The sequence below is a fragment of the Triticum aestivum genome, chromosome 1D, assembly GCF_018294505.1.
Source record: "Triticum aestivum cultivar Chinese Spring chromosome 1D, IWGSC CS RefSeq v2.1, whole genome shotgun sequence".
Lineage (NCBI taxonomy): Eukaryota > Viridiplantae > Streptophyta > Magnoliopsida > Poales > Poaceae > Triticum > Triticum aestivum.
Window position 1 is genome coordinate 416,214,728 of NC_057796.1, and position 72,089 is coordinate 416,286,816.

The 72,089-nt window shown below is 46.2% G+C and overlaps 2 pseudogenes; both read left to right on the forward strand.

Annotated features, from left to right (window-relative positions):
* The first annotated feature begins 4,378 nt into the window (after positions 1–4,378).
* Positions 4,379–5,088, forward strand: LOC123159858 (uncharacterized; annotated as a pseudogene).
* Positions 5,089–5,545: 457 nt separating this feature from the next.
* Positions 5,546–9,388, forward strand: LOC123159867 (protein FAR1-RELATED SEQUENCE 5-like; annotated as a pseudogene).
* The last annotated feature ends 62,701 nt before the right edge of the window (positions 9,389–72,089 follow it).

Consider the following 72,089-nt stretch of genomic DNA (forward strand, 5'->3'; position numbering starts at 1 on the left):
TTGAGTTTATTTGATCTCTTATATGCTTGATTGCTTATAGCCTCGTATTTCTTCTCCTATATTTGGGTTTAGTTTGGCCAACTTGATCTATTTATCTTGCAATGGGAAGAGGTACTTTGTAGTGGGTTCGATCTTACGGTGCTTGATCCTAGTGACAGAAGGGGAACCGACATGTATGTATTGTTGCTACTAAGGATAAAACGATGGGTCTATCTCTACATAAATAGATCTTGTCTACATCATGTCATCGTTCTTATTGCATTACTCCGTTTCTCCATGAACTTAATACAATAGATGCATGCTGGATAGCGGTCGATATGTGGAGTAATAATAGTAGATGCAGGCAGGAGTCGGACTACTAATCTTGGACATGATGCCTATGTAATGATCATTGCCTGGATATCGTCATGATTATTTGAAGTTCTATCAATTTCCCAACAGTAATTTGTGTACCCACCGTTTGCTATTTTTCTCGAGAGAAGCCACTAGTGAAACCTACGCCCCCCGGGTCTCTTTCTCATAATATTTGCCTTTGCGATCTACTTTTCCTTTGCTTTTATTTTCAGATCTATTAAACCAAAAATACAAAAATACCTTGCTGCAATTTATTCTTATTTATTTTATTTGGCGTTCGATCTATCAATCTACTACAATTTTATTCGCGTCCGTTTGCCTATCTTGGGGCGCCGCTACCCGAAAGGGATTGACAACCCCTTTTACACGTCGGGTTGCGAGTATTTTTTATTTGTGTGCAGGGGTTGTTTACGTTGTGTTGCTTGGTTCTCCTACTGGTTCGATAATCTTGGTCTCATAACTGAGGGAAATACCTACCGTCGCTGTGCTACATCATCCATTCCTCTTTGGGGAATTACCGACGTAGCTTCAAGCCGCATCATCCACTAAGATCATATCTTGCTGTTGGTTCCTGCTTTGTCACCAAAATCTATTTTTAGTGATAGCCAAGGACTTTCACCATTTGGTCAGCTGATTTGTTGCTTCTATTGTTTCCAATGGAATTAAACAGTCACTAACAATCTGTACGTCCAGGTTTGATGGGACAACGATTTTGACATATCAGTCTAGATGATGCTCATGTGGCTGCTTACATGCAGGTCCAGATGTTGATGACTTGGTTGCTCACATGTGGGTCCATACGTTGGTGACGGCATGCATTTCCGTCACAATTTGTAGGTAGCGTTGATTTGGTTAATATTTCAATTTGCAATCAAATTTGAATTTATTAGTTTTGGTAAATTTAAAAATGAAATTTAAAACAACTATGATTAATGTTGAAACTTAACATGTTTAACACAACTATATCACGCAATATCACGTTGAAGAAAATATCACACAAGATATAATAAGACATGCACCATCAGGGTTGTGAGAAGCCGTTTTGAGAACCCAGCGCAACTTTGTTAAGATGAAACTCATAATGTCTTCCAGTTCTTGTTGCTTCTTTTCAAGAGAAGTGTTTCTATCTTTTGAGCTCTTCTATTTTCTTGTTGTTGAGCAACCATTCTTGAATTCAAGTCTTGTTGATACCTTTAAGTTGCCGCTTTCCCTTTGAATCCTGAGTTAGCCTTTCTTCAAGCTCCCTCGTGCATTCCTGAAAGGTTGATCTCTGTCTAGAGCTAGATGAGCAACCATGCTTGCAAGAAACGTGCTCGATGAGCTCTCTTCCTTGAGGACCTCTACAAAAAATCTGTAGATCAATTTCTTGGCGGCGCACCATCTAGTGGAGGTGCGAGTTTTCTTGGACTGCATTTCATCCTACAAAATGATTGAACGTTGTTAGTACAGTGTTATAACTATTTGATTTTTTGGCTGCGGCACACTACATTTGAATTTGAAATGTTACAAAAGACTTATGTATTCAACTTATGCACTCTCACTCATGTTCTCATCCTTCTTTCTGGTGTGGGTTGCTTTAAAAACATTCATCTGAGAATGGTTCCTCATTGTTTTCCTTGGACTCCTACATGAAATTGGGAATGATACAGTACCACATGACATGTACTTATCGAGATATATAATTTACATTAAGGTAGTTAAAATACTTACCATGCAGTTGTATTGTGAAACATAGCATTTAGAGTCAGTGATTTGGCGATGCTTGACATCACTTCAGTTTGCTTTATCCTTTGCACATATTTTCTAAGATTTAAGGCTTGTATTGTGTATGTCTTGAAGTTCTGATATATGCAAGTACAACTTCAATCTGACATTGGTCTAGTAGTTCATCCAAAAATGCTTCTATATGATTATATGGCTTCAACATCATCGCTTGCACATTATTAACATTTTTAACCCTGTTGTAATATTCTCCTTTGAGTCGATCGCCGTGTCTGAGTCTAGTGGCATGGGCTTGTAACCCCACCCTACCTTGGAGGGGGGGGGCACTATAGCTCCGTGAGCAGTTTGGGGAAGATTCTATGAACCGGTTCATGCCAGTTTTAGAACTTCATGTGTTTGTTTTTCCTTATTTTTGTCATATGTGCTTTTTATTGGGGTTTTCGGGTTTTGTTTTTCAAATACATGTTGACATTTTTTAACACAGGTAGTACATTTTTTGTATACAAGCGTAACATTCTTTATACACGCATAACATTTTTCAAATACATGATGGTTACATTTTTAAATACATGTTTGAACTCTTTTTTGAATACGTGTTGAACATTTTCAAATACACGTTTATATTTTTGAATGGTACAACTCATGAACTTTTTTTAATGGTAGGAAATAGTTTTCAAAATTTTATGTGATTATTTTCAAAATTTTATAAGAATAATTTTTGAATGGTATGGAACGAATTAACCCTTTATAGATGATAGAAACTTTTTTTGAAACCCATGACTATTTTCTAAATGTGATGACCATTTTTTTAATGCTATCAACATTTTTTTAAAAGATTTGCAAACAATAGAATTTTTGAAATGAAAATGAGAAAACGCATAGGTAACTTTCTGTTGAGCCGGTCCATTGACTCCCTCGGCCGCATCTGAATTTCAAATTTAGCCCCTTTAAAGTTAAGCAAGTTTGTTTACTGTAAGACGTATGGCGCGAGCTCTATGTCTCGCATTAAGTGAGATGGTAGCAGCTCTCACTGCTGCTTTTCCCTCTCCCATCGCATTGTATTGGGCCGGCCCATTCACGCGCGCATATTAGGTAAAAATAACAGAGGAAATGGGGGAAGCAGGGATACATGGTCAACATTTTTTTCTTCTCTGATTTTTTTCATTCTTTTTTGCATTTTGTTAGTATTGTTTATTTTATTTCTTCTCTGTTTTTCATCCTTTCTTGCATTTTTTTTCCTATTTTCGGTTTTATTTGTTCTTTTGGTTATTGTTCTAATACGCGTCTAACATTTTTCCAATACAAATTTTGTAATACATGGTCAACATTTTTTTTCTATACACAGTTGTAACATTTTTCAAATAGAAGATTAATATTGTTTGAATACATGGTCAACACTTCTTCTATGAATTTTAACATTTTTTAAATCCCTGATTAATAATTTTTAAATAAAAATATTAACATTTGGATACATGGTTAACATTTTTCTATACACATTAAGATTTTACAAACACTTGATTAACATTTTCAAATACTTGTTCAACATTATTTAAGACTAATATTTTTATATACATGATCTAAAAATTTTGTCATTTTTTTAATACATGGTCAACATTTTTCTATACACATTTAACATTTTTCAAATGCTTGATTAACATTTTTCAAATACTTGTGCAACCTTTTTTAATGTTTGATTAACATTTTCTATATAGTGATAAAAAATCGTCATTTTTCTAATACATGCTCAAAAAAAATTCACATTTAACATTTTCTAAATGCTTGATTAACATATTTCAAATACCTGTTCCTCATTTGTTTTTCAAAATGATTGATAAACATTTTTTATATACATGATGAAAGCAATTCATCATTTTTTTTATACATGGTCAAGACTTTTTGTATACACATTTAAAATTTTCCAAATGCTTGATTAAAAATTTTAAAACACATGTTCAACATTTTTTTAAATGCTTGATTAACATTTTTTAAATACATGATCAAATTGTTTCACACAAAATTAATTTTTTTTGTATGCCTTTTTCGTATACGTGATAAACATTTTCTCTGTACACATTTAACGTTTTATGTAGATTGATTTTGTAATATATTTATTTTTAGTATTTGGAAGCATAAACAAGTAAAATAGCAAAAAACGAAAAAAGGTGAAAAAACAAATAAAAACGAGACATATCAGCGCACCTGGGCTGGCCCAACTCGCCCGAGACATATCAGCGCCCGGCGCATGGGTCCATAAAATTTCAACAAACTCCGATCAGTTCCGATCATCCCGTGACGAGCATGATCCAAACATTGGACCCATGGCCGATTCCACCGCGCACCCGCCACCGGCGGTGGACCGGCGAGTCCAGCGGCTGGCTACCCGCGTCTCCATCGCACTCGCCGGTGCGGCCTCGCTCATTCTCATGTACCTCGGCTTTTCCGCGTCGCACACCATGTCCCCATCTACCTTCGCCCGCAACTCCTGCGACGCCGCTTTCCGCCGTGTCCTGACCCCGGACCGCCGCGTCGCTCAGCTCCGCTCATCCTCTGACTGGCGCCACCGCTCCGTCGCGCTTGCCTCGTCCGTCGTCTCCCCGCTCTGTGGCCTCCGCCTCTTGGTCGGCTCCTCCCACGTCCTCTGCCTCGCCGCGGGAGCCGGCAACGCCGTCGACGCGCTCAACGCAGCGAGAGTCAGCGTGGTCACCGTGATCGATCTTGTTGACTTCTCTCCGCTCGTCCGTCGCGCCGACCACCACCGCCTCCCCTTCTCCGACAACCCTGCGGGGTTCGCCGGCTCGCTCTTCCCGACTCGTGGCGCCGCCGAGGCTGAGCGCGCTGTCCTCCACGGTGGCCCATCGCGCTCGTCGTCGAACGGGAGCTGGACCCCGGTGCCCGTCGCCGGTGCTCTTCAAGAGGTCACGCGTCTTGGATGCCAGGGTTGTCACCTTGGATGGATCCCAAGTCAGGTTGCTATTTTTTCAGAGTAATGACACCACCCTGAACCCGCGATGATACACTGTAAGTAATTCTCATGTTCATTATGTTGTTGCTCTGTTAAGATCAAACACTAGATTTTATTGGAAGCGGAGTATCTATGCGCGAGCTCATATGAGCCCGTTATCTAGGGCGTTGGCTGAAGCATGGAGATATGTGCCAGTTCTAAATACGGGAGGGGTTGGCGAGTTAGTAAATGTCCACTGTCGCGAAATACGTAGATGGCAGGCGTCGGTGGTGGGCCGCAGTTTCACGGGCGGATAAACGTCCGTTTGTGGTTGACGAGTTGGGCCGTGGATCAGAACAGTAATTCGACGTCTAGTCCGTGGCCCCGAATGTGAGCTTTTCCGTTCGCTGGGCCCATGGTAGGAACCAACTGCGCGGTCTGGTGGCTTCGGCTAGGGTAAAGCTGACCTAATTATCGAAGGCCTGGTGGTGAGCGGCGGCGCCGACGGCGGAGGTGAGGGCGACAAGGATGGAGTTCCTGATGCAACCTGTAGACGGGTATGTACTCTAGATATGTGGCTTTCTTCTAGAGATTTGTAAACCGTAAATGTGGTGATTCTGAGCGGATTTGCGTGAGCGTCGGGCAGATCTAACTTCCTGGAGGAAGTTGGGGAGAGTTTGGTGCCGGCACCGGAGCGGGCGGATGCGCTCGATGTGAAGATGGTGGCGGCGCATGTGACGGAAGGACATCAGTTGGCGGTTGAGGTTCAGCCGGCAGCTACAGGGGAGGCGCAGATGTTGATGCTCAGTGAAGGAGCGCAGGACAGGAGGGACGTGTCTCCACCAAGCTCGGAGCTATCTACTGGGAAGATGAACCAACGAGCTCCTGGATGGAATAAGAGGTTAGTTCATGGCGTGCATATGTACTTTACTTGATGATGTGCCTCTGGGCTGAGCAAGACGATGATCGTTGTGTCATACCAGTAACTGAATATGTTGTTGCTATCGACTGGAATGAAATGGTTTAGGAAAATAGACGGTACTGAATTTTTTAGGAGGTTGGACTGAAGAAGGAACCTCATAACTGAATTAGTAGTTGCATATTGAGGCAGTTAACAGGGGCTTGATCATTTTGACGAGAAGTAGTGGCATATTTGGGTAACATCCTTTATTTGTGATTTGTATTTGTAGATTATTACAAGCAAGGCAGTGAGGTCTCTGCATTGTTTGGAAGTAGGAAATTCACCCATGTGTTTACATGATTCATTCGATGGGCAGTAGCTGTGAGTGAAAACAAAATATTGTAGTGATGCGGGTGTGAATTTGGGAGTAAGATCGGTTGATAAAAACATTCCCTAACAGGTTAGGTCCAATTGAGATAAGTAGAAAACATGGATGTCTCCCCTGTTTCTAGGACCTGGGCGACGTGACATGTATCGAGGTCTTTTTCTCTATGTAATACCTGTTTCTCTGGATAGTAATGAGAGTTTGCAAAGGGCATGTGTTCCCTGTTGTATGTTTTTGTGCTTGAGATGATGGAGGACTGAGTCTGGTTATCAGTAGCATCTAATTATATTGAAGAATCTACCATGCTACAAGTCCCCTTTTTGCCGTGCATCGTTAGGAATTTGTATTACTCAGTCCCCTTTAGATGCTAACCACACTGCTACAAGTGGTGTTTGATCTTAACGCAAACTTGATAAATGAAACTTGTACTGATAACGATATTGTGGTCAGGCACATCTACCATGTTGTGCTCTCCTTTTAGTTGTGATAGTTCGATCATGCTTTTTCCGTTTGACGTTTTTCCTGATTGAGGGCAAATACATGATGTGACTTGTTGCAGCTACGTGAATTTTAATTATGCTTGCATAAATAATAATGCACAATTTGTCGAAATGTGAATCATGCTATGTAACTGCAGGTTGAGGATCGGTGCCGCTGCACCAAGTCGGCCGCCTTGCCCAAACCGTGTCACTGCATTTGAGAAGGCTGTTCGAAACTATGCTGAGAATCCAGGAGACAATGTGATCACACCGACTATTGGCACGACCTTTGATTCTGTAGGAGAGGCGTGTGACTTTTACAATTTGTATTCATGGGAAAAGGGATTTGGTATCAGATATGGCAAGAGTCGGATAAATGTAGAGAGGATTAAATGCATGCAAGAAATCGTCTGTGGTTGCTCGGTTAGTAGAAATTGTTTTCTGTATGCAGTGTTCAATTTCCTGGTGTTGCTGAAACCTGACGTTAACTGAATTTTGTGTTTTTGTGGTACATTTCCCCAGGGAAAAGCTGGGGTTGCGAATAGAAGATCTTGCCGCTGCGAATGCCAAGCTTTAATAAGGCTCCTACGAGCAGAAGATAATGGATGGTATATTGCAGAGCACAAGGATACTCACAACCACTCATTGTCGCCGAACTTTGGCGAGACACTACATTGGCCATCACACAAGCATATAGATGTATACACAAGAGATCTTGTGAAGCAGTTGCGGCAGAACAATGTCAATTTGTCTAAGGTGTATAGCATAATCGGAGGTTTCTTTGGATCGATGGAGAATGTCCCATTCACAAAAAGGTCTTTGCGCAGTCTTTGTGGTAGAATTAACCGAGACCACGCAGAGGATGATGTGAAGAAGACAATGGATGTCTTTGCGGAGATTGGTGCGAAAGATCCGCACTTCACCTATAGGGTGCAAGCTGACAGTGACGGGAGAATTAGGAATTTGATGTGGGCAAGTGGGAACAGTAGGCTGCAGTACTCTTTCTTCGGGGATGTCATAACATTTGACACAACTTACAGGACAAACTTGTATGACATGCCTTTTGGATTGTTTGTTGGTGTGAACAACCACTTCCAGAGTGTCATTATGGCGGGTGTGCTTGTCCGTGATGAGACTGAGGATAGCTTTGTATGGGTTTTTTCTGAGTTCCTTCGTATGATGGGTGGCTCAGCACCAGTAACTATACTCACAGGTAGAAAAAAAGATTTTATCTAGTTTTTCGATATTCATCAATGGTAGTTATGAGGGAGCATTGATTAATTGATTTGCCACTACTTTGATTTCTTATATCAGACCAGAACCGTGCAATGGAGCTTGCTATCAGCAAGGTTATGCCGAATACAACTCACAGGTGGTGTAAATGGCATGTGTTGAAGAAAGCAAAAGAGTCACTTGGGCCGCTGTACACGAAGAAAAGTGAATTCAGGGCTGAATTTTACAAAGTGATAAACCACATGCTGACAGAAGATGAATTTGAGGAAGGTTGGGAGGTGCTGCTGGATAAATACAAGCTAAGAGGTCATGATTATATGACGCAGTTGTTTGAAATTCGTAAGAAATGGGCGAAGCCTACTTCAAGGGGGTATTTTGTGCGAAAATGACGAGCACACAGCGGAGTGAGAGCGCAAACCACATGCTCAAAAATTATGTGCCTCCTGGATGCCCAATGCACATGTTTGTCCAGAAATACATGAGACTTCAGTTCGATCGCGAATCAGAGGAGAATTATGAGGAGAAACGCACTCGTATCGTAAGTGCATAATTTAGTGGGGAAATTTTTGTACTAGTTATCAAGGTGTTACTAGCAAATAAAAACGGTTTAAATTTCCAATGTTTTGCCATTTTCCCAGGGGAAGCCGTCGATGAGGGCAAATCTTGTAGTGGAGAGGCATGCAAGCAAAATATACACACGAGCAATGTTTGAACAATTTGGGGAGATTTTGTATGAGTGTGGAGCTTATCAGGTGGAGGAGATTGAGAAACACAAGACATACCTAGCAATACATAGCGAAGCAGAGAAAAGGGAAAAGTGGTGTAGAGTATCTTACAAGGTGACTATGATTGACGGTGGAGATGAGTTCGAGTGCGAGTGTGGGCAGTTTGCACATATGGGGCTGCTTTGCAGCCATGTTCTGAAGGTTAGTGGTTTTTTGAACTACTATGTGGATTCTTTTTGACCGGCGGGGTTTAATTTGAGTTTACTTAATTGATCATTTGATGCCTACATTTGGAGGGCGAGTCTAATATAGCTTTTGTTTTTGGCGTGGTCGGAACTAGGCGTGGGATATGTAATTTTGAAAATTGAGTAGGTTATGCCAGCAAGATGAAGATGAAAGTTGCGAGCTGAACCGTATGAATCTTGTCTTGTTCTTTCAGGTCCTGGACTTTATTCGAGCTAAGGAAATTCCGGCGAAGCATATAGTGAAGAGGTGGACAAAGGATGCCAGAGATGTTCTGCCTGCTCATCTAGCTCAGTACCAAAAAGACAGTATGCAGAACAATCCCTTCTCATACAGGCACTTCACCATGTATATGCATGCAATGGAATTAGTTAGGCTCTGAGACACCAGTGTTGACGCGTATAACCGTTTGATGGACCTGTTCAAGTCAAATTTGGCAATTATGCTCCCATTCGCAGAGATTAGAGATGGTCTAGGACTAGAGGATAGAATAGCAGATAAGGGCACAGTTGTGAATGAGCGGAGCCGTCCTGCTGTAGTTGTTGAACAGACAGACAATGTGGTGGGTTTTGCTGCAAACCTTCCGGAAAATGATTCCATGTCTAGGACAAGCAACCGGTTGGATGGACTGCTGGCTCCGGCAAAAATGAAAGAGATGGGGCGACCAACTACCAGCAGGGAGAAGGCTCCATATGAAGGTCTAAGCAAACGGACCAGATTTTGCACGATTTGTCGTAGACAAGGTCACAAGCGAACAACATGCCCTGACCGTGGTGATTTACCAAAGCAACCAAGGAAGCCTGCTAGGTGCAAGAACTGTGGTGTGGAAGGACACCGGCGGAACAATTGCAATAAAGCAATGGAACTAAGACTCGCTGTAGGTATGTGAAGAGTAAAAAAGGTCCGTGGCGCATTCTGAGTTAGGGTGTTACTTTGTCAAAGTGCTGATGCATTGCTTGTAACCGTTTAGTTCATGTTTAGTTCAATTCTTGGATCTATGTCTATCTAAGTTCAGACTTGTTTCTGGCACACACACCTCATGGTTTTCCATGTGCTGCTGTCTGTATGAGTTGATCTAGTGTAGTACTGAAGTGGACAAGCTCCAGGCTGTAGCCGAATATCCGTGAATGTCTCTCTGTGGTTTTCTTGTATATTTAATATATGTCATGGGTTGTGGGATGTCATTTCGGTATTAAATAACATGTACTTGTCAATTTCAGTGGGTATGGAGGCCAAGTGTCATCACGCATGGCCCAGGTAAGGTGTTTGAAATTTGAACCGCCTGAGCGGGAAAGAGGTGCCTCTCCTGGTATATAAGATAGACAAAGGAGGAGGCTGAGGGACGGGTCCAGTGCAGCGGCGCCACCAGCATTGTTTGCCCTTGTTGGGAAGATGGAAGCTACAGCGACATCTACATACGGTTCTATTTTGACCGGTGTCAATCTGCCAGCAGATACGCATAGGAACCATGAGGTGTGTGCCTTCACTGCAAGACCAATCTCTTGATCAGATTAATTGCATCCAGTTGATAGTTACTTGAGCTTCTTCAATTGGTAAGCAGGTTCTTTCGAACGGAAGGGATTCTGAAGGGAGTGTGAACCAGGTAGTAGTCGACGACTCAATTGGGCCTGCGGAATCGGATATGACCAGTGGATCAATACAGGTGCGTGGTGTGTTGTGTGTGTGAACGCTCCTTGCTGATCTCATTGCTTCTTGCTGATTTCTCGTTTCTGATTCTTCTTGAGCAGAGTTGTGCCTTGGGTAGAGGTCCATACTTGGATGATGGATCTGACGATGAAGAACACGAAGTGGGAGGAAACGTTGGAGTGGAACCAGAAGCTGGTGGCGTCGAAGGGAGTGGCGACCACGATCCAGAAGGAGGCGCCTGGGGCCAGATTGTTGATGCCGAGGATTATGAGGACGGGGAAGGATCGGCAGCTCCACAGTATGAGATGGGTGAAGACGATGGGGAAGAAGAAGTGGTGAGCCCACCAGCGAAGCGTCAACGGCTTCGCTAGGCTAGCCACTGAGGATTCGAGTAGAGGAAAATTGCCTGTGTTTCTGTTTACGGGGTGCTTGTGGAGTATGTACAGTAGGAGCCGTTTAAAATAGTACAGTGGGATGTGTGCTTTGTTATTGTAAGACCATGGTGTGTGTTTTGTCAGCCGGTGATTAGCGTCGCAGATTGAGCACAAGTACTGAAAACCAATGCTGTATGGTGGTAGCTGTGTTTGAATCATATTAAATTTGCCTGAGGAGAGCTTGGGAACTGCATGGTGCATGTGCATGCGTCTGACCCGAGATGGGGCCCATGGTCAAAGGTGTTAGCTGTTCGTGGCCCTGTTGGAGACTGCAATCACTGCATGTGCATCCAGCGACCGCACACTACCGCAACCGCCCGTTTGTTCTGCCGGTGCTGCTTGGAGGAACCGCACGGACAGGGTGGTCTCGTAGCGTGGCCCCAGAGGAACATCCTCTGGGTTTGTCACTTGTGGCAAAATGGATCGTCCTGATCGGGTCTTTGTTTCCAGTTGTATATACGTGTCAGGTGCCGGGGCTGGTCCCAAAACAGATAAATGGTGCTTGCCTGTGCACCCATTACTCAATTAGGATGCTCCATTCTAACTAGTGGGACCATGTGGATAAACTGGTACACGAATCGGGAACTGGTTTTTGAAAGATTACACGCGTGCACTTGCAGGCAGGAGTGAACGGTACAACGAAAATGTTGTACGCTCGTGTTCGGTGTGGACCGACCGACGTGCCAGCGGGTGTGGGCGGGAAAGTTCCCGCCGGTGTAACCCAAAATATCTAAGACTGTAGCACTTTGGGTGATAAAAAAAGAGAGATTCGTATTTACCACTGTGGTGGTAAAAAGTTGTCAGGTGGCAGGCGGCCTCGGGTGAAACCGAAGAGACTATTACCTCTCTTGGGCTAGCTGCTGCGGTACTGCTCACTCCACTCCCCAACACCACACTCCTTCTCCCTCACAGCAGCCTGGGGGAGAACAAGGTCCGAGCTATCGCTGGGAAAGCGGCGCAGATCCGCTATCCGGCGGCATTGAAGGCGGCTCACAGGTGAGTAACGCGAGCGCATGCGCCGGCGACACATCTGCACCTCTCTCTCATCCATATTATGTTCTTCTTCCTTTGGGAGCTCATCTGTGACCTCTGCTGCTTGCTACGGAAATGTCTGTTTGACCGCAGGAGCTATATGGCGACCGATGACGATCCAGGGAGCCGGAAGCGGCGCAGATCGATCGATGAACCAGACAAGGCGGGAGGATCTAGCCAGAGAAAAAGGAACAAGCGCTGGGGGAGCTTGTCGATGGTGGTGTCAGCGAGCGGCTCGCCGGTGGTCGAGCTAAGAAGGCGGGCAACGTACTCGAGCATGTTCGCTACTCCGCCACTGCTGACCATCGGCCCCGTCTTCTACAGCGTCGCCATTCCCACTGGGCTAGCTAGCTTGCTCACTAACCGGTACGCCGGGACTGTAGATCGAAAATTCTACGCAACTCTGCTTTCCAGGGTCAACCCAAGAAACATGACATTTGTATTTTGGGACGGTGAGGTGCGAAGAATCACGGTCCGGGATGCGGTTAGGATCTTTGGGGTGACTGGTAGAGGTAGATTAGTGGAGTTCGGGGCACCACCTCACAGATCTGACCTGATGGATAACATCAGGAGGTATCTACGCTTAGAGGGCACGGGGGCTGTTAGTGTGAAAGACTGCAGAGATGTCATTAGCAAGATCAACCCTTGCTGCATGACCAGAGAGGACACAGTTGCTTTCATGGTTGCTGTCACCATAGTTGTGTGCGCCACGTTCATTGGTCCAAGGCAGTCCGTGCATGTCATTCCTGAAGAAATTTTGCTTGTCGTGCAAGACCCAACACAGATTGGGTCATACAACTGGGGAGCCTATTTGTTGGAGATGGCTAGAAGGGCTGCAAGAAGGCTGCATGCGGACGTACTCGCCGGCATGGATGCTTCTATCCTGTGTGGCAATCCACTTTTCCTTAAAGTGAGTTGTTGGAATGCACCTTTCAATCATTGTGCATGTCCTTATGCTGTTGCCAACACTAAAAAGTACAACCTTTCTAACACTTTTTGTTTGTTGTGCAGTGTTTCACTCTGGACTGGATAGACTTTGGGAATCATAACTTGTATCCAAGCTTTGGGCCAAGGATAGCAGCTTACACACATGACCAAGTTGCCAAGCTAATTAAGCTAATCAAGGCTAATCCTGCTGCTTATAGAGTAAGTACAACCTTTTGTAAATGGAAGGAGTGTGCGTGCAAATCTTCAGAGAAATGAAAACTACAGTACTAACTCTGACAGCTGTTGTTCTGATGCAGACAAGGCCTGATGGATACATTACTAATCTTCAGATGCAGTGGCATCCTTTGGTAGCAGGCAGCATTACTCTGGTGATAGCTTTCATCCTGAAATTTATGAAAGACTTCCTGTTATTTTAGTGCCCATTGCTGATTGTTATAAGCATGCAGGATAATGTAGAAGAGATTAGGAACTTTGAAGATGATGTAGCTGTGGATAGCGAATGTACCGTCGTGACCACAACATTGGCGGAATCAATACCTTTCGCACACAGTAAGTGCTTTAAAAATTTAAGAAACAACCAGGAACTTGAATGTGGTGTGCCATTACGATCTTTATGGTGACTGATCGTGGCATTGTTGTTTTCTGATGCAGGTGGAGTACTTGGTGTTGAACATACTGTGATGTCAACACCACCTCCAATGGCGCCTTCAGCAACTACCCCACTTAGGCGGTCTACTCGGATAAGTGCAGCAGAGAAAGGCAAGAAGGCAGCAGTTATAGAATCTGAGATGGAGTCATCCGACAGTGATGAGAATGATGAGGAAATTCGTGAGCGTCGCTCCAGGAACGCTGCTCGTCACCTACGAAGACAAGGTTAGTGCCTCACGGGCTGACTACATTGTAGCAATTATATGTATGTAACCATGAGCAAGATGATACCTAACAACATTTCCAATAAAAACTCATAGATATGTTGGGGGGTGGAGCTGAAGAAGGGATACGTCTGGGAGATGCTGGAGGTATGATTTTGGTATTGCTTTCGCAGATGTGAAAATGTAGTTTTGATGTCTGGTTTGACCAGGATGCCTAACTTGATAAAAACTGTAGGGCCTGCACGGCACGCCCGAGTAGCGAATCAAGGAAATGTGGGTTCAAGACAAAAAAGGGCTCGAACTGATGTTGTCGAGCGAACATCAGGTATTCCATGTCATGTCTGAAAAATAAGCACGTACGTAATTTATTTATTTTGGACACGTAAACAAAAAAGATAGGCCTGTTGGACTGTGCAGCTGCTGCTAGTGAAATGGACAGTGTTCTGCAAGAGATCACGGCAATGCAAGTTGAGGCAGTGACTGTGAAGGATGAGATTGACGTGCATTGCACTCAACAGCCTCGTGTTGTCGACATCGACGTGGAGTGTGCAATGCAGCTTCAGACCGAGCTGGTTCGCGAATGTAAGATGCTAAATTTTCAATATTTCAAATGTTTCAGCAGAATGAATTTTTGTATGTTGACTAAGTGACCAATGATGACTGCAGACGTGCTAGAGGAAACAACCGTTGATGCCAACCAGCACTTATCATTGGTTGCTCCAGGAGGAGTTTCGTATGGAGTTGACATTGATAGCCATCACGAGTCTGATTTTGAAATGTGGTCTGGACATGATCACGTAAATAAGGTGGACACTGACAAAAGGCTAAGGGAACAAGAAAAGCATGACGCAGAAGTGGCAAGGAAGATTCTGGAGGATGAAGGAAGGAAAGGAAAAGAGCGCCATGCGAAAGATGAGGAAGTTGCTAAGAAGAATCAGGAGGAGATTGATCAGGACGCAAGGGACCAAGTGGCTAATGATACTCATGTAGCAGAAATATACGAGAAGCTTTATGATCGCAACGGTGAGTAGAAAGATAACATGTGAAAAATTAGACGGTCCATGAGAAAATGATTGGAACTCTATAGGGGTACTCATCCTTGCATGATTCTGCTGCAGTTACTGACGAGCAAATCAAGATCGTGTCTTCTCGTGTGGGTTTTGCTGGTTCAATGGGGACAAGGGCGATGGCAGGGCGATCATCAGGTTCAGGTATGTGATCGAAAAAAACGATTCATAAGTACGCGCTGCAAACAAGACGTGCTGATGAGAACCTGACAAATATTTCTTCCTGTAGATGTAGTGGTTCAGACCAGCTTAGATGATTATTACTACTGTCGGAGTGGCGTATCCATGCACCGACAAAAAAGAGGTGAAAAATCTAATTAAATCAGACAAGTGAAACGGAGAAAAATTGATACTTCTCTATCTAACATATGTTTGCGAAAATTGTGTTTGATTCTGCAGGGAGGAGGGCTGCCCCCCAGAAGAAACGTAAGACAAGGAAATCAAGAAAGGCAGAGAGTAAGCACCGAAGAAGAGTTAAGTTCTCGAATGTTGTTCAGACAATTTGTCCAACGGACAGCTCTGAAACTGATGATAGCAGTTCTGACGACGGGAACGATGCTAGTGGTGAGGACAATGGGGAACCAGCTACACAGGGTACAGGTAAAATGTCAATTTTGCGATAATGTGCACTTCATTTTTTATGTGTTGAAAAATATGAGATGAAGATTACCTATATGAAAAATCTACAGTTGTTGGCAACACTGTCAGTGGTGGCGTGGTACGGGCGCATGCTGCTGGTCCAGTTAGTGATGGCATAACTGAAGCTAATGTAGTGGATCCTATTGGTCCAGTACACGGCCATGCTGGTGAGTGGGCATGTTTACACGGGCGTTGAATTATTGATAACATTGGATCGGTTAATCTGAGTTGATCTGTTGGTGTGTCTTGTAGCTGGCGTGGACATAGGTCCTGATGATGAACCTGTCACTGTTGGCAGACTCCATAGGCATGATAGTATCCCTGGGGATACGTTTGCAGGGAGAACTGGTGAGCTCTCATGCACATGAAAAATGAGAAAAGTAATTTTTTCATGCACCTTATTTCGTTTTCAATTATATAATACTTCACAAAAAAAGTGACAGTGACGGAAGTTGGGGGAAGCTCGACCCAGTTGCCACATCGGGTACAAAATTCTGACCAAGGTAAAACACAGGGTTCTGAGATTTACCTGAAGTATACAGCGAATACCATTGGTTCTATTTTCAAGTAGTGTAATAATATGTTCACATGTGACAGGAACGGATGGTTCAGCAGCTGCTCGGCACCACGGAGCAACAGGTGACCAGACGTTGTTTCCAATGATAAGTTTGGAGCTTAATACATTAGCTTGTCTGGTTGAGATTGGGAATTTATTTGCATGCTTACATGCAATGTTTCTGAAAATTTCAGTGCCGGTATCAGAGAGACTGTCAAGAAATCTGAGGTTGCCAGAGGGAATACTAAGGATTGAGGTTAAGGGTGAGATGGGTGAGAAGTTCCCTGGGAAATTCGGACTTAAGCATGATATACCCACTGCTCAGGACGTGCTGCGGTTCTACGACAAGATGGTGCACAGCACACGGAGTGATCGTGACAGGTGGGTAGTTGTTTTCTGATGACTACTTGCCAGATTTGTCTATGCCATTTAGTACATGTGTCCAGACCTAATTGGGAATCTACACGCAGGAAATGGTTCAAACACCTGGTCATGTACCTCATTGTCCTGGGTGGGGATGATTTCATACATCAATTTGGCCCTGATGGTGAGCTCACAAAGCATGGGTGGATAGCATTTTCACGGATGCTTGTCGGTAAAGATGCTCGCATGTATGGCAAATGGTAAATAAGATGGAGGCATCTGTTCGACATTCGTTTTGTGGTAAATGCAACTAAAACTTCATAAGTCTGAGCATTAGTAGCTCGTGTGTATCAATAACTAACAGTATGGCTTGGCGGCAGGAATATCTGATGTACAGCTCTGATGACTTGAGCTCTAATGTACTTGACTACGAATTCATAGTGAGTATGCTGGATGAAGATTTGCTTGGATACAAGCTTCAATGGACCACGAAGGTACAGAAAATAAAATGTCGAACGACATATAAGTTTCTTACAAAATGCATGCAGAAAAAATGAATGACTTGCCTTGCTGATTTTTGCTTCACTTTCTATTGTGCAGCTGTTTCTTCCTGTACCGATGATGGGGGGATTTTCCTTCTATGTTGTGGACATTGAAGAAAGAACACTTCTTGTCATGGATCCAGTTGAAACAAGCATCCACGATGATGAGATGCGTGTCAAACATGAGGTCATTGCACACCTCGTCCTGCGCAGGCTCCGGAGGGTCCTTCGTGGACACTTCGCAGACTGGTACATACCTGAGGATGGTTGGAGTGTGCTTTATGCCTACTGCATGAATGAACCGTGTGAGATGTAAGTCATTCATCGAGAACAAGTCACAACCATAGAAAAAAGAGCAAACATGTGGCATTGTGTGACTGTTAATTCACATTTTTTTGACAGTGAGGACAGCTGGATCTACCTTGGGCATTACTGGAGGAACTACAATGGACTGTATCTCCAGAGGCAAATTGGCGAGGTAAAAAGGGACATCATTTTATGAATGCATAAAATATGTTAGCATTGTATAGAAAGCAGCGGAGATAGCAAGATGACTCATCATAAATCATTTACTGTTTCCCCCGCAGGACGAGCTGGCTTACCTTAAGAAGCAGTTTGCATATGAGGTGATTACGATGAGGGGCAACAGGGGTGACCTGCCAAGCTTCATGCTCAACGAAGTTCTGTTCTAATCAAGCACGGGGAGGCTATTTAACTACGTGTATATAATAAGCGTTAAGAACTGGTGGAGTACCATGGAAGATCTTTTGAATTAGATGCATGGCTGGGGTATGATAGATTAGCTCCTGCTCCACTTGCTGGCATTGGAGTGCTAAATGTCCCAGCACACATGGTTATGTTAGATTCTGGTGAAAACAGACTATGGTGCCTTTTGCGTCCGTCCCCTATGCGGATTTCAGGTGGGGGGCTGTGGTGTGTGGTCGGTAGTGCCTGAACATGGTTTACTTATCATGTCGTCTGTATTCGTGAAGATGTTTATGTACTTACGACTAGTACTGAAATTTGCCCCTGTCTGTACTTGTGTTGCCCTGATGTTCAGTCGTGTAATGACAAAGTTGGGGCGTATATGGTTGATGTGTAGTGCAGGTCTTTAATATGCAGTTGATGCAAATAAGCAAAAGGAGAACGAACGAGGGATGACTAAAGGCATCCATTTGGAGTGACAAAATGGTAGCATTCGGAAGTAGTAGATTTGCGCAGGCAGCTTCATTAACGGTATTGCCTTTCAGGAACTTAACAAATTTAAGGTGAATCGGAAAAAGATGGGATGTATGGTTAGGGGTTTTTAATACATTTTATGGCAGTGGTAGTGAATAAACTCATGCGACAAATCCATGCCAGATTGTGATTACTGTATTATAAAACATAAGGTTCGCTGTTGTATATGAACAAGGGGATTTAACAAAACATCTTCATTCCGTCCTACAGGGAGAATACTTTAGGTACTAATACATATATATATATATATATATATATATATGTTTTGTCCAAATGGGTAAAAGGACTTGTAAAACCCAACATGGTGCAATGTCGCGACAGGGGATATGTAACTAAGTTTCCATAAACAACATGCCACAAAATAAGTTGTTCAACCCAAGTCTCATACAATCCCCAATGATAACCGACACGGCGAAGACAGTGAAAAGTGGATAACATCTCGCGTGGCGATGGTTGGTGCCAGATTATGTGTTTAGTCGTCGAAGGCAGAGTCAGATGGCGCTAAAACAGTCCACAATGCTTTGTGAGCTAGCTTTGAGAAGTTACCCTGGATCTTCAAGCACTCGTGCAGGCAGTCCCTCTTGGTTTTGAAAACGTTTTGCTGTTAACAAAGATGTGTATGGTGTGTCAACCACATATTGCGGATTGATGTATCATTTTGGTCCAAACTTTAATGCATATGGTTGTACTGCGCGGAATGAAAAGAAAATTTGGCTAGCAACAGTCTTCAACATACCTTCGTAAGTGGGATTTTCAGCTTGTCACCGTCGAACTGACGATAGATGTGTACGGCACACGCTCCTGATTCAGCACTAAAAAACATTGAGGGAACGATCAAACATTAGATTGTAAGTTTTGAATGGTTCTCTCACACAAGTCGGTTGATTGCATATATATTGTGGAATTACTTACGCAGTGAAAATGACGTCCGTTGTAGGCTCATGCGTCATACGCCAATTCTCCTTCACTGCCGGCCATCCAGCATAGAATTCATGGAGGCATGCGAACAGTGCGTTGTGCAGTTTCCATGCCGTTGCTTCATCACGGTCCTTCCAGGGGGACTTTCCAGAGCCTTGTGATAGAGCGGGTCGAGAAAATTGATAACTTTCATTTGCATGTCCCAGATAACAACCAACCACCCTTCGGGGCGCGGCACCGGTGTGATGAACTGTGGGATAACAGAAGGATGTCAGCTACTACTGTGCAATTGAGTCAATTTGCTGTGATGGAAAACATTTGGTTTTCTACCAGAAAGGTACCATTTTTGACGAAGTTATGTCATACTTGAGATAATCAGAGGCTAACTGCCTCTGGATTGACACGGTGTGCAGAAAATCGCAGTCAGACAACACTAGTGTCTGCAAATGGCAGTATGAACGCATGATTGTCGGCTAGAAAAACCAGTTTAAATAGAAGGAAAACAAATTAGGAAGGTATTTAGCTTACTGGAAAATCCGGTTCAATTGGGTGCCTCCAGCTTAGGTAAGGACTTTCAATTTCAGCGTACGCATCAAGTTGAGCGAAACGCCTAAACAAGATTGACATCAATTCATGGCCTATAATGTTATTGCCAACAAGCTGGTCACGTAGAACAAAACCAGATATCCGAATGAATCTGGGGTCCTCGTGAACAAGAAAGTTCCTGCATAAAAGAACAGGGATTCGTTATTGCTGGCATATTAACATTAACTGCTCACAATGTGATGACAGAAAAAAAGTTAAACTCGTTACATTGGTGCATGGACATACCCAGCAAGCTCGGTGTCGGGAGCAGAAATGAGGTACTGCTCAATTAGCTCAGCAACACCAGCTTGTGGAGGACAAGGTACCACTCCCCTGACCCATGGATCAGTTTGGAAGCCGGGGCGAGATACATATTTTCGGCCGGGAAGATCAGCACACCTCTCACCAGACACAGTTGTGCTGCCATCATTTGGGAGATCGATGTATAGTTCACTGATCGCTTGCATGTTTTGCTTTAAAAACTGGGTCACCGTTTGTAGAAATTGGCGAAGAGCAGAGCCCAACCGATTGTCCTCACTTGGGTAGGGTGAGTGTGCAATTTTTACCCACTTGCTCGTGGAAGTATTGGCTACCATGGAACACACAACATTGTCAATTCAACTAGTATAATTCAACAAAAGTCGAAAAACGGGTGGGCGAGGTTACCTTCACATGGAGATAGGTTGAGTCGGTGGCCGTGAATGACATTTCTCGCTGGCGTTCTCATCACATTAACTGCTGGTGATGAGGGGCGTAAATTATAGTACATACATGGAGAATAGAAAAATGGATGTGCTGAAGGAGGAGGTACCATTGGGAGCAGTGGGAGCTCTGGGTGGGCACTCGTCATAGTCACACGCTGCACAACATGTGCAGGTGCGGGGGCGGGCAGCATAAAGCTTGTCGGCAAACTTCATCATCTCGAGCTGGATGTGGCCACGTGCAGTTGTTAGGTGCGATATGCAGCGAGCATTGACTTCCTTCAGAAGAACAGTGGTTTCATCGTTGGCCTGAAGCATGAGATGGAGTCAGCAACAACAAACCTTGTGACTAATGATGATGCATGTGAGCAGGAACCGGTACGGACGAAGACATAAAAATGACAACTAACCAGTTGCGGGTACTGCCTACGTAGCTAGTTTGAGAAATCCATGGGCCCTAGTAGTCGTATAGTCGTCGGCGTCATTTCAGTAATGAGATTATGTTTTTGGGCTGAGGTAGGTGCGTCCCTCGCAGATGTCGCGCTAGCGGTAGCACCACAAGACAAGCTTGGCTGCATCGGAGAAAAAGCCGTATTTCTGGACTCTGACAGCTCGAGGACAGGATACTTTGATCGCTCGTAACACACAGTTGAGTGGTCGCGTAGCTTCAGAAAAGCCATGGCATTGTCATTAAAATAAAGGAGAATAACTTGCATGCATACAAAAATGGAAAATGGCATATAACGGAGACTCACCATAGCGCTGGCATAGGACGTGGTTCCCTTGCCAACATCAGTAGCCTGTGTTATCATATTGCGGACTGACTTTTGATCAAACTCCTTGACCCTGGGCAGAACAGAATGATGCTTGTTGAAGATTCCCAGATCGAGGTTGTCCAGAACGAAAATCTGTAAAAAATGAATGGAATACATTAGTTAGCCGTAATTAAAGGTAAATATGGTTTAAATGATGCATGTGCTGAAACACTTGTGCTACCTGCAGGAAAAAATGGCATCCTACTAAGTTACTGACGGGGTTGCCTGAACGGATGTCATTCTTCAGCCTCTTAACCCCAGCTAGCATAGCTTGAATCACATACTCACACCAATTGAACTGGGATATCGTCTCGGTGTCAGCTAGAGCCCCCAGAAATCGATAGTGGCGTAATCATGCTTTGTGGTCGGTGCTAGAACATGGCCCATCACGAAAATAACAAAGGCAATTTGGAAGCAGTCCTTCTCTAGCTTGCTTGATGATTCAGAAATGTCCCTCCTGAGGAAATCTTCCACTGCACGCAGGCTGTGAAGCCCCTTCTTGTCCATTCCCAATGCGGTCTTTATGAACTGAACCGCCTCCGGCTTGATGTGACCATCACGGCCCTTTATGTTGCGATGCCCGCACGGGATCCCAAAAACCTTGTGAACATCCTCTGGCCAGAATTTCAGTACCTTGTTAGCAGCCAGGACAATTGCACGGCGGCTAGTGCTGACCTTGCTCATTGTCCAAGCGCTGAATTTTAGGTTCAATGTCTGAAGCATCTGGAGGTCGAGCATGCCACCAAAACCAATACTTGTAACAAGAAACCGTTTGTACTCGTTGAATGACCGGATAACCTCAACCACGTGCTTGACAGACATACGAGATGTTGCTGCTGGACATGACTATGGAAGAGCACTCTTTGCTGAATCATCACTTGGTAAGTCTGGAGGGATCTGTAGGTTCTCACCACACGGGTCCCCTCCGCAACTAGCTGCATCCGACATGTTTGTCCTGCAAACATTAACCTAAAAATTAAAATGGGAGCTGTGCAAAAGGAAACTCAACCCAATATTCAGTAAAGAATATTTAGCTGATTCAAATGATCTTCTAGAACTTAGAATGGATAGTACTATAAAATGCAATTTAATAACTGAAGCCAGTACACTAATAGATCTGTATTCAGTAAAACAAACTAATAGTGAACAAAATGAGATGGTAATGGAATCAGATTTATCTCTGCAACCCAGTACATGAGTGGAGCTACGCATGGTATGGACAAAGCAGAGGAAAAAATCTAGTCAGCTGACCTTACGAGCACTTGGATCTTGAACAACAATGGGTCTAATAATCGAATAGATCCCACTAGGGACTTGCATGACGGGGAAAAAATGATGTGGATGAGGGCGGACCTGGATGAGAGGCCGATCTTGACGCCGATCAACGCTGCGGGCGAGGGGGGTGGCCGCGGAGCTGTTCGAACAAGAGTCTTCCCGGTCGCTGGAGAAAGGAAGAAGAAGATCTGAATGAGAAGGAAAGAGAGAGAGATGACAAAGAGCTCAGCGGTGGGAGTGTATAGGAAAGTGGTCACGGGTTCGGCCGCAGTGGGCGGCAGCGTGAACAGCTGGCCCCGCTAAATAAAAATAATATGGCTTCCATTGATGAGACTACACATGGGCAATTAAGAAAATAATGCGGGAGCTTATCCCGCTTAAAATATAGACAACACGGGCCTTAAAAAATTGCACGTGACATTTTCATACAAAAGATGAACATGACCATAGGTGTCACCAAATATATAATAATTCATAGCCCTTGATTGCATTACAACAAAATGACAATGACCGTCACAGTGTCCATAACAGCAAAAAAATAAAAGAGGCTCGTCCCAGTACAACACAACGAACATAATAAATTCATGGAACTAGTGGACTATGGACTTAACTAAATGCCCCATTACATGACTCATGGCAGGCAGCCTAAGCACTCTGCTGGAAGATTAGGAACACCAGTGCGACGACGAGGATGAAGTTTGTTCCAGCCAATAGCAGTGCCGTGCGGTGGCTGTCGACGGAGCAGCATGCATGAGCGGCGCGGGGAGGACTCTGCTGCTGCACCTGCGCCTCCATGTGCACTTGTGCTGGCTGGATCTCTGGCTGCATGCGGTCTTCGATGTTGTCGCCCCGCCTGTACCTCTGCTGAAGCGGAGAGCCCGAGCGCCTAGCAATGGCGGCGTGAAGCGCGTAAGGCTGGCTGAGCCCAGCTCTGGTCAGCTCCGGCAGGTATGTGTCCGTAGATCTAATGAAGCCGCATAGTCCAGCCTGCATTCAATCGAAACTCAGGAACAGTGGATGAATCAATCAAAAAGATGATTGTTCTTCAGTACAGATGGGTGCTTACATCTTTCCTGACGCACTTGTAGAAGCGAGCTCCGGCGCGAGACATGTAGGTGACCACCTTGTCTTTGCAGTCGGGGCAAGGGATCAGTGGAAGCACTCCCTCGTGCTGTGAGGAGGAAGAAGAAGAGGCCATGGTCGCCGGTCTGTTCGCTAGAACGGGAAGACAAGAGCATAAGCTTGCAGGGTAGGTGGGTGAATCTTCCAGAGCAAGCCGTTGGGTTTAATAAAAAATAGGGGGAAGGGGACGTCCGTTTGTGAGGTAACGTCTGATCCGTGGCTCACTTCGGTAGTGTGCATCTGAGCCATGTAATGGGAGGGGGGGCAGCGGGGGTATGGTCGTTAAAATAAATGCGGTAGGTGGGTGGGCCCTATCTTCTGGAAAAGCATCCAATACTGCTGAGAATACACTGTGAAATACACACACTGGAGCGAATCTTGGCACTGAAGAATGGTCAGGATAACAGGTGCATCTGAGCTCGGGCTCAGAATAGCACTTTCGGATTTTATTGAACTACAGATTTCTGCATCCGAATTAAACTGTATAACTCTTTAGATTAAATGGTCAAGAAAAATGGAAGACTGCTCCATTGTCAGTTGCTCTAGCAATAAATTTCTAACATTCCCTCAAACTTGTGCTGCAGAACTGAGAACGCAGCCTGAATGTTTAGATCCTTTTGCTGTGCCGTCTTTCTAGCTATGACCATAGGAATTAGGATCAAAAAATTCAACTCCATCCTGACCTTGTTCCGTTGTGCGTGGAAAAAGCTGCAGTTCTCAAGCTGGCAACCGATTACTTTTCTGCTCTTTTAGGCCAGCCCTCTCCTTCTATGCCCACCGTTCAGCTTAGCCGGCTGTATGCACCCGACGATCTATCATGTCTAGAGAGGGAGTTCACCTGGGAAGAAATTTTTTATGCTATCAACCACTCGCCGAACAACCGCAGCCCTGGTCCGGATGGCTTCACCAACGAATTCTATAAAGCCTTCCTTGGTGACATCAAGACGGATCTCCAGCTTTTCTCCTCTCAGCTGTACCAGAACTAGTTATATCTGAAGGGCATCAACGTGGCTCACATTTCCCTCCTGCCCAAAAAGGATACACCGCTTGAGCTAAAGGATTTCAGGCCAATCTCTATTGTTCATAGTGTGCCAAAGCTTGCCAGCAAAGTGCTGACTAGAAGGCTTCAAGTCCACATCCCTAACCTAGTTCACAGCTTGCAATCCGGTTTCATCAAGGGTCATGCTATTGTGGAAAACTTTGCCATGGCTGCTGATATGATACAAACAGCTCACAAGAGAATGTTACCCATGGTGGCTCTTAAGTTGGATTTTCAAAAAGCCTTTGACACCGTTAGTTGGTCATGCCTCTTCAGCATCCTCACTGCTAGAGGCTTTCGTCAACGCTCGATCAGTTGGCTTGAATCTCTACTGTCTACGGCAACTTCCAGAGTTATGCTGAATGGGGAATTGGGGGACTCCTTCACCACTAGGAGGGGTTTCCAGCAAGGCGATTCCATTTCACCATATCTTTTCATTCTTGTGGCTGATGTTCTGCAACGGCTATGCTGCTCAGCTTTTCAAGATGGCCACCTAGTTCACCAGCATTCCAGTGTAGTGTAGTCGAGATGTCCCATTATCCATTCAATCGTAGTTTTCACCCTGGGATGAGCAGGACTCTTCTGAGTCTAGCTACCGATTTCAGGATGGACAATAGGATAGTTCCATGGAACGAACTCACCGGTAGTGACACCATAATGAATGAGTTGGCTCACAAATTACGTAGGTCTGGGTGGCCTGAAAGGACCTATGAGGAGGTTAGTAAAAAACTTCTTAGGTTGCATGAAAGGTGGAAGAAGGTAGTGGAGCCGAAGAGTGAAACTTTCAGAAGGACTGCAGCAAAGAATACATTTTTATGGACTGAGGAGAGCGAGGACGAAGATGATATCTTCATGCCGCCGCTTCCGGGTTCTGCATCGTCGAAGGGCAAGAGTTCTGCATTGTCCAAGGGCAAGAGTTCTGCATCCTCGAAGGGCAAGAGTTATGCATCGACGGAGGGCAAGAGGACCGCATCGTCGAAGGGCAAGAGGGCTGCATCAACGGAGGATGACGATGATGACTTCATGCAGTATGTAAGATGTATTCCAGTTGTACCGTCACTTAGATATAATTGCATTATTAGTTTGTACTGTATTATTGTAGGGCATTATGTTCTATCTGAATTTCATTTTGTAGTATGTAAGATGTATTGCACAAGTTCAGCCGCACCGTTTAATTCAGATGTACTTGTATCTTAATTATCGGTTGTAGTCTCTTTGGAAATGTAACTGGAATAAGAATGCGAATTAATAGTAATATGTCTCTCGCATACATAAAACAATATATGTCTCCTGCTCAGATAGAAGCAAGTGCGATAGTAACACATACATGAAGCATGTCTCATACATAAATACTGACTCACAGCTGCGAATAGTCTGAAACTAACATAGATAATGACACATACATAGATAGATAAGCATATCACTGCGGGGGACGACGACGAGTCTGGGTCTTCCTCGGACGAGGACCGGAAGGCGATAAGCGCTGAGGCGGTGGACGAGGCTCGCGATAACCACGACCATAGTTAACCTCGTCTGTCACGGTCCGTGTCTCCTGCGTCGGTGGTGGTGGTGGAGTGTGAAACACTGTCTGCGAGAAGTCATAAATGTTTGTAGCTTGGTTGTCATCCTCGCCGTCGCCCTCAAAGTACGAAGCACCACCACTAAGCATCGGTGACTGCACTGAATGCATGAACGGTTGCAACTGGTTGCCGCCTGCGGTAAAGTAAAACATGTAAAATTGATACAAATGCATGAACGAAGCACCACCACTAAACATCAATGATTGCTGAGAATGCATGAACGATTACTACAATGTTGAAAAGAATGTAGTGAGTAGTGTTACCTAGTTCCATCTGCTGATGCCAGTAAGCACTCCCTAGCTGTGAAGGAGGTGGCTGATGCCAGGAAGAGCTCCCTGGCTGTGAAGGAGGTGGCTGATGCCAGGAAGAGCTCCCTGGCTGTGAAGGATGAGGTTCTGCACGGTGCACAGAGGGTCGTGGTTCTGAATGGTGCACAGAGGGTCGTGGTTCTGAATGCTGTACAGAGGGACGTGGCGGACGATGTGCTGGAGGAGGAAGTGCAACATCCGAAGACCATCTACACGTAACAGCTGCGTAAATCCCGCGTAGCTTGTCATCAAGATGCCTCAACCATCAGACGCCCTCTTGCGGTGGGATAGTTTCTCCCCTCTGAAAGCGTTGCATTAAGGCGGAAACCTCCTCTCGCGCCTGTACTGTCAAGTCACCCTGTACACGAAGAGTTAACCAATTATATCCTCGTTGTATGATAGACACCACGAATAGATAACCAAGCGAATATGTCCAGGTTAACAAAAGACTTAACATATGAGAACCAAGGCACGTACCGCGTGGTGTCTGGTTCCCACAACAGAGGTAGTTGGGTACATATCGCTGGTGAGAGGGGCTTCGATCTGATCAGGAGCAGCTGATGGAACCAAGTAGATCCTCGTTGTATGCCGGTAACGCTGCAGATACAACCCGAACATTTCCCAGTTAAAGGGCCGAACCTCACCCCAGATATTTGTCGGTGCGGTAGTCCATTCATCAACGTAAGGGGTAATGCTCTTAAGCCAATAAGCCATGGACTTGTTTCCTCCTAGGCGACTGCCCCTGAGATTGATATGCGCGATACATGATTAGGTATATTATGAATGCAGAGCTGACAACTAAAATAGTATTAGTACTTACTTGTGCACGTGTTCTGGCAAGTGTGGAATATCTGGAATCTTAGGCTCTTGACATAGACCGAACTATCTCATCACCCTATGAAGAGCCATCTCCTCAACTGTCACGTCGAACACCAACTTGGCCTTGGTCATCCAATAGTGCCGATCTCTAGTGCACAATTCAGAAATCACAACTGGGCACCTCGATGATATAGCCTGAGGCGAGTATGGCTCCCAGATAACTCGATCCTCGTGCAAACTGTCAATCTGCGTCGTGAAGGACGGGTAGCATCCCCTAACCTGGCTATGCGCAAACTGTCTCTGTGCATGACGGGCCTTTCGTCTGCCCCTACTTGTTCGTCGAAGGTCTGTATGCAGGATGTATACTCTCTCACCGTCGTTTACCTTCTTGAAATTGCCGACGACTCTAAACCCTGTCATCTCACCTATCCATGTGTTGAGCACTGCCTCTTTTAAATAGTATGGGGACACGAAGGAGATAGCATCCAACTCAATCTGGCCACAGGCAGCCAACACATGAGAGCAAGGTAGGTGCAACAACTTCGGTTTGTTGCATGTACACTCACACATTGGATAAACTTATGTTCCAATTTTTACCTCGTGTGTCTTCACCTCATGTCTAGAACCAAAACCATCGGTAGGAAGCTGAACCTCATACCTCCTTTCTTGACTCCCTATGAGTCTGACAGTGTGCTTCTTTGCTTTCTCTATCTTCTTTGCCATGTATTCCATGACACGGCTCCAATAAGGTGTGTTCTAATTATCTTCAATATGCTTCTTTGCTAACTCGTGCCTTTCTCTGAAATATCTCAAAGTGCCATGGCATACAGCCTCCACAATAGCTGTAAGTGGCAATGCTCTATTCCCTCTCAGCACAAAGTTATACACCTCTGCAAGATTGGTTGTCATGTGGCCATACCTAGCTCCATGGGTGTCATGCAGCAAAGACCAATTCACTTAAGGCCGTTTCTCTTTCCACTCAGAAAAATTGTTTATTGCCCTTCCCTTCTTTCTCTTAGTATTAAGAGGGTCAATTGCTGGCAAGTCACAAAGACCTACTGGCTCCTCTAGCTCCACGATGAGTGCTGCTAATTTAACCTGATCTTCTTCCATTTTCATCCTCGCACGGACCTGCTTCTTAGTAAACTCATCTAGTTTTGACCAAACAAATCCGTATTTGCGCTGCTGGCTCTGCTTGCATAATTTTTTGAACAAGTTCATCAACCGCTTGTTCTTGAACTGTGAGAAAAAATTAGCCCCAAGATGGTGCATGCACCACCGGCTCAGCAAGTCCCTCCAAGGTGTTGGTTCGTCAACTGTTGGATTACGTAGTGTCTTCACGACCTTCAATATACCGGCATGTCTGTCATGAATGACACACACATTTGGTCAGTCCTTCACGATGGCAATTTTCACTTGCCGGAAGAACCATACCCAGCTGGGAAAGTTCTCACCCTCCACAAATGCCATGGCAAGTGGGATGATTTGATTGTTCCCGTCCACACCAATAGCAGTCAGGATTTTCCCTCTATACTGACCGGTCAGGAATGTACCATCCACAAACATAACAGGAGGACAATGCCGGAAAGCTTCGATGCAAATAGCAAAAAAGAAGAACACTCGTTTCAACACCTTGAAATCTGGTATACTCAGCAACCTCATGTGTTGTACGTTCACATAAGTGTCGGGATTCCTGTCCTTCAGTATGCCAAGGAGACGGACAACATTATCATATGATTCGAAGAACGTCCCAAACCTTTCCTCCGTAGCCTTATGCTTAGCCCTCCAAGCCTTCCCATAAGGAATTAAATAATTCCATCTGACCTTCACTGCTGTCTGGATGTGCTTTGCTTCCATATCTTTCTTCTCTACTATCTCAGTATACATGAGTTGCGCAATGAGAGTTGAAGTCAGGTTCGGATGCTTCACCAGCGGGTTCTTCCTCACACAATTATGTGGGACGACATTGGTGACAACCCAGTGAATGTCATACTTCGGCACGTGCCCATGCACCTTCCCAGGACAACCTGTTTCAACACATTTCACGGTATAGTTTGTTGGACTTGATATGTGTGTACGGAAAACCCTCTGCGTACACATAGCCCACTTTATCACTCAATTTTTTTCTTTCTATCAAACATAGCCCCTATCTGCACTTGGTTCAGATTATACTAAGGCCGGTGGATATGTCCTGATCCCATGCAAAAGGAATCGGTACCTCCACTTCATCCTCAGAATTTTCAGAATCCAGTTCCTCCGCCATCGATCCTCGTCCTCTTCCTCCATCACCCTCTGCATTTCATCCCCTTCCTCATCCCCATCAGCAAAACCAGAACCAGCTAATATTATCGACTGGCTACTCTGCCCAGTACCAGGACCACAAACATTGTGTGGCACATAGTCCGACTCTATCTTGGGTTGGCTAGCATCCACATCTTGTGGTTGTGACCCGGATAAAACAATCTCGTTAGGCACTTCACTGCCTCGGCCGGGTTCATATGGGTGGGTATTCTCCTCCTTCGGCACAGGTTGCACAAGTGCATATGGGTGGATTCTTCGGTCCCGGCAACGTCTTAACAGGGACAACCAATGCTGGCTCCTATCTATCGGCATCAATTCCCACTTGACATTTTTACAGGATTTGATCCACAATGCATGAATACTGACACTACAAAAAAAAAGACACATCCGTGACATTTTGGGCCGAACGAAATTTTATTCTGTCATACTTATGGCACTTCTATGACAATAATTGTGACAAAACACGGTATCATCATAGATGTGGTGGGGTCCTACTTCTATGACAAAAAATCATGACATAAAATGGGCTTTTCATCCTGGGCGGGCCGGAGAGGCAGCTGCATGACATTCTTTGGGCCGTCCATGACGGAAAAAACCGTGGTAGAAGCGAGGGCGAGGAATATATCGGGGTGTTCCCGGTTACGGTGGGTGGTCGGGGCCGAGCGATGCGCGTTTCTCTCATACACGCACGCGCGTGGGTGCGAGGCGTTGGGCTCTAACTGAACCCGAGCGATTGCACTACAGGCTACGCGTTACTGAACCCAAGCGATCGATCGATAGCTGTTAACTGAACCCGATCGAGCGATTCCTTCGCTACTGCTGCTAACTGAAGCCGATCGATGCTACCTCTGGATGAATAGTGAGCGTTGCTGGGAGGGTTTGGATGAACAGTTCCCGGTGGGGGTGGATGAACAGGACCCCGTGGTGTTGCCTCTAGATGAACATGACCCTGATCGATCGAGCCAGTTGGGGCAGGATGAACAGGACCCCGTGGAGGGCAGGATGAACAGGACCACCCCGTGGAGGGCAGGATGAACAGGACCACCCCGTGGAGGGCTGGACGAACAGTGGACGATGGAGGGCTGGATGAACAGTAGGCCGTGGAGGGGCGGTTGAACAGGAGTCCGTGGAGTGGGCTGGTTGCACAGTAGCCGGTGGAGTAGCGTGCGGTGGAGGCTGGATGAACAGGAGCACGTGGATAAACAGTCGCAGGTGGAGGCTGGAGGAGGTCGACGGTGGATGAACAATAGCCCGTGGAGGCTGGAGGGGGTCGACGATGGAGATGAACAGTATCCCGTTGAGTCCCGTTTTGCGGTACGCCACACCCCTCCCGATGAATAGGACCCCCGTTTCGACCGTAGCGCTCCAACACAAGTCCGTTTCCTCCGTTTTGCGGTACGCCACACCCCTCCCGATCAACAGGACCCCCGTTTTGATCGTAGGAGCTCCGTTTCCTCCGTTTTGCGGTACGCCAGACCCCTCCCGATGAACAGGATCCCGTCTCGAACGTGGCCAGTCGAACACAAGGCCGTTTTCTCCGTTCTGCGGTACGCCAGGCCTCGTTTCCATCGGCTGTTCCGTCCAAGCCGGGTTGGCTCCCACACGTTCTGTTGCCTCCCGATGAACACGACGCATTCCGTTGCCTGCCCATGAACACGACGACGACGCAGTTTCTCCGTTCCGACCCAGCCATGTACACGAGCCCTGGCCGTACGTACGCGCGAGTAGGCGTTCGAGACCCCGCCCGTATGTACGTACGTGGCCGTATTTACTTTCTTGCACTCTGGCCGTTGTACGTACGTGTACATGCTACGTGCGCGCCTCTACTACGACACGCGCGCGCCTCTACATCGACCAGTATGTACGTACACGTTCGCGACCAGAATGACAATGCTACGCACGCTTCGACCAGGTGGGTCCCGACTATCAGGCACTTCCTTGCGTGCGAAGATGTAGCTGGTGGGTCCCAGCAGTCAGGGGGGAAAATCATTTTTTTTGCCCGGACGCACTTCCTTGCGTGCGAAGATATCGCTGGTAGGTCCCGGCAGTCAGGGGGGAAACATTTTTTTCGCGAAATACGGTTGCCCATCCGGTGGGTTCCTGCTGTCAGGTGGAGGAATCATTATTTTCTGCGTAATAAGGAGGCACTTCCTTGCTGCGGTCGTGGACCCAGCTGTCAGCCTCTCCACATACAGTCCACGTCCAATGGAAGCCGTTCCTTGACCACGTTGACCACGCCGCGCCGAGAGCACCAGGGCGGTGGACGACGGCGAGGCCTAGGAAGGGTATGACGCGGAGCCGGGGAAGACGCGACAGTGGATGCCCACGCGTAGAGCAGTATGAGGGTTCACTGGTTCGCTGTGGTGTGAGGCTGTCGTCGCCACAGAATAACAGGGGGTGTGGGTGAGTAGAGGGATGGCCTAGCCAGCGGTGGGAGTAGTAGGGGCGGTGAGGCCTTCGCGGCATCGCAGCCGGCCACGGGAGGCAGGAGCACGAGGCACGACCGGCGCTGCTTTGGGCGGCTGGAGCAAGAAGACCAGAGGTTGAAGAAGCACTACGGCGGTTGAATGGACATCGTACGGTCACTGGAGCTAGAATCGTTCATATTGACTAAGTTGACAAAGCCCTCCATCCCCGTCAACTTAGTTGGCCCACAAGTCAGCCTCCCACTATTGTGGGTCCCACCTAGCAGGGGGTATTCATTTTTTTGTGCGTAATAAGGAGGCACTTCCTTGCGTGCGAAGATATAGCTGGTGGGTCCGACCTATCAGCGATGGGAACGTTTTTCGCGAAATACAGAGGCTCTTCCGGTGGGTTCCAACTGTCAAGTGGAGGAATCATTATTTTGCGCGTAATAAGGAGGCATTTCCTTGCGTGCGGCCGTGGACCGAGCTGTCAGCCTCTCCACGCACAGTCTACTTCCGATGGTGTCGTTCATTGACCACGTTGACCACTTCGCGCCGAGCACATCCAAGGTGGTGGACGACGGCGAGGCTGGGCTGGGCTGGGTGAACAAATAATGTAGCGTCCATGCGACCCATTTATGTTTTTCCTAAAAAATTACAGGCCATTTGCACTTTCTCGAATTACACGATTTTGTTGGGCTTATTCTAATTATAATGTTGGGGTGGGGCGCAGCAATGTTATCAAAAACTAAACAGGGGCTGAGAATTTTGTTATATATATATATATATATATATATAAATAATAAGTGATTTATTATTACATTGGTCCTTAAATCTTACCAAGCTTTTGTACACAATCACCAGGATTTTCATTGCCAAAAAAAAATCCAGGATTTTATTGTTAAGAAATTATTTTTATAAGTTAATAAGATGTGGGATATTATTTTCTTACATATGTAAGTATCTGTTAAATATATGATGACAATAACAATAATATATAATAACATATAAAATAATTTAAATATATATAATATAGTTAGAAGGGAAACACAAGTTGGACCAGGCGTTCCTATTCTTATATAGAAAAATAGAACAGACCTCTGCGTTTTCTTCAAAAAAAATACATAAATTGGGCCGCCGATGTTTCAGGAAAAATAAAACCTCGGATGGGAGGTCCATAGGCCGGTCGATACATGACGGCCCTCAAGAAAATATAAACAGGCCTATGGACCTCCCATCCGAGGTCGTGGGCTGCGCATGTTAAAAAAGAAAGCCTTAGACGGGGCAGCCCAAAACCCAGCTGATACTTGCTGCCCTAGTGATAATAAATGATACCTGTCGGCTTCCCGGCTTCGTTGTGAATTTATCTCCTGTGGTAACTACGTTGAAGCACCTAAAAAGAATGTAACTATGTTGACAAACCCGTGGGCTCCAACGTCAGTATAGCATTAGGAGGAAGTATTTTTTCGTTGAGGCACTTGCTTGCGTACGACCATCGACCTGGTGGGTCCCGACTGTCCGCCTCTCCACGTACAGTCCTCTCCAGATTCCTCTCGTTTGTTCAGCATGTTCACAACGGCAGACAGCGGCGTCGCGGCGAGCGCACAAAGGCGCAGGAGGAGATCCGACCACCTGAGGAAGTGCCTTATTAGTAACGAAACAACTGAACTAGCCTAGTGGCCGAGTGACACTACCCAACAGTTGTTCCGCCCGGGTTCGATTCCACCTGTGCAGAGAAAATATCTCCAAATTTTTTGCCTCTGCCTTTATTGACATGTGGGTCCCAATTGTCATCTACGCACACCACGTCCAACACTTGCCAAAACTTCGTCCCTCGTTTTCTCTGTTTTTCGCACACTCGACATTGTGTGGGCATCTTGAAAATAGCATATCTTTTTGATTGTGCATCATACGAAGATGTGCTATGCATGAATGTTGATCAGCCTGATGTTAACTTCCTGGTAGTTCTAGTTTCGACCATGAATAAAACTTCCAGCGTGATGTTAACACTGTTTGAAAAGGCCATGTTAATATAAATGCTCTACCACTGAAAGTTGCAGTTTCTTATCTGAAACTAAACTTGGAGTTTCTTATCTGAAACTGAAACTTGCAGTTTCTTCTCTGAGAATCACATTGTCTGCACTTTTATACTCCTATGAAACTACATTATTTGAAGTGCTAAAAATAGATCTCTAGAATTCATAAAATACTTCATGTGCTCAATACTGCAAATCTGAAATTCAAAAGACATTCATATCTGAAAGTACTCTCAAAGTACACAACACAAAACACAATTCACAACCTGCAAATACTAACAACCCTAAGCTCCTCCTGACAATTCACAACCTGCCCGACTATTGGTCTGGGGGGCAATCCCTCCTATTCCTCGGCGGCAGACAACCGCCCCGTGAGACGATGTGAATGGCGAGGGAGAGGATGGCGGGGAAGCGTCGTCGGGCCAACTGTTTTTCTCCTCTTGCAGTTGGGTTCGGTCGACGAAGACTCCACCGGCTTGCTCTGGCATGACACCCTCACAAACGGCACCCTGTAGATGCTCGATCCTTTAATATCTGGTGGATGCTCCATCTGGGATCGATACTCCCACCACCACTCCCTCACGATCGGATTCGGTGAATCTGTTTGCTCCATGGCCCAGAGGAGCAGCTCTATGTACTCCCGCACGCTCCTCTCCCTCTTCTCCATTGCAAAACCACCTCCTCTCCTCTCCATCATCTCCATTCCAAAACCACTGTCTCGTCTCTTCCTCTTCTCCATTTCAAAACCATCTCCTCTCTCCTCAGACGAGGATCCCCTGACGTAGCCCATCCTGCCATTGAAACACTGACACATGGGTCCCACCAAGCGCGGGGCCCACCTGTCAGCGACCGAAAGGCAGGGGAAGCTCTTCTCTCCATCATCTCCATTCCAAAACCACCGTCTCGCCTCTTCCTCTTCTCCATTTCAAAACCACCCCCTCTCCTCTCCATCATCTCCATTCCAAAACCACCGTCTCGCCTCTCCCTCTTCTCTATTGCAAGACCACCGTCTCTCCTCCCATCTTCCAAAGCTAGCACCGGACCACTCAGAAGGACATCTATGGAGGGGATGCAGCAGCGAATCAGGCAGATCGCCGGCGGCGACCAGGCAAAGTTAGCCAGGTTGAAGGAGATCCTTACTTGGTTTGACCATGAGTGGGAGATTTCGAGGACGGTGAGGGCCATGTGGCAATGTATGCGAAAGAGCGAGACGACGGCGATGAGGGCAGCAATGTACTCCTCGGCGGCAGTCACGCCGCAGTCCTGCGAGTTCATCGACTATCTCCTCTGGGCGATGGAGCAGACAGATTCACCCGAGGCGAATGTCAGGCGGAGGTGGTGGGCGTACAGGTCAAAGGTCGAGCACCCAGAGGATAACGAATCGATCGAGTACGGTGTGCCGTTCGTGAGGGTGCAGAGCCAGCCGGAGCCACGGGAGTATTCGTTCTCCCACCGCAAGAGGAGGCCGGATGGCGCGACGTCGCTTCCCCGCCGATCTCCATGGTTCCCTTGACGCTTGCCTCATTTCAATGACGTCGGTAGGGTTTAAGGCAAGCTTCGCACTAACCTAATATTCCATCTGCTCATGCTTACAATCAGTGTGACAACTAATAAAAATCATGCTTACAATTAGTCTTCGAGTACTACGCCAATCACCCTAAAATAGCTCTGGACCTTTGGGTCACAGTTGTGACACTGTGTACAAATAAAGAAAAATAGATTGGTGCTTCTTTCATAAAAGAGTACACCCCTAGAAAACTGCCAATATAAGCTACTAGTATTTTTTTAAGTCTAAGCTACTAGTATTTGGTTAAACGATTTGCTGCCGAGAAAGATCCGTCCACAGTGAGCGCCACACATCCCACTGATGGTGGTGGATGCTAATGCTTAGATGGAGTAGGGTGGTGTCGGTTATTTTTACTTGGCACCTCGCACTCTGCATATATGCCGGTTCCATCCGTACATTTGTGCAGTTCCACCAAAATGCAGCTGAATAACCCTGTTTGCACAGATAATGAAATGGCGTGATTACATTATAGTGGCACTAGTTGATGAAACATACACTAATAAACAGAAGAAAATATTACATCATACTGGAAATCGACCCAAGTCTCCCCGATACACCTTCTGCCAGTGATGAACATCAGTGTACAGCGGTAGTACAAGGAGGGGCCTTGAGGCATTCAAATCTCTATTTTTGTGCAGATCAACTAAAATTAAGCACCCCTGTTTGCAGAAACGCTTAAACATTACCAATGGGACTAGTTGATGAAACATACATTAACAAAGAGAAGCACTTTCTTTATCTACATTGGAAATGAAATGATAGAGAGGACACTCGCTCTATTTTAACTATATTATTACTTCATTTTATCAGTGACACTAGGGTCGAGCAGGTGGCAAACGAGGTGTACCGTGCGTCGCAAGGATGAAGCCCGGGGGTGCTTAGACTGGGATGCTGAAGCTGGCTCTTTCAGTCCCTATCTTCCCCCTGATGTTTCCGTGGTAGCATTTGGGTTGTAATCCAAACTTGGTCGAGCTGGTGCTACGTCCCCCTACCTGCCTAGCTTATGTGGTGAACTTGTCTCCTACTAGTACTCAGTCCGTTCTAGTAGTAGTTGCATAACTGCCGTTTACACTGCGATGTTGTCGGATAATGGTTCTCTATGGTTGGGTTTCTTTAATGAAATCGGAGGGAACCCCCTCTTCTGATATATATAAAAAACAGTGGCACTAGCGGTGCCAAAACATTTCCTCAAATTAATAGTGCCACTAGATTAAGGTGCAAAATAATAACATTACTGCTTTATCATGGCAGTGCCAAAATAGTAGCACAAGAGCAGGATCAACATGCAGGATCTTTGGCAAATGGTCAGAACAAAAAGGAACATACCTCGTGATGGGAACCATATCTGCAGTCAACGCCATCGTAAAAGGGATGACACCAGTCACCAACATGGATGATTCAATTCATGGGACCTTTTGGTGCAGTTCATCTAAAATGAAGCAATGTCCCATGAGCTAGCAGCTTCTTCTTCTTCTTTTAAGAAAAGGGCTCCAGCCCCGGTTCCATTTCCATCAGAAAATGAAACCCACAGAGCTTCTTCTTCATTAGTTGCAATAAAATTGAGCAACATCAAGGTTGGTCGTGAAGCTCCTGGAGAGTAGGCAGACCAGGACAGTTGCATCTCTAACGAAAAGAAGCAACTTATCTTAATGGGAAATTTAGCAGGACATGGAAAAAAGTGCCATTGATTCATATTACTGGAGGCATTACATTGAAAACAACATTGGTTTAACGTGTCCTTACTTTTAACAGTGCGACTGCTACATTTTACCTGTGGCATTACATAAGAGCGACTCAGGGCAACAAACATCAGAAGAGGATATCTGGGTTGGTCCCATTTTTGTTCGGTATATAGCCACCTTATACTGTGTGAGGCTAGCAAATCTAGTGCTGGACTTACTCTGTTGACTTGTCCCCCAGTCCCCACTTTCTTTCCTTTTTCAACCAATAGATCGGGTTTATATTGAGTTTGTTCTGCGTTCCCTTTATTCCCCTATTAGAACTACAGACCAGTTGGATAGCCAGTCTCTGCTACTTTTCGCCCCCCATTATTTCCTCTTTCGACCAAGTCCTAGATTCAGGTAACAAATCTTCCCCCACCCCCACCCCCTTTCATCCTTGTTTGAACCAAGTACTACTAGATTCGAGCGCATGAACTAGTTTTACCTCTTAATAGTAAAAAAATTAGGTGGTTTTCGAACAGCCGACCGATCCTATCTACACAAGGGGGCCTGAGAAATAGTAAAAGATACAAATGCAGCGACGTCAGGAGCTCGGGAAGTAGAGCAAGGCCGGTTTCGAAGGAAGTTATACCTGAGGGACGCCGGGATGTCGCTAGGTGGGCGGCGGGAGGCCGGATCTGCCCACACTACAACAGCGAGGAAGAAGGGGTGGGAGGCCCTCCCTCGCCAGCGATGCTTAGGAGAGAACGGCAAGGCACGCTGATTGGGACGCGCCGGCAGTGGGTAAGAGCTGTCGCCGAGGACGACCGCGTGAATGTTGCACCTTCTCACCTTCCCCGGCGGAGAGGATCCGGCTGGATCTATGACCAGCGGTGAGTAGAGAGAGAGTGTGTGGCCACCGCTGTCGTGTTTAGATCTGGAGAGGACGAGACAGTGTGAAGAGAGCAACACTAGCAAGCAAGCGCAGAGGCTCCTGCCTATATAGTGGAGTACTAGTTTTCTTTTGTCTACCGGCCGGAGCCGGCTTGACCTCGGCAATGACTGTCAAGAGGTCTTCATGCACGTGCCCCGGAGGCGTAGTTGTCGTCGTTTTGATCTGAAGCACCGGATTATAACATATAACACGAAAAAATGCCACATGCCAAGAAATCATAACCCCACTGCCCAAAGGAGACAAGATGAATCCTGACGGACAAACTAGACGAGTATCAAAGCTCAAATTAAAGATAAACTCGTAGAAAATTGGTCCGTCGATAGATGTCCTAATTAACATAGCCGGCTTGACCTAGATGGAAGCCGAGTAGTCTTCGTGCATGTGCCCCCAATGAGTAGCCCAACTCAGTTGTCGCTGTTTAACCCTCGCAGTGATCTGAAGCATGCTACCTCTTGAGCACTGCGTTGGTTTTCCCTTGAAGAGGAAAGGGTGATTCAGTAAAGCAGCGTAAGTATTTCCCTCAGTTTTTGAGAACCAAGGTATCAATCCAGTAGGAGGCCACGCACGAGTCCCTCGCACCTACACAAACAAATAAAATCCTCGCAACCAACGCAATAAAGGGGTTGTCAATCCCTTCCCGGTCACTTACGAAAGAGAGATCTGATAGATATGATAAGATAATATTTTTGGTATTTTTATGATAAATATGCAAAGTAAAATAAAAGGCAATAAAAATAGCTAAGTGTTGGAAGATTAATATGATGGACAATAGACCCGGGGGCCATAGGTTTCACTAGTGGCTTCTCTCGAGAGCATAAGTATTACGGTGGGTAAACAAATTACTGTTGAGCAATTGACAGATTGAGCATAGTTATGAGAATATCTAGGTATGATCATGTATATAGGCATCACGTCCGCGATAAGTAGACCGTCTCCTGCCTGCATCTACTACTATTACTCCACACATCGACCGCTATCCAGCATGCATCTAGAGTATTAAGTTCAAAAGAATAGAGTAACTCTTTAATTAAGATGACATGATGTAGAGGGATAAACTCATGCAATATGATATAAACCCCATCTTGTTATCCTCGATGGCAACAATACAATACGTGCCTTGCTGCCCCTACTGTCACTGGGAAAGGATACCGAAAGATTGAACCCAAAGCTAAGCACTTCTCCCATTGCAAGAAAGATCAATCTAGTAGGCCAAACCAAATTGATAATTCAAAGAGACTTGCAAAGATAACCAATCATACATAAAAGAATTCAGAGAAGATTCAAATATTGTTCATAGATAAACTTGATCATAAACCCACAATTCATCGGTCTTAACAAACACACCGCAAAAGAAGATTACATCGAATAGATCTCCACAAGAGAGGGGGAGAACATTGTATTGAGATACAAAGAGAGAGAAGAAGCCATCTAGCTAATAACTATGGACCCGAAGGTCTGAGGTAAACTACTCACACATCATCGGAGAGGCTATGGTGTTGATGTAGAAGCCCTCCATGATCGATGCCCCCTCCGGCGGAGCTCCGGAAAAGGCCCCAAGATGGGATATCACGGGTACAGAAGGTTGCGGCGGTGGAATTAGGTTTTTGGCTCCGTATCTGGTAGTTTGGGGGTACGTAGGTATATATAGGAGGAAGAAGTACGTTAGTGGAGCAACGTGGGCCCCACGAGGGTGAAGGGCGCGCCTGGGGGGTAGGCGCGCCCCCCTACCTCGTGCCTTCCTGGTTGCTTTCTTGACGTAGGGTCCAAGTCCTCTGGATCACGTTCGTTCCAAAAATCACGTTCCTGAAGGTTTCATTCCGTTTGGACTCCGTTTGATATTCTTTTTCTGCGAAACTCTGAAATAGGCAAAAAAAACAGCAATTCTGGGTTGGGCCTCCGGTTAATAGGTTAGTCCCAAAAATAATATAAAAGTGTATAATAAAGCCCAATAATGTCCAAAACAGAATATAATATAGCATGGAACAATCAAAAATTATAGATACGTTGGAGACGTATCAAGCATCCCCAAGCTTAATTCCTGCTCGTCCTCAAGTAGGTAAATGATAAAAATAGAATTTTTGACGTGGAATGCTACTTAGCATAATTTCAATGTAATTCTCTTAATTGTGGTATGAATATTCAGATCCGGAAGATTCAAGAGAAAAGTTTAACATTGACATAAAAATAATAATACTTCGAGCATACAAACTAAGCAATTATGGCTTCTCAAAATAACATGGCCAAAGAAAGTTATCCCTACAAAATCATATAGTCTGGCTATGCTCTATCTTCACCAGACAAAGTATTTAAATCATGCACAACTCCGATGACAAGCCAAGCAATTGTTTCATACTTTTGATGTTCTCAAACTTTTTCAATCTTCACGCAATACATGAGCGTGAGCCATGGACATAGCACTATATGTGGAATATAATGGTGATTATGGAGAAGACAAAAAAAGGAGAAGATAGTCTCACATCAACTAGGCGTATCAACGAGCTATGGAGATGCCCATTAATAGATATCAATGTGAGTGAGTAGGGATTGCCATGCAACGGATGGACTAGAGCTATAAGTATATGAAAGCTGAACAAAACAAACTAAGTGGGTGTGCATCCAACTCGCTTGCTCACGAAGACCTAAGCCAGTTTGAGGAAGCCCATCATTGGAATATACAAGCCAAGTTCTATAATGAAAATTTCCCACTAGTATATGAAAGTGATATCATAGGAGACTCTCTATCATGAAGATCATGGTGCTACTTTGAAGCACAAGTGTGGTAAAAGGATAGTAACATTGTCCCTTCTCTCTTTTTCTCTCAATTTTTTTATTTGGGCATTTTCTCCTTTTTTATGGCCTCTTTTTTTTAGTCCGGAGTCTCATCCCGACTTGTGGGGGAATCATAGTCTCCATCATCCTTTCCTCACTTGGGACAATGCTCTAAAAAATGATGATCATCACACTTTTATTCACTTACAACTCAACAATTACAACTCAATACTTAGAACAAAATATGACTCTATGTGAATGCCTCCGGCGGTATACCGGGATATGCAATGAATCAAGAGTGACATGTATGAAAGAAATTATGAACGGTGGCTTTGCCACAAATACAATGTCAACTACATGATCATGCAAAGCAATATGACAATGATGGAGCGTGTCATAATAAACTGAACGGTGGTAAGTTGCATGGCAATATATCTCGGAATGGCTATGGAAATGCCATGGTAGGTAGGTATGGTGGCTGTTTTGAGGAAGGTATATGGTGGGTGTATGATACCGGCGAAAAGTGCGCGGTATTAGAGAGGATAGCAATGGTGGAAGGAAGAAAGTGTGTATAATCCATGGACTCAACATTAGTCATAAAGAACTCATATACTTATTGCAAAAATCTACAAGTTATCGAAGCAAAGTATTACGCGCATGCTCCTAGGGGGATAGATTGGTAGGAAAAGACCATCGCTCGTCCCCGACCGCCACTCATAAGGAAGACAATCAATAAATAAATCATGCTCCGACTTCATCACATAACGGTTCACCATACGTGCATGCTACGGGAATCACAAACTTTAACACAAGTATTTCTCAAATTCAAAACTACTCAACTAGCATGACTCTAATATCACCATCTCCATATGTCAAAACAATTATCAAGTATCAAACTTCTCATAATATTCAACACACTCATAAGAATTTTTTTTACTAATCTTGAATGCCTATCATAATTAAAGCAAATTACCATGCTGTTTTTTAGGACTCTCAAAATAATCTAAGTGAAGCATGAGAGAACAATAGTTTCTATAAAACAAAACCACCACCGTGCTCTAAAAGATATAAGTGAAGCACTAGAGCAAAAACTATATAACTCAAAAGATATAAGTGAAGCACATAGAGTATTCTAACAATTTCCGAATCATGTGTGTCTCTCTCAAAAGGTGTGTACAGCAAGGATGATTGTGGCAAACTAACAAATAAAGACTCAAATAATACAAGACGCTCCAAGCAAAACACATATCATGTGGTGAATAAAAATATAGCTCCAAGTAAACTTACCGATGGAAGTAGACGAAAGAGGGGATGCCTTCTGGCGCATCCCCAAGCTTTGGATTTTAAGTGTCCTTACAGCCTGTTTGGTAAACATTTTGGCAGGGGAATGAGAGTTTGCACAAGGGTGTTTATAGAGGGATTAGTCATGGGAAGTAGATTTTTACTCCCATTCCCTTGTTTGGTATATGGTGGGATTAGCGTGGGATAAAACTCTGCTCGCGAATTAACAGGGTACCCCCTGGAAAGAAAGGTGGTCTCTCACACATGCTCACACACTCTCTCCCGGGGTGTCTTTCTCGCACACATGCTCTAGATATAACCCTCCCTCCCTCTCGTAACCATTTACAACTGTTTTCACTAACCTTTATCACAAGCACTCTTCCTCTCGCAAACATACACACGCACAATCCTCATCGACCCTTTCTATATACATGGACCTGCCTACGTGTCTCATGTACGCACATTATCTTTACGCCTGTCTCTCACGCATTGTCTCACACCTCTCTTCCTAATTGACGAGTACGATTCTAGCAGAGCATTCTGTAGGATGCCCCTTAAAGTTAGGTTAGATGAATAGTAATATCAGAGATAAAGGGGTTACCTTAGTCCGATAACCTAGGGTTACAAATCCTAGCCGGCTTTGTCAGTGGACACAGAGTCCTTCACAATTCTGCTATCTTTGTCTTGTACGACTAGTCATCCATGGGTCTTCCTAAATGCGTCACGGGCCGACCAATGTGGCGCGGGACGGAACCGAACGAAGGGCCTCACCTCGACCCACCGGACCTCACGCGGTGACAAACCCTTTGCCCCCACGTCTCATTATCTTCTCACACCCACACATACCAACACAAACACCACACACACAGAAAATTTCTCCTGGTGCCTCTATTCCCTCCCCCCTTGCATATACACACTCAAGGGAAAGGAATCTCTTGTCGTGACGTCATATTCATCTCTCTCTCTCTAGACCACTCTCATTTCTCGTGCTATCTCTCCCACGCCCCCCCCGTCGGCCCCTCTATCCATGCCTCTCTCGAATACGTAATACACACACATACCTCTCTAGGCCCCGCCAAATGCATCAACTACACATTCACACATGTTACATCACGTACCCCATTGATCTAAAAAGCCATCTCTTCATGTTTATTTCGCATACAACATTCCTTTTGAATAAAGTGTGGCCAAAAAATTATTTTAGAGTTTCTACATATATACAACATTACAAAGTTATATGGAGGAGTACAAACGCTAATTTGCATTGCATCGTGCCCACAATGATATTTATTCCGCACTGTGAATTTGTATATTTTTATACTATATACAAAGTTAGTCATAATAAAGAGAAACGAAGAGCATCTCTCTCTCCATCGCATACCCCCCTGTACGCCCCTTTCACGTATGCACACAAAACTATCTCCAGGTCCTCTAAAAGTAAGCCCCCATAAAATTCACGGATGTTTCATCTTTCTCTCGTGATATATGCAATGACGATCATTGTATTTGAAGCGAAAGCACGATACGTACATTGGACTTCAGAATCCACTCATTACGGTCACCATTTACGTTTAGTGGTTATTATACAGTCAAGGGCTCACCGTACAACTCTGTATTTGCTCATGACATGACTAGTTGACCAGTTAAACGCTCCACGTGGCACCTCTAGTGTTGCATCACATTATCTCACTACCATCGTGCCCACCTGTCGACTTGTATCTACTCTACATCTACACTCTTATAAAATACATAAAATACACTCTTATAAAAAACAGAGTTGGTGATGATGGTGTGCCTGCCATCCTGCAATATAAGCCGTCCGATTTATATCTGACGAACAGGGAAGAAACTATGGCAATTTTGCAAAAAGGTACCCACACACCTCTCCACATTTGCAAATCAGGCCTTCCCTCGTTCATCCTTTTCTCTCACAAGATAAACAAGTCATACAAATGCATCTTGATGTTACGTGCAATGCACGGGCATCTTGCTAGTAAGAATGAAAACAAACGACAAAAAAATATTTGGACGGTGGTTAGAAGTCATGACCGCGGGCACAGCGGACAAGGTGGCCCTTATTGGTATGTTAAGCCGTCTGTTTTAACACACAGGAGCTGGTGTGGTGATTATACACACACGCACGCATGCACACGAACTGCATCCACGCAACACTCACACAAACACATGCGCCCACGCACGCACGCAACACTCACACGTACACACGCAGCCACGCACACACGCAACACTCACACGCACGCACACAACACTCACACGCACACACGCACGCATGCATGCACACACCAGTACACCACACGACCAACACACACTCTCACGCTCAAGTGCTCAACCTACACATGCATGCGCACACATCAGGCCCTGACAGACACATACACAACCAGGTGATTCCCGCGCACGGGTTGGAGCCTTGTCGCGCCTGCGTAAATTTGTGTTTATCTGACCTTTTGCCTATGCGAACTGACAGGTGGGACCCATAAGGAACGTGGTCAATTTAACTAGTCAACATGGCGCCATGCAGACTATTTGGCCGGTCAACAGAGTGCAATCCGATGCTGAACTGTGAGCAAGTGACCGTATAATCACCGCAAAATGTATATAGTGACCGTAATCAGCTTATTCTGAAGTTCGGTGACCGTATTACGCTTTTCTGTGTGTAGGCCCTCCAAAACTACATCTCTACACGTTCTTGCATGTTACATCTAACAACTATGCAATACAACACTACTACTACACTCTAACACAATAAATCATATGTGTTTTTAGTTTTACTAGATATCATATTGTTACTTATAATTATTCAGTTTGCATACATTAAAATTGCCTTTGAAATGTATGGCCAGTATCATCTACCGCGCGGGAAAAATCCCGCCCTTTCCTGTTTAATCGGGTTTGTATCGATGGATCGTGCGAAACAGCAAAACTATAGTACTATACAGTACTACAAGTGACAGTTCACTGGGCCGTCGTGTCGACTACTCCTCCATCGTAAGAGTGGAGCGCTCGCTTTCATAAATCTTCTAGTCCCTTTCACCGACATGTGGGACATCAAGCTACCGGGTCCATGTGCCATACCGGAATACAATGCAGAGCAGCCGGGGTGAAGCAACCCAGTCATGACGCCGGCGTAGTAATGAGCAATGAGGCGTCAAATCACAAAGCTCCACCTTTCTAGCAGTTAAGTTGGAGGGACGAAGCAACCATCACATCATTTCACTCATTGTTGAATCCGCTTCTCCCTCATCTTCTTCAACTTAACCACGTGTTGCTTCTGCCATTGTTCTGCCTCATGTGGGACGCGGATCGGCTTGGTAAAGCACTGACACGTGGGACCGCATGTTAGCAAACCGCCAGGACAACTTCCTCCGAAAATAAGAAGCCTAATCCTAGACTTACAAAGGGCTACGTAGCTGCTACGTATACTTTCCATCTAATCTATATATGCCCCCCTGATTTTCAGGTGGGGTGGGCCTAATCCTCTCCTTTAATCCAATCAAATAGTCCCACATCACATCAGTTCGTAACTTTACGTAAACCATTACGTGGATGTAGCATTGCTCAAATAAGAAACCTCCCCCGCCATCTGCGCGGCAAAATCACCTCCTTTTTACTAATCATGATTCTATAATTTTTTAGATCAATATAATTGAGATTTGTATAGATAGCACACAGGAGCAAAACCAAGTGGTACGGTTAAGGGCATCCACAATGTGTAGCCAAATGTGAAAATAGCTTTTGGCATCGTGGGAACCATTGTGGACGGTGTTGCCAAAGCCAAAAAGATGGAACTGAAACTCCCTGATTGATTGATTGAAGGAATAGAAAAATGCAACATCTCTCCTCTTTCTCCCATGCTTGGACGCATGTAGTATAGTATAGAGCACAGAGTCTACTCCCCTGTCCCTTCTATCACAAATCACAAAGCAGTGAGGCGTCAAATCACAAAAGCACGGACAAAGCAACCATCATTTCACTCTTCGCTGACTCCACTTCTCCATCGTCTTCTTCGAGAAACCATCTCACCGCACTAGTACTCCTAGTAGTACTAGTAAAGGACTTCCTGGATGCAAATAAGGCGATTGTCTCGACTTGCAGGCGGCACTTGCGAACGACTTACCGTGGTCTCCCTCAATGGTGTTCTCCGTCGAACGCACTTCGCCAAACCACCAAAAAAAGATATCGTCGACGTCACCGCAATGGGGAAGGAAGTCAAATATAGTTACTACCTCCATTTTTTTGTACACAAGGCCAGTATATCAAAATTACAATTTGCAAAGGGCCACTAACACTAATCGAGGCAAAATTGATGGGGTTAGCAACCAAGGACATTAATATCCCCTGCATGCATGCGGAAGTGAGAAGGTTGGTTTGCATGGCGCTGCATTAATCAAGCGATGAGGAGTGAGATGGTTAGCTCTTTGGTCTTTGGAGAAAAAAATACGCATTAATTGACACGTGAAACGAGGATTTGTATCGATTAAATCCCGCGAAGGAAAACCCCGCCTTTCTTATTTAACACTAGTACTCCTAGTACGTACGTACTTATCCTGTTTGGGTCTAGGCCTTGCATTGCCAAACTTCGCCACACATTTTTGCCAAGCTTTCCTAAAGTTTTCAAAATGAGAAGGAGGCACACTTGCGCACGGCTGTCGCGGTCGCACCGCACCCTCACACGGTCGCTCCTGCACGCCGCGGTCGCACCGCGCCCTCACACAGTCGCTCCTGCACGCCGCAAACCCAACCAAGGGAACGCACCCTCACTGACACGTGTTGTCGCATGTGAACAAACCAAACTCAGCCATCCTATTGTTGACACATAATTTTCGTTCATAGAGTATGTTTATCCAACCGCATGTTGGGGAGTATCCGTACGGCCCGTGCGGTGGTCTGTTGGGGAAGAAGCAGAGGTGAGGAAGAAGGAAAGAAGGGTTAGGAGACGTAGGATATTCATCCAACCGCCTGAAATGGTAAACTGGCCCAAGTGGGGCGACTTGCATAACAAATATATGTTTTTACACAGCAAAAGATCCATAAAGACAACAACATAAAGAAAAAGTATCACTGCTCGCGGAAAGAGACGGCCTCGTCGTCTTTGGCTGCCGGCGCGAACCAGCCGTCGCTGCCGACGTGTGTCTCCGCACCGTGGTTGTCCTCGGCCTCCATCTACTCGTTCAAGTGGAGCGTGCGGGCGCTCTGCACGGACGAGAGCACAACCCGGTTCAAGTTGAGGACGTTCGGTTCCGCCTGCAGGAGGGCCTCGATGGCAGCAGCATCCGCGCGCTCCGCGTTGAGTCGAGCCTCCGCCGCCCGGTTCAAGTCCAGGACGTCCGGTTCCGCCTACAGGAGGGCGTCGATGAGAGCGGCATCCGCGCGCTCTGCGTCGAGTCGAGCCTCTGCCGCCCGGTTCAAGTCCAGGACGTCCGGTTCTGCCTGCAGGAGGGCCTCGATGGCAGCGGCATCCGCACGCTCTGCCTCAAGTTGAGCCTCCGCCGCCCGGTTCACATCCACGACATCCGGTTCTGCCTGCAGGAGAGCCTCGATGGCAGCGGCATGCGCGCGCTCCGCGTCGAGTTGAGCCTCTGCCTTCCAGTCCTCCTTTAGTATCGCCATGTTGAACCGCTGGTCAGCCTGCACCACGGGGGACTCGGACGCCGGCACGAAGTCGACGTCCATCGTCTCATGCCCATCGGGGACCTTCTGCGCCGCGACCTCCGCCATGAACATTGGATCGGCTTCCTCCTCCTCGTAGCTTGGCTCCAGAGAACTCGGGGATTGGCCCGCCGCAAAGCGAGCTTGGGAACGGAGGTCTGTGGCGCCGACCGCCGCCACGATTTCAGCGCAGCGCTCCGGCGTCAGCATCGTGTAGTAAGTGATCTTGCGGCGCACCATGGCTTTCCGGCGAACTAGGGGACGCTTGATGCGGGCTAGGGGATCGAAAGGTGGGGGAATGGGCTGGAGATTTGGTGCGGTTTTAGGGCAGTGGCTGGCGTAGGCCGAGCAGCGAAGGTTCTGGTGTGAATAGTGGTTCCGGTGACGACCGGTCAATCGGTTTTGACTGTACATCGCTCTTGTCGCGTTCGCGTTGCAGCCCGGCATGCTGGACCCTCCACGTCGCTCACCGAATGGAACGCGCTTCGTCTTGCATTTTCGCTCGCTTGTGGGACCGCAGTTGAGAGCAAACCGACGTCCCTCTCCCTCCCCCACCCACGTCATTTATTATACCACCACTCCCTCCGTTTTATGCGGAGTAAATAAAAATAGAGCGAGTATACTACGGATGAGGATCCCCTGACGTGGCCGAACCCATTGAGTAACTGACATGCGGGGCCTAGCAAGCATGGGGTCAGCCAGTAAGTGACCGAAAGGGAGGGTAAGGAAGGGATACCTACGTCAGAGGATCCACTTCCACTATACTACTTTGACCAAATGTTTGAGTAATAATATATGACATGCAACTTACACAAATGTTAGAGTAATAATATACGACATGCAACTTACACAAAGCATACAGGGTCTAATGCGTTTTTTGAGGCTAACTTTGACCAAATGTTAGAGTAATAATATATGACATGCAACTTACACAAAGCATACGGTCAAATTCGTATGTGAAAGGAGTTTCCAATGATATAATTTTCACATTATACATCTCATGTACTATTAATCTTGTCAGTAGTCAAATTGGAAACCATCTCGAGTACAAATCTAGGAGTACGTACGAATCTAAAAATATTGATTGGGCGTTGTTGAATGTTGATACCTTTTTGATCAAAGTAGAGATACTTTGACTACACATAAAACTTATATGTAAACTAGAAAGGATAGGGGGAGTATATTGTACGTTCAAAAACGAAACGAACATTGAATACCCTTTATATATGCTTTGCGGATGCTATGATCACCGGTTCAAAATTTTGAATCCGCCTTAGGTATCACGTGCCCCCACTCGTTCCCTCTCGATTTCATCTCGGGGTCCGGAGATCTATTGAAAGAGGACTAGGGTGGGTACATGCGAATGATACTCGGCGGAATGTTTAAATGAGGCATGCGGAAGGATGGACTCGACTGGAGGGAGACATGATCGATGGAGAAGAGGGTTGGAGAGGAATGAGAAGGAAATGCCACATGATTATACTTGAACGGCTCAAATAAACAATAAGTTGTCTCGCTTGGCCTACATAGTGAAAGGCCTAATGCGCAACGCGGAGCACTGACGCTCGAATATGGCCGGGAAAACATGGAAACCGACATGTGGGGCACACCCGTTGGGACGACGTAGCGCAGACTAGTCCAATGGAGGAGCTGGCCCACGACCTCCTTGCCACCGACAACCGTTCATGTGGGTCGTTGGGGCCAATAACGGGGCGCGGCTCCAGCACCGCCTCTGGACACGGCGACCGCGGTGAGCGACACGCTCATATCGTCGCTAGACACGGTCGGTTTCAGTGTGCCGAGGGTGGCGTTAGTGCTGTGGCACGACCAACGGTATGTTTGGTTTGTGCCCAAAGTTGCCCCATCAAAGCATTGGGTAGCCAAAATTTTGGTAGAGGAATTGGTTGCCCATGACTTGGCCGACATTGGCAAGAAAAATGAACTAGAGTTCGCTAGAGTTCATTGCCATGCCAAAGAAATGGCAACCATTCAAACAAAGACCAATCTTTGGGTCATGACCAAAATTTTGGTTGAGGTATTGGTTGCCCATGATTTGGCCGACATTGGCAAGAAAAATGAACTAGAGTTGGCTAGAGTTCATTGGCATGCCAAAAAAATGGCAACCATCCAAACAAAGACCAATCTTTGGGTCATGACCAAAATTTGGTAAGGTGCACTTTGGCCACAATCCAAACACACCCCAACACCCGGCTCGTCGAGGATGCACGGGGCGCCGCGACGCGTCCGCGGAGTGGTGTAGCGCGGCCAACTGCATCCTCTGGACCTGAGACCATGCTGGGTCGTCTTGCTTTTTCAATGACATGCGGGGATCGCATGTGAGCAAAGGGCATCTCCAACGTTGCCACGACCGTAGCTGACTACCCTGGCACACCAAAACCCTCGTCCCTCGCGCCGTCGCGCGGTGCGTTCCCAGCCGGCGCCAGCTGCCCGCATTCATGCCGTCCATTCGTATGTCGTCGTTAAGAGGCTCGGTGCCCGAGGAACCAACTCCGGCGACTTAATGACGCACCCGGACGCTTGGCCTCACCGGAATGCGCTACTTAAAGCGGCAACGCCCAGCTAACCTTCACACCATAGCGCATCATCCTCCTACCTGGCACCACATCCACCATGACCGCAAGTGCAAACGCTCTGCGGGAGAGCTTGTCTTCGGGGATGAAGCTCGAGGTCGCCGCCCTCGCTCAAGTCGCCTCTCGCGACGCAATAGCGGCGTAGCCGGACGCGGACGCGACCGCACAAGCGGTGGCCACGCTGGCGGCCGACGACGGGAGCACCGTCAGCCACGCGTCCTACTTGCCGCCGTCCAACGTCGGCACCGCCGAGGTCGGGGACTCCTCCGAGGATGAGTAGGGCATGGGAGGCGGCAGGGCATGGTGTGCAACTGGCCGGTCCGTATCCCGTGTTCTACTCTTCCTCGCCGGAGACCGCACCTTCACTTCACGGGTCTTGAACCCCGCCCCCGTACATAGAGATCGCAGATGGAGGACGTCGGTCGCCGCCGTAGAATAGGTTTAGGGTCGGGTTTCTTTTATTTTTCTGTCCTATAAAAGTTCGAAATGTAATGAAAATCTGCCGTGTTTGCATTAATCTCGGCCGGTGTATATGAACTTTCACAATAATATACATATTGTAGGAGTACTAGCAAGATGCCCGTGCGTTGCACGGAAGATCAAGATCTTGTGGGAGAAAAGGATGAACGAGGGAAAGCCTTATCTGCAAATGTGGAGAGGAGTGCGGGTAAATTGTCATAGTTTCCTTCCTATCCGTTAGATATAGATCGGACGGCCTATATTGCAGGATGACAGGCACACCATCATCACCAACTCTGCTTTTTATTGAACCGAGACAAATCTAACATGCGAAGTAAAATAAACACATAGGGTCTATACATACACAAATTATCTTAGGCACTCCAATAGTACGTCCACTACACATTCACGCATTTCACATCTTTCTACATCTACGGGAACCTACGAAAGGGTTAACGTAAATTGCCTCTCTCTCTCCTCCCCTGATTTTCATGGTGGTGGGCCCCTCCCTCCCCCCAATCTACAATCAACAGCTCACACGTTTCACATTACGTTAATTACGTAACTGGGATTACGTAGGTGTAGCATTACTCGTCCTAAAAAACCCAACTAAGCCAACCTCCCAGCATATCGCGCGGGAAAAGACCCGGCCGCGCCGTTTTAGTCGGGATTACCGGATTACTAGTAGTAGTATCGATGGATCGCGCGAAGCAACAAATTTTTTTGAGGGGGCGAAGCACCTAGTTTAAAAGGAAAAAAGGCGGTACACTCACAGCACTCCTGTCGCGGTCGCATTGCACCCCACACACGTTCGGTCCTGCACACGGCTCACGCAAACGGAACGCGCTTCGGCTTGCCTCTTCACTGACACGTGGGACTGCACTTGGAGAAACCGACCATGCGCCAAACTCCCCCCGCCCACCGCGCGAAAATCCTCCCCCCCCCCCACACCCAAAAATTCCCCCCAAATCCGATTCAACCGCCCTTCGGCCAACTAGCCAATAATATTCCCCAAACCCCCCTCCCCCCTGTCCCCCTCCACTCCATTCGCTCCGCCAAAGCCGCCCTCCCCGCCGCGCCGATACGTCGGCGCCGCGGTTCGGCGATCCTCTCGCTCCCACAGTACGCTCTCGTAGACTGCCGTCCTCTAGCCGCGCCGCCACCTTTGCCTACGTTCTTGTGGAGGCGCACAGCGGTCAGCGCCGCCACCGCTGGCGATGTTCGTGTGGAGACGCACAGCGGCCAGCTTCTCCCATGGTACGCGCAATCTAGACTGAGGCCCCGTTCATGTCGGTGTAGCGCTGAATGTTAGCTGATAGACGCTGTTAATCTCACTGTTTGCCGAAGTAGTTTACTGTCAATATGCTCTGCTTAAGAAGCTTCCTTGCCCTGTTCTGCACTCAATCTGCTTAGCTGAGATGGCATGCCAAGGCCGATTAGTTGCTAAAATATCCTGCCATATATTTATTGTGACGTAGATTGCCATGGTCTAGTAGCCAATCTGTTAGGTGAAATAGCTCTACACCGTTTTAATACTCGATCTTGTTGCTGCGATGGCTCGATAGTTTCGATGGTGTGTGCTCGGCCTCATTGACTGCTGAAACAGCCTGCCATAATTTGGCACTCAATCTGTTTGCTGAATTAGCTTTACATATATTTCGTTACTTAGATCTGCTCGTCCAAATATCTTGCCATAGCTTTAGACATCGACCTAGGTATTTTTTTCTGGACTTCATAAAAAAGCATATATGTTTTTCCTGTAATATCTAGTAGAAGAACTAATTTGTATGTCTAACAGATGGACAGGACTTGGAAACTTCTGCTCGAAGATTCTCCGCTGCATATGTCGAGGGGGTTGAAAACTTCATGAACTTTATCAGAGCTGAGTACGGTGGTCCGAAATCAGATGTGCTCTGCCCGTGTAGCAGTTGTATGAATTCAGTTACAAGACCCAGTCAACTGTGCAAAATCATCTACACTTGTATGGGATGTCGGTCACATATACTAGGTGGGTTCATCATGGTGAAGCTGTGAACGTCAATGTTATTGACTACGTGGAAGCAGCAGATCACCATCTTGATCTGCCTGATGCTCAGGTGGAAGAGGAGGAGGAGGTGTGGTGGCGGAGCCAGTGAGTTTGACCAACATTGAAACAATGCTACGAAATGCTCGTGCATTCCGTGAACTTTCACCTGCAGAAGAAAAACGGTGGGCCCGCATGTTGGAACAATGCAACGTTGTGTCACCCCAGGAAATAAGCTGTCAGTATTCTCAGCTATGGTCACCTTTCTTCAGGTGAAGACATCTGAGCGGATGACCAACAAATCATTCGATGCGATGTTGGCTGCTTTCCGCAAATCTTTCCCAGATGCGTCTGAGCTGCCACACACCTACAGTAAAATGAAGAATTTCCTTCGTGCAGTTGGAATTGGATATGATATGATCCATGTTTGTAAGAATAATTGTGTTCTGTTCCGGAAGGATTATGCCAACTTAAGTGAATGCCCGAAATGCAAATCATCAAGATGGAAAGATGGCGATGCTGTGAAGAGGATTCCTCATAATGTTCTGAGACATTTTCCAATTACACCAAGATTGCAGAGGTTGTTTCATGATGCTGAAACAAGAGAGGATGTACTGTGGCATTCTAGGAACCAGGAGTACAGAGATCAGAATGTAATGAGCCATCCATCTCATGGTAGTGAGTGGAAAAGCTTCAATGATAAACACAAAGAGTTTGCTGCTGACCCGAGAAACATTAGACTTGGCTTAGCTTCAGATGGATTTAACCCATTTGGCCACCAGAGCGCCACATATAGCATGTGGCCAGTGCTTGTTATCCCTTACAACATGCCTCCAAATGTCTGCACCAAAGAATCAAACTACATGATGGCCTTGCTCATCCCAGGTCCAAAAAGTCCTGGAAAGGATTTTGATTTGTTCATGGAGCCTCTTGTGGAGGAACTTCAATAGCTATGGAAGGGTGTTCTCACTCGAGACCTATATAGCAGCCCACCAGTTGATTTCTTTCTGCGTGTTGTTATAATTTGGTGCATCCATGATTATCCGGCTTTGGGCACTATGTCAGGGCGAACGACACATGGTTACAATGCATGTGTTCGCTGTGACAGGAATCCGCTGTCATACGCAATACTTAGCAAGATCTGTTACATTGGACACCGCCGTTTCCTTGCCAAGGACAAGCCGCATCCTAGAAAATACCGAAGACATGTGTTCAATGCAAAGCATGAAAACCGTGATGTGCCAAAGAGGCTCACGGCCGATGAGTTGCAAGTGGAATTAAAGAAGGTCAGGCATATTACACCAGGAAACCATCCTGGTAATGGTAGCGGGAAAAGGAAGCATGGAAGGGTAGAAGAGAGATTATTGTTTACCCGCAGGTCCACTTTGTGGGACTTGGAGTATTGGAAAGATTTGGATCTGCGGCATAATCTTGATGTGATGCACATCGAGAAAAATATATGTGACAGCATTATCGGCACACTTCTTAATATTGAAGGCAAGAAGAAAGATACCTTAAAATCTAGGATTGATTTGACACACCTGGGTATCAGAAAGGATTTGCAGGTGCAAGAAGAAGGTAAACCACGGGATATGGCACCAGCTGTGTACGTCTTGGACAAGGTAAAAAGAAAAGAATTCTGCGAGGTCCTGTCACGTGTGAGATTCCCACATGGATTTGCTTCCAACCCTGAAAGGAGAGTCAGTGCAGATGGAAACAAGGTACAAGGGTCGAAAACTCATGACTTCCACGTCCTACTTCAAAGGGTTTTACCTGTTATCCTTAGAGGATTGGGCCACCCTGACTTATACAGAGCAGTTGCAGAGTTGGGACAATTCTTCAGGGAACTCTGCAGTAGGAATATCAGGATAGATGGTTTGGAGCATCTTAGAGACAAGATACCAACTATCCTATGCGACCTTGAGAAGATATATACTCCAGCCTTCTTTGATGTGATGGTGCATTTGGCTGTTCATCTACCTGATGAGGCACTACTTAGAGGTCTAGTACAGTATGGCTGGATATACCCAATTGAAAGGCGGCTAGGCACTTTCAAGGGCTATGTCCGGAATAGAGCTAGACCCGAGGGTTCCATTGCAGAGGCCTACATTGCTACAGAAGCGTTGACATTCTGCTCAAAATACATTGAAACAGCTGATCAGCTTAGCAAAGAGGTGGGTGAAGACAATCCCGGGCTCAATGTTTTCGATTATTCTGTTCGAGTTACAGGGAAGAGTCGACAAGAGGACAAACCTAAAGATTTGGACAAAATGGTTTGGTATGTGTTGAATAACTGTCCTGAGATACTACCTTATATCAAGTAAGTGCAGTACTGCAGCTTATACATCGTAATCTACTAAACTTGCAGCGCATTCTTATATATTTAGATGTTTGACGCGATCACTATGGTGTGCAGCATCTACAAAGAGGAGTTACTGCCACAAAATCCAAGAAACATTGACAAACTGGTTATGGCAGGATTTGCGAAATGGTTCAAGAACCATGTAAGCTTTTGAAGTGCACTGTCAGTTTTTTTAATATATTGAGTACATAAGATGATCAGCTTGCCTATTTTCTAACCATAGGTTAAGAAGATGCGGGAGGATGGGCACGCAGTTGATGATGCCTTTACTCACTAGCAATGGGTCCTGATACTCGGGTAAGACATTATGAATCTTGCGTTGTTGGAGATGTGCGCTACAACACCCTTGCACGAGACGAAGGCAAGAAGACACAAAACAGTGCCATCATGAGCACGGATACGTATGACAAAGAGACAACTGAAATGTATGCTAACATAACAGACATTGTTCAGTTGCAGTATATCTCCAGTTTCGAGGATCATCGGTGTGTGGTTCTGTTGTGCTGTCGTTGGTATAACCTGTTTTCCAGGATCGCAAAACCCAGAGCTGATGATTATTTCAAATCCATCAATGTCAAGGCGGCGTACCAGACCAACGAGCCTTTTATTTTGGCAAATCAAGCAACACAGATATTTTTCTTGGAAGACACATTTGCACGTAGCGATGACTGGAGAGTATTGCAAAGGTTTGAGCAGAGGAATTCGTTTAATGAAGTTGCACAACAAGATGATGCTTACACTGCTCCTGATGTACAAGATAACACAGATGTTCCTAATATCTTTGAGAACCATCACGTCAATGACGCCGGCGAAAAGATTGCATGTCGTGTTGTGGACATACAAGAGTTGATCAAGAAGAAGCCAACGTTCGAGGACGTTGAGGACGAAGAAGAAGATGACACCGTGGGGAATTACGATTCAGACTGATACACATGGCGAAGATGTTGACGCTGCTGCTGCGGATGATGATTACATTGCTTTTGTCGTATTTGCCTGTCAGAAGACGTTTTTTTATCTACTATGTGAAATTGTGTTTGCTATGACAACTGAAACCTGATGAACATGTTGTTTAGTATTTTGCTGTGAGAACATCACTTGTTATGTATGCTGATTTGTGTTTGGTGATTGTATGACAACTAAAACATGATGACATTGTTGTTTAGTTGTACTCATATTTGGCTGTGAAACTTGAATTTGATGACATAGTTTGCTGTTGGACTGCAATTTGCTCGACGTCTTCGAATGAGAACAAAGCTGACCCGACAGGGCCTCTGCTATTTATTTATTTATATGAGCAAAAGGGGATACCCCCTGATTTCCGTTAATAGAAATCATTAGATGTTCACAACACTACGCCCAGCCTGCTACACAGGTTTCATTCATTACTAGTTCAGCAAAGTGCTCATGTCGTAGCCACTGAATACATCACGAGTGCTACATACACTGCAAATAAAGAGACAATCATCCTACAGAGCACATCGATTTGCCCATTATCTTCACAAGCTCTTTCATCTCCTCATTGTTGTCAAGGCCGTTCAGCAGCTGTTGCTTGGCCATGATCAGAGGAACTGCATCTTTAACCTTCTGCTCTGCATCTTCCTCTTCTGCCGTTCCTTCAGTTACTTGTCCAACACCCCAACCTGCTGGTATTGGGATTCCTCGGCTAACCAAATAATCAGCGTAGTTGCATTCCCCCACATCAGCAACTTCCCAGAAATACAAATCACATGAATCTTCCCTTTTCTGCACGAATCAAATTGGAAGATCATCAACCAAACTATTAAAAAATCAGCAACTGAAAGCAGCAGAACAACACTTAAACATATTATTACCCCATGATTCGGGCATTTGTAGAAGACTCGGCCAGGGTTGCGGATTGTGGTTGAGACGCGACGGATGACTCTGCGTGATTTGCAGCAGTGGCACCACACCAACGGCAGCGGGTTGCGATGAGCAATCGGCTGCGGTGCGCGTGCCGGCGGGGGTGTGATGAGACCCACAGGCGATGGTACGGGTGGCGACTTGGCGCATATCTGGTTGTTGCCTGCTGAAGAGCAGGTGGACGAGGAGCCAGCGGACATGGTTGCTGCGGCCAGAGCTTCTGATGCTAGGCAGAGTAAGTAGAGAAGAGGAGAAGCGAACGTTGGATATGTCAGTTTCATTACTTGCAGAGTAGCATAGCACCATATATAGTCATAGTCTAGGTTTGGATTCGAACCAGCTACAGGAGCACGTCTTTCTTTTTTCTAAAACTCGGCAACGTCTCTTTACTGGTACACTAGCTTGTTCTGTACGCCTTCCCAAGTCTTTGATTTTCTTTCCCTTTTTTGCGAGGAAGGAAGGAGGACAAAATTGAGAGTTCCTGGGACTCGAACCCAAGACCTCTCGGTTGAAAACCAAGGGTGCTAGTCACTTATGTGGCGAACGTTCCCTGTGAGGAGGACAGCAGACGAACGCATTTTCCTCACAGTTTTCTTCCTATATATAAAAAAGTATGCTACTTGGTGTCCGCTTAGTCAACAAACGATTGTGCCAACCTTGACCGTTGGATTGACATTCAACGTCTGTCACGTTTCTTCAGTCTCTTCTTCCTCGAGCCGCCAAAGCCAAACCAGCGCCGGCGGGACCGCCTGCTCCCGCCTCCCACGGCTGGCTGTGATCTTCCCCGGCTCCTGTTTCGTTCCCGTCCGAGGCCTCACCATCATCCTCCGCCTTGGTTCGCTCGCCGCGGCGCCGCCCTCCGGTGTTGTCAACATGGTCAACAACCGAGAGGAATAAGGAGATGACTGTACATGGTTAGGATGACAGTAGGGACCCAGCAGCGCGCGCAGTAATTTTGTTTTTTCGGGACGGAGAAGGGTATCAACTGGGTTGTGCGGGACCCGTGGCCCGTCTAGCCCAGGCTTTTATTTCATATGTTTAGCACATGACCAGCCCAGTTTGTTTTTTTCCTTTCTGAAAATGGCTAGCCAGCTATTTTGTTTTTTGCAGAATAACCAACGTAGGCCTACTTGCTTTTCTACGCCCTGCTGGGCCGGAAATCTTTCAAGACGAGGAGGGATGCATTTTGCCCAGAAAATGGGCTATAAGTAATAAGAAATGGGCTATAAGTAATAATAAATGGGCTGTAAAATGAAAAAATACAGCAAACAGGCAATTAGTTCCAAAATATTGTTTTCTTTCGGATTTTGATATTTTAAATTTCATTGTTTTTGTGCGGGTAAAATTTCATTGAATTTAAATTAAGGTATATTTAGATTTAAAATTAATTTGAATCTGGCTAGAAATTTCGGGCTGTATGCTGTTTGGGACAGATTTGGAGGCTGACTTGTGGGTCTACTAGGTTGACGTGTACTTTGGCTTTGTCAACTTAGTCCACAAACGATTCTAGCAGCAGTGACCGTTGGATGTTAATCCAACGGCCGTGCTGCTTCTTCAATATCTGATCTTCTTGCTCCAGCCGCCCAAACCAGCTCCGGTGGGACTGCCCGCTCCCGCCTCCCGTGGTCGGCTGTGCTGCCGCACAGGCCGCACCGCCCCACCCTACTTCATTGCTGGCCAGGCCATTCCTCTACTCACCCACACCTCCTGTTATTTTTCGGCGACGGCAGCCGGACCAGTAAACCCTCGTACTCCCCACCGCGTGGGCAACCATTGCCGAGTCTTCCCTGGCTCCATGTCGTTCCCTTCCTAGGCCTCGTCGTCGTCCACCGCCATGGTGCTCTCGGCGCGGCCTGGTCAACATGGTCAACGAACGACATCCATCGGCCGTGGATTGTACGCGCAAAATAATGATTCCTCCACCTGACAGCTGGGACCCACCGGAAGGGCCTCTGTATTTCGCGAAAAAAACGTTCCCCCGCTGACATGTCGGACCCACCAGCTATATCTTCGCACGCAAGGAAGTGGCTCCTTATTACGCACAAAAAAATGAATACCCCCCTGCTGGCTGGGACCCACCATAGTGGGAGGATGACTTGTGGGCCAACTAAGTTGACGGGGACAGAGGGCTTTCTCAACTTAGTCAATATGAACGATTCTAGCTCCAGTGACCGTACGATGTCCATCGAACGGTCATAGTGCTTCTTCAACCTCTGGTCTTCTTGCTCCAGCCGCCCAAAGCAGCGCCGGTCGTGCCGCATGCTCCTGCCTCCCGTGGCCGGCTGTGCTGCCGCGGAGGCCTCACCGCCCCCTACTATTCCCACCGCTGGCCAGGCCCTGCGGCGACGGCAGCCTCACACCGCAGCCGAACCAGTGAACCCTCGTACTCCTCTCCGCGCGGGCTTCCACTGTCGCGTCTTCCCCGGCTCCGCGTCGTCCCCTTCCTAGGCCTCGCCGTCGTCCACCGCCGTGGTGCTCTCGGCGCGGCCTGGTCAACGTGGTCAAGGAACGACTTCCATCGGACGTGGACTGTACGTGGAGAGGCTGACAGCTGGGTCCACGGCCGCAGCAAGGAAGTGCATGCTTATTACGCGGAAAATAATGATTCCTCCACCTGACAGCTGGGACCCACCGGACGGGCCACTGTATTTCGCAGAAAAAACATTTCCCCCTGACTGCTGGCACCCACCAGCTTCATCTTCGCACGCAAGGAAGTGCGTCCGGGCAAAAAAATTGATTCGCCCCCCTGACTGCTGGGACCCACCAGCTACACCTTCGCACGCAAGGAAGTGCGTCCGGGCAAAAAAATGATTCGCCCCCCTGACTGCTGGGACCCACCGGCTACATCTTCCCATGCAAGGAAGTGTGTCCGGGCAAAAAAACGATTCGCCCCTGACTACTGGGACCCGCCAGCTACATCTTCGCAGGCAAGGAAGTGCCTGACAGTCGGGACCCACCTGGTCGAAGCGTACGTAGCGTTGTCATTCTGGTCGCGAACGTGTACGTACATACTAGTCGATGTAGAGGCGTGCACGTGTCGTAGTAGAGGCGCGCACGTAGCATGTACACGTACGTACAGCGGCCAGGGTGCAAGAAAGAAAATACGGCCACGTATGTGTACATACGGGCGGGGTCTCGAACGCCTACTCGCGCATACGTACGGCCAGGGCTCGTGTACATGGCTGGGTCGGAACGGAGAAACAGCGTCGTCGTCGTGTTCATGGGGAGGCAACGGAATGCGTCGTGTTCATGGGGAGGCAACGGAATGCGTCGTGTTCATGGGGAGGCAACGGAATGCGTCGTGTTCATCGGGAGGCAACGGAACGCGTGGGAGCCAACCGGCTGGGTCGGAACGGAATACGTGGTCGTGTTCATCGGGAGGGCTTGGACGGAACAGGCGATGGAAACGAGGCCTGGCGTACTGCAAAACGGAGGAAACGGACCTCCTATGTTCGGAACGGGGTCCTGTTGATCGGGAGGGGTGTGGCGTACCGCAAAACGGAGGAAACAGACCTCCTACGGTCGAAACGGGGGTCCTGTTGATCGGGAGGGGTGTGGCGTACCGCAAAACGGACGAAATGGACCTCCTACGGTTGAAACGGGGGTCCTGTTGATCGGGAGGGGTGTGGCGTACTGCAAAACGGACGAAACGGACCTCCTACGGTCGAAACGGGGGTCCTGTTGATCGGGAGGGGTGTGGCGTACCGCAAAACGGACGAAACGGACCTCCTACGGTCGAAACGGGGGTCCTATTCATCGGGAGGGGTGTGGCGTACCACAAAACGGGACTCCACGGGATACTGTTCATCTCCACCGTCGACCTCCTCCAGCCTCCACGGGCTACCGTCGACCTCCTCCAGCCTCCACCGCGCGCTACTCCACCGGCTACTGTTCAACCACCCCTTCACGGGCACCCCTCCACCGTCTACTGTTCATCCAGCCCTCCACACCATGGGGTCCTGTTCAACCACCCCTCCACGGGCACCCCTCCACCGTCTACTGTTCATCCAGCCCTCCACACCACGGGGTCCTGTTCATCCAGAGGCAACGCCACCACTCACTGTTCATCCACCCCCCCCCCCCCCGGCAACCCTCACTGTTCATCCAATCGATCGGCTTCAGTTAGCTGCAGTACCGAAGGAATCGCTCGATCGGGTTCAGTTAACAGCCATCGATCGGTCGCTCGGCAGTAACGCGTAGCCTGCAGTGCAATCACTCGGGTTTAGTTAGAGCCCAACGCCTCGCTCGGGTTCAGTTAGAGCCAACGCCTCGCACACACGCGCATACGTGTACGAGAGAAACGCGCATCGCTCGGCCCCCGACCTCCCACCGTAACCGGGAACTCCCCGAAATTTTCCTCCCCCTCGCTTCTACCACGGTTTTTTCCATCATGGACAGCCCAAAGAATGTCATGCAGCTGCGTCTCCGGCCCGCGCAGGACGAAAAGCCCATTTTCTGTCATGATTTTTTGTCATAGAAGTAGGAGCCCACCACATCTATGATGATACCGGGTTTTGTCACAATTATCGTCATAGAACTGTCATATGTATGACAGAAAAAAATTCGTTCGGCCCAAAATGTCACGGATGTGTCTTTTTTTGTAGTGATGCCAACCCATTTTCTAAAGACATAATATAGTTATATCATCTCATCCTATTCACACTTCACATAGTCATCATATTTTGAATTATGTCATTCTATCTGTGAATTATATCATGCCATCATGTTTCCATCGACGGCATGTTTGTGATTTATGGCATGCCAACCACTTTAATAGACACATCGTATAGTTATATCATGACATCCTGTTTACATAGTCATCATATTTTGAAGTATGTCATTCTATCATGTTTAGTTAGCCATCATACATGTGAAGTTGTGTCATGCTATCCTGTTTAATTAGCCATCATATATGTGAAATTATGTCATACTATTCTGTTTGGTTAGACAACATAAATGTGAATTATTTCATACTTGTTTTCTTCCCTACTATCCATTGCATCTGTCTATCTTACAATGTCTGTACATTCAATTACTTTTCTTGTTTATCAGACATTTCAATTGGAGGGGGTGATGGTAGTATCTGTGGGAGTAAAAACACGGTCTTCAGAAAAGATCGTGCTACCTGTCGATGGAGATAGAACCACGGTTGTACTTGCCCAAGAACCAACCCCACCACACATAACCTAGACTCATGCAGATTGTACCCCTACCCAGTTGGACAGAGAACCAGCTACACCCCTTCTAACCCCAACCCCAGCAGATAGTAACCCAGTTCCCGTTGACACAGCACCGTCTCCACCACAGAGCACCCAAACACGAGCAGTTAGTAAGGCAACTGCAGTGCCCAAAGCACGAGGACCACCACTCCGAACCCCAAGTCAACGCTTAAAGCAGAAGAAGAATTGTTCTCAGGTCAGGTTCCGTAGCTATGGTTCATACTACTTTGCTCTTGCATCACTGTATTTACTCATACCAACTAATTTCAAATTTGAAGGATGCAATTGAAACTCCAATGGCGCAACAGGTATGTTTTAAACCTGTTTCTTTAACGTGTTTGCTATTGTAACTTGCTCTATGTTGATTTCAATTTCAATTGAATAAACAGTTATATTCTCATGCCATGCACCTTAGGAGTGTTGTTATTGCTGTGTAGTTTCCCACACTTATATTCTGTCTACGCTGCTTTGTCTTAAATAGATATGATTCGAACGGTATCTATCTTGATTTGGCAACATAAACTAGAATGATATGGACCATACAGTGACCATACTACATAGATATATGTTTGTTTCATGCTGTTATCCTGTCCACCTTACTACTGAACTGGTTTACCAAAATGAGTTTCATATACTACATTGTAAACCTGTGATGTGTTTGTTTGTTTCTCTTTTAGAATGCGTATAAAATATTGGAGAAGAGTACCCCGTTATGCAATGGTACAGGAAGTAATGCATAAGGTTCAAGATAGTGAGACATCCCTGTTGGTCTCCAAGAAAGCTGATAAAAACTATATTGAAGACACTGAGACAACCCCAAAGTCCTGTCTTGATGTAGTGTTCGAGTTACTGGCTACTACTGCTGGCACCAGCTCTTCGAACTCGCTGCCTGAATCAGTTCGGCTTCTTGAGTCTCAACTTCAAGTTGAAAGACATCGATCAGATGTTATGCGACAGGAAGCCGAAGGACTGAGGAAGTCCCTGCAGAATTCAGATGCATACTTTCTGGTGCAACAGCAAGTGCTGGAGGATTTAAGCGCCAAACAAGAGAAAGTTAATAAGCTTGCTAAGCATCTTGCCAGCATTATGGGTACCCAGGATATTGTTTCTTGAGCTCTTCTGAAGTGGTTTCAGTTCTGGACTTGTTTTGCTGCGGCGTTTATATGCTGCTTTGTTTCCTATATTAGCACTGGTGGCGAATTTTGATGCCCAGTGGGTGTAATATGTGTAATAGCCGTGATAGCCTAGCGTAAGTTGCTTGCCTATTTATTTCCTTATTGTCTTGTTTATTTGTTTTCTTGTAGTCAGTGCAGTTCTTTTTCCACGGTTTGCTAGTGGCTGCAATATCCTATTTTTTAAAACTAGGCCACATTAACCATGGGCTACATATTTACTGTAGTTAACATGGGCCTCCTACGGGCCGTAGAAACAATGGGCCTTCTAAGGACCGTAGAAACAATGGGCCTTCTACGGGGCGTAGAAACCATGGGCCTTATACGGGCCGTTGACACAATGGGCCTTCTACGGGTCGTATCATCAATGGGCCTTCTACGGGCCGTATGATCGGTTGGCCAAACATGGGCCAATAACAGACCACATTATGGTCGTAAATGGGCTAGAGTTGAAATCGTCCGTTCATGGGCCGACCATAACGGGCCGTCGTTAATCGGCCGTATTTGATGACGCTATGAAAACGGCCTAACATATTAACGGGCCACAAACGGGCCGACTGTAACCACGGGCTGAATTTGGCCCACAAGAAGAAAATGACAGTAACGGGCCAAAAGTAAACGAATGCTGGAAATGAGCCCAAGAATAAATGGGCCCTGAGAAGGCCGAAAGATAACATGGACTGGAAACGGCCCAACGGAATAATGGGTCGTTAATGGGTACTAGTCGAATGCCCGTGCGTTGCCACGGGTACGAAATAAAATGTAGACATTATGATTATATATTTGTTTTAATTCAAAAATGTGTGTAGAAGATGGCAGTACATGATTTTCATTCATGTCTACTCGCTGCTTTTGCTCCAGGTCAGCCTTTCTGTTTCATTAGGCACCCTTTTCTTGCATGCAACGAAAGTGATATATTTCTCCCTTCCCTCTTGGCCCACCACCATTCTCTTCATCCACCCTTACTCTAGCATTGTTGGTGCTAGTCATGGACTCATAGCTGTTGTTCCTAATGGCTACACATATTCTTGCACCACTATATGCTTCTTGCCACATCATGGACGCATATATCGCTCGCATCAAATTCTGACCGGAACACCACGCAATTATAGTGCACAACTATGAAACCCAGGCAGAGAAGGCTTAAAGTCAAAGGGTGTAAAATTGGGCTGGGTTTTTGGGATGTCTTCTTGACAAACAAATCTGACAGTAGCCAAAGCGACCACTAAAGAACAATTCATTTCCTCAATTTCACCCTTCACGTCTGCTCCTCGACTCTATTTTCACTCTCTTTGTTACAACACATGATTCTCCATTATGACCTGACAACTAACAAGAGACATTAAGTGAAACACATTAACATGAATGTCAACTCTGCCAACAAATATTTAGTGATACTGGGGCAATGATCAAATTCACCTCCGGCTCCAAACCAATCAAGGCATAGGGCAAAATTTAACAAGGATACTAAATATTACAAGCTACAACAGGGGATCACTAGTTTCATCTCGATCCCAATAGCCTCCAGCACCCAGCCGAAACAGACTGAGCCACCAACTTCTTTATCTCCCATGGCTACAGAATAGCAAAAGGATAGAGCGCTATTGATTACATGGCTGTTTCAGCGAACTGCAACATGAAAAATGATGTTATTCGCTCATGCTTCCTACTCTGCCAACTACGACCATATCGTACCCCTGAAATCACTTACTATAGTGGAACTCCTTTTCTGTGACCACTTTGCAAGAAGACAAATATGTATTCTTCCTCCTTTTTTGTACTCCACCATCATGTGTCACCATCTTCTTCAAACCCGGTGAACCTTCTAGTGATTCTCATAATCATCTGCTGATAGACACCTCAGTGATACTATGGCTAAGATGTGTGGATGTCGTTATAGACATATACATATCCTCACTGTGGAATGGCATAGAGGTAGACATCAACACGTTGCAAGGAACAAAGTTTTCTATCTGATAGAGAAGCAAACATATTTAAGACCGCTCATAACAAATGCCAGTAATTTCCGCGCTTTAAAATCAACAATGCGTCAGCGAATCATCTAGAAAGTTATATGCTCATTATATAGTGTTTCCTACAAATACACAACAATTCTTCCAGTATCATTGTTAGAGATGTGCTACTGTTAGTTGACATATCAAATAAATACTAAGACATCTATAAATCCAAGTTCACATGATATTGTTGCCAGTTTATATCCAACAAATTTTAAAACCACAATACCAGATATCCTACTTTAAACATACTGAAGATTATGTTGTTTGTTTCTTTCACTATTTTTATAACAAATAGTGATTTAGGAGAGAAATAAACAACATAATATTTTGTGGGAACTTTTGCAGTCGATGGAAAGCTTGATCATTACAACATAATGGTGCTGGATTAGAAGAAAAGGTTCACTTAATAGGTCAGATGCGCCATGCATAGAAGTGTCGAGGGCACACCAGAATCAATGAATAGCACGATGAAAATAATTAAACTTGTTTTTTATTAGTTCTCAGCTACTCAGAAAGGTGTCACAAGGTGTGCCATTCAGTTTCACAAAGGCATGCATCGTGCTAGTGCTGACAAGCTTCGGTGCCTTCTTCACACTTGCTTTCTGCATCTCCACTCTAGGATCAAAACACATTCCCAGTAAACATTTGGAATTTTAAGTTTGTCCGAGAAGAAGGAGTAAACTCCCTAAACTACAAATACAAGCACAAAGCATGCCCATATCTCCGTACATGTATCAGTTTGGATACACATGCTTCAGTCAACTTGACCATGACTAACTCCGTGGTCATTTTATCCTACAATTCAGCATGGCCGGAAGTGCACTCTTTTTAAACTATGTCAGCTCTCGCGGAAAAGGAAAAATCACTATGAACTTTTTTTTCCTAGCATTTTTTCAAAAAAAGAGAGAGCTGGATTTCATCAATGGTCATGATTCTTCTCAGGATTATGGGACATATTAAACAGACAAGCTTCACATGGTAAAAAGCTCACAGAAAAGGGTATTAACATTTGTATGTTTGTGAAAACCGATTCAAATTGCTAATTATAATGTGAACCTTTCGTGAAGCAACGTGATCAGCACTTCATGAGCTGCAGCTAAATCATGTATGGTGTTTTGTGTCCTTCATAAATCAGTCTATAATTCTGCCCAGTAAATTTTAACACCATTTGGTAGATCATGCAGGAGAAAAATTGTAAGTGTACAGTAAAGTTAGGCCATAATTCTGCCTTGTAAAGTTAGCCCATAATTTTGCAGAACAGTGCAGTATTACTAAAGAATAAGGCACCCCATAACTAAAGAGACAACTAAAGAGGCACATACCTAGCATAATGTACTGACATTGTAGTTACAGAAGCATAATTGTATAAACTTGGGCTTTGGCAAGATAACAGCAGGTATGCCCATTGAGAAAAACATGTAGAAGGCTTCCAATCTACCACCAAGCATCACATTTAATTGGCACATTAAAATTCTTTGGAGCTATACCAAGGATAATCACGTCTCTGTCTAGCGTCTACCCAGTTTCAGTAAATTAAAATAGGCTGATCGTTACGGTCTTGTATGTTGTCACCTGGACCAAATCCCATCATGTTTTTGTATGGAGGACGATGCAAAAATGCAGGAGAGAGAAACACAAGTTATATTTGAGTAGCAGTGTTATAAAAATTTGCTCAGGAGAGAGAAACAAATAAATCTAATTTTGGCAATCCAGTACAGACAATATTTAAGGGTAATTACTAATTTCATGTCCCATAGGTATTATACCGCGTAGTATGAAGAAACAAAGTCTAGCACTTACGAGAACCTTTGGTGCAGTGAAATTTCGAGTGGGAGTCTGTATTATTACAGTTTTGTACCATCCAAATTACAGCCCCATAAATCAGCTCCAGCCGACACACACCTTTGCTTCCACATCTCATGCATAACCACATACCCGGGGATTCAAATCAACCTACAAGAATATTAATCCATTAGAACTTCATGCAGAATAAGAAGAAAATTAGTCAGATCCAAGATGACACCAAACCGAATTGGTTAGGATGTGTGTCGATGCTTGGTGGCTTCGCCTGCCATCACTGAGCTATCAAAATCACAAGAGGAAAATATGTACTGGCTACTGCTCGCATTTCACAAACACATCATATTACAATCACATGCCTTATTTGGACGCCATATAATAATCATACATCATTGTTGTGTCAATAGAAAAGAAAATATAGAATACTTTTCACCATGTACACTGTGACCGTAAAATATAGAATATTTCCTGTACTATTTTATACTGAACCGTGAGTGCAAGGGTTGGATCATGAGTTATCTAAAGAGAGGAAAAGATTTCGTACATTAAAGTAACTCAAAACGCCCATGAAAGTAAACCAGATCAGCACAAAAACAGAACTAAATCAAGCATAGAAGCAAGAGAGAAAGGGATTTTCGTCCTACCACCAGATCGTAGGAAGTCGAGCCGTCGCCTCTCAGTCGAGGACGCGCCAGTGGAGGTGAAAGCCGCCGCCTGGCGGATCAGCAGCCTTCCGTCCAGGTCGGCCCACGCGGAAGGGGACAACGACGGCGCGTCGGCTCGTCGTTGGTGGCACACCAGCGAAGGTCGCGTCGTGTACCCGAACCCAGCAGCAGCATGCACTGCCCGTGCCGCAACGGCACGGGGAGAAGGTGTGCGGAGGAGCTCGGCACCATATCAAGGAGAACGGGGAGTGGGAGAGCAGATCGGTGTGGCAGCATGAGAGCAGATCGGCGGCTGCGGCTGCGGCTGGGAAGAAGTACAGAGTGGGAGAGACGGACGTGGTGTGCGTGGGCTACGGGTGGATAGATCGTGGGCAAAAGCGCCTATTGAATGCGAAAAAAGCAGGGCCGATCGTGTGCTGGTTTTGCTGCGTAGATCGGGCGACGGAAGGTCGAACCATTGTTTTTTCTTTTCTTTGCCCATGTTGTGTGTAGACCGTACGAGGTGGGGAGGAAGGTGTTGATTGAACCGCTTGGTTCCCTTGTTTACTTATCTCTGGTTTTCAGAGGGATTGAAAAAAAAGGTTGGGAGGACGTGGGTGGGAAAGCTAGCGATAGGAGGGGGGCTCGATGGAGGTCGAACCATCACGACGTTCGATCCTCCTTTAATAGTAGAGATAAAGTGATACAATGTCCATTATGGGCCAGTTTTACCACGGGCCGTTAATGGGCCGAGGGTTATTAAGGGCCTCATATGGGCCGAAAGACGTCATGGGCCATACATGGGCCGGAAGTTAAAACGGGCTGGAATTATATTGGACGGCCCAGATGACGCTACTGGGCCTAATTCGGATAGGCCGTAAACGGGCCCCAGTTAGCGGGCTGTAAATGGTCTATATGCGAGCAGGCCGTTAACAGGCTTGCCGTGGGCCGGCCCGCCACCTTTTGACCAAGTCAAACGGGCCGGCCTTTTCACAGGAATGGGCCTCTGTTGGACCATGCCACGTGTCGACATATCATAGGCGCTTTGGGTCCAATGAGTGGATGACATCTGTCCCAACGGCGAGCCGACACGTGTTCCCTCCAGCCAATGATGATTTTACACGTGGAAAATCCCCATTGGTCGGGGCTGTTAATGGGTTATCGGATCCAAAACCGGACCCGATAGCTTAACGGCATTCCGTTACAGTGAATACCACGTGTCGGTCACCCTTAACGAAAGCACTTCTGTGACGCGCGATTTATCGTCATGGAAGTGGACACTTCCGTGATGATAATTTTGGTAATGTCATGGAACACTTCTACGACAGCACAGGTATGACTATCTTGATTCTGTCATAAAATTGTCATGGATGTACATGCATGACAGAAAACGTGACCTAATGTGACAAACACGTATCATCGCGGAAGTGTATTTTTTTGTAGTGGGATGGAACATACTTCAGGATCCAGCCCGGAACTAGTTGTCAACCAGTACTTCAACTGTCTAATGTCCATTCTATCCGGGTCTGCTAGTGTCATGACGCCATTTTAAAAATCGCTAAGATCAACCCCCGACTCATTATATTGAACATTACTAGTGCCGTAGTAAACTGTCATATTTACTGATTTAGACATTTTCACCTGTCAGACATTGTCATCTTATCATTAATCACAACGAACACTAATATTACCCTCTACACTAACTAAAATCCACTAAAATGGCACCACATAAAAATTAACACTAACACACTTTTTATTATTCGCTACACTAACACAATTATTATTATCCGCTACACTAACACAATTATTACTCCGCTAAAATGCCACCACATACAAATTAACACTATAATTCGCAATATAATTTATCTACACTAACTAGACTATACAACTCAGAGAAAATTTGTGAGGACATGATTATACCTTAGCTGAGGTGCTTGCACCACCGAAGAACGACAGCACCACCGCCGCCCCCTTGACGACCGGAGGTTCAACTCCGGATACAACCCAACCTGCACCTCCTCCTCACCACCTCCTCCTCCACAGCTGCTGCTCCTCCTCACCACCACCTCCTTCTCCACCGTACCTCCTCCACCCCACCATGGCTCCTCCTCCCCAAATGCACAAAAAACTATCCCATAGCAAAAAAAACCACCGTAGGCCGTCGGAGAATGCTATGATCTATCTATTATGTGCCTTGGATGTCAAAATGGGTGGAAAACGGAGGAGATCAATGCGGGTTGGCTTCGTCTACAGAGAAGCTACAGAGAAGAACGAGAGAACAAGAGACAGAGGCGAGCACGGGAGGAAGGAGACGAGCGCGATGCTTATCCAGACCTTTTCGGTCGAGCATCGGCCGAAAAGCTCTTCGGCCGTTGGCAGGCCGAAAACAGGCCTTTTCGGTCGCGCACAGGTCGAAGCTACTATTTTCGGCCAGCCCAACACCGACGCCACCTCTTCGGCCCAGGTAGGCCTCTCTTTGGCCCAGGGAAGGCCAAAAATCCCTTTTTGGCCAAGTGGAGGCCGAAAACTCCCTTCTCGGCCAAGTGGAGTCCGACAGGGTCATACTTTTGATTTTTTTTGCATTGTCTGCTATAGTTTCTAAAATTGCTATAGAAAAGTGATAGTTTTGAAAAAAAATCCCACCTGAGAGAAGAAAGGTGAGAAGCGATGGGTTCTCTGCCGGAAGCTGCTTTTGCTTTGCTCACTTTGTGGATAGGGAGCATCGAGGCTTCCGTTTTCCTCGCCGGACCTTCGGTCTGGCCGCTGATCGTCACCAAAACATCGGTCATTGTTGTCAGCATTGCAAAGGCCAGAGGTGTGCTCACTGTATTCGTATCCTCTTGATGCTTCATTTGAGTTAATAAAAGCCACCCTTTATCCAAGAATGTTGGAGTGACCAAAAAAATCATTATTTCAAGGGCGAGTATCATCCGTCCAAATATATTGTTGCCACAGACTGTTGACTTCCTAACTGAATGTTACAAATGCTCATGGGAGACTAATATACTGAGTATAAAGAAGCATTGTATTTCATTTTTGAAATAAGTGTATGTATAAAGCTACTACTATTTTTTTACCAACTCACTGTTGGCGAACTAGACTGTTTACATCGTAACTGGATGGAATGATTTTTCAAGGGAAACTAAAGCAAATACAAAGCACCTGGTTTTCTTGTCTGAAATGTGCATATAAGAGCATCTACAACCGGACTTGGCAAATCCGACCCCTCAAACGTCCGCGGACAGGACCGGGTGCGTCCACGCCAGTAACCAGTCATGCCTCAAACTTTGTGCTATGCATCCGAGTCTCTCATATTCATCCCCTAGATCCATGTAAACCATGCAAAATAAATCTACCTACTACGACACACTAGGTACGATTCGTAGTCAGAGATGTCCACGACGTTGGTGCCGGGCACCGGGTGGACGGGCGCGTAGGAGGGCTCCGGCTCCTCCTCCTCATCCTCCTCATCCATATACGTGAGGATCTCGTCGACTTCCGCGGTGTGCTCCTCCTCCACCTCCTACCGACGATGGCGTCTCGCCTCTGACTGACTCCAGCCGGAGGGAATAGAGGATCGCATGCTGATCTGCCTGCAAATCCGTGTTCCAGCGTCCCCCACATCCCCCTTCGGCTCCTCCTCCTCCAAGTCCTCCTCCGGATCCACCGCGTCCGGACGTAGCCCCGCGGTGATCCGGGCTTCGCGCCTTGCCCGGATCTACTCAAGGAGCTGCAGTCGGGGCCCCGTGTTAGATATGGGTAGCTCCTTACCTAGCGGCGTGGGGGCATGGCTAATA